Source organism: Rhinichthys klamathensis, unplaced genomic scaffold (genome assembly GCF_029890125.1).
Source record: "Rhinichthys klamathensis goyatoka isolate OS25496 unplaced genomic scaffold, OSU_Roscu_1.1 h1tg000469l_1, whole genome shotgun sequence".
NCBI classification, from domain to species: domain Eukaryota; kingdom Metazoa; phylum Chordata; class Actinopteri; order Cypriniformes; family Leuciscidae; genus Rhinichthys; species Rhinichthys klamathensis.
Window position 1 is genome coordinate 611,438 of NW_026606958.1, and position 72,089 is coordinate 683,526.

Below are 72,089 nucleotides of genomic sequence, written 5' to 3' on the forward strand. Positions count from 1 at the left end.
GTGGTCTTCACTGGTGGGGGAATGCGTGTGTTTGTAAATTTACATTCCAGGCTTTTTGGGTATTTAACAGGATGTATTTAGTTATTCAGATTCACCCTCGCCCAGTCCTTACAGTGGGCAATATGATAAAAATGTTATATATATATATATATATATATATATATATATATATATATATATATATATATGATGTAGTGCTGGACATCCAAAATAAAAATTTGTGTTTACATATATTAAGCAAAGCGTTAGTTCTGGCAGGTCACGTTAGTCAAGCTCGCATCAGCTGACACTCAGCTGATTCACGTCTACCTAGGAATACGACTCCTATCACTGTATACATACAGTATATAAGCTCCTTCAGTATTATCAGCAGTTATCGTGTTTCTCAGGAGCTAATTACCCTCCTCCATCCCCAGCTCCTCCTCTCTTCAGTCAGGATTTGGCATTCTGATTCCCCTTGAATCAGAATCAATTCTCGAATTATGTTGTACTTAAAATCTTGAATCAATGATATCTGCATACATTCATGTTGGTTCTGTTCTGTTTACCCTAAGGGGGGTTATTGCTGCTCTCCCTGCTGGAGTTCGTGCCCTGAACAGGACCATACCGCCAATCCAAACTGTATGCAATTGCCAATCGTATTTGACGATAGTGGTCCTGACAGAAGTGTGTGTACTTTGTATAATTATGTATATCACAACATATATTTATCATTTTTTTTAGTTATTAAAAATAAGAACAAAGCAGCAAATTCCAACCGATAGGACAAATACAATAGAACAAAGATTCCAATTAAATAAAGTCTTTGAGCTACAGGTTTATTTAATGTACTAAGAAATACTATATAAATGTAATAATAAAATGTACAAATAAAACGCTTCACTGTATTAATTAAATATAACTGTATTCTTATTAAAGAAACAAAAGTTTTCATGCTGCTTTTAAACCCAGTTTATCGTCATTCTTAATTTTTGCACCACATCTTTCCTGGGTTATGAAACCCTTCTCTGGATCAGAGTTGGCACTGCTTTTGCGCTGTTAACCCCTGCAAACGTGTGTAATGTTAAACAATCCGGTTTTAGAATGTTACGGCCAGATGCTTAGAAACCGTGTGCCTCATATGCACATGCTTTGGACAGTCATACAAACACTGTGTGTGTATAAACAGTAATTTCAGCGTTTGAAGGGAAAAATGTCAAATGTGATGGAAAACGCATCAGTTTGAGTGAAGAAGAGGTATAGTCTGAAAGTCTATTCAGGAAAAACTGATATAGGACAGTCGGCAATATATAATTTGAGGATGCACAAGAGCCTTTGTTTAAACAGGCTGTATGCGGCTATCGTCCAATCGATGACACTGACACCGCACATATGCAAATAAGGACGTTAATTTAGGAATGTACAGTGTGAAACGTTGGTTTAAATACCCAGGATTAATTGTTAACCCAGGTAAATTATAAGCAATGTGAAGCAAGATACCCCAGGATTCTGTTAACACAGGGTTAACTATTTCAAGTGTGAAAAGCCCTACTATGTTGTCGCCACAATATATATCATCATCATACCGCCCAGCCCAAACTAACCTTCAATTTTTGCTTTGTTTTCCAGCAGCTTTGCTCACAGAGCACTGAGACTTTCGTTTACAGAGATAATGTGGCTTGTGGTTCACGCGTGTTTGCTAGGTGACAGAACCCTAAGCTTGCTGGAGTGGCAGTGCCCCAGTTAAGCTCCTTAATAAAGCCTGACAGGCAGGCCTCTGCCCAGAATACTGATGCTGGCTGCCTGGCAAGCTGATGGACAGGCACTGAGCAGTAGTGGCTTATGTTGGCATTACCCTCACACCTGAATTTTAAACCACTAACTAGAAGATCTAATGCCTCAGTACCGGTTTGGCCCTGAACAGAAGCGAAACCTTAGTAATCCAAGTTTAACATCTCAGAAACCAAAGCTCGGAACTTGTTTCTCTATATGTGTGGTTGATGTTTTTACAAAGGTGTCATGATGTATCATGCTTGCTTCACAGACATAACAAATCCCTGTGTGCTTTCGATTTTGACCCATGATGTATGAGTCGTAGGAGTTTGCTGAACTTTTATTAGATGTGGAGATGTCGAAGGGATAAATCTTCCTCTAAGCACTTTGTTGTAGACATTTGTCAAATCTTGGCTATAGTGCTGGTTCACTAACACCATCACAGTCTCTCTCCCTCCCTCCTTCACGGTATTAATGCAACACACACACACACACACACACACACACATATAGACTTTTTATTTAGTTTCCCACTCTCAGGCATCTGATTCCCCACAGTTCGCTGATTATAGAGGAGAGGAACATCAATTATTGAAGCCTGGTTTTCTATGAGTCATCATGATGTTGCTGAATTAGCCATCTTGACTATTTTCCCTCAGACTGTCTGCATTTCATCACGTCACTGCAGCAAACAGTGTTCCTTAAAGGAATAGGTCACCCAATACCAATAAATAAATAAATAAAAAACTGCCATCATTTACTCATCGATCCAGACCTGCATGACTCTATTGCTTCCTTTTAATATGAAAGGACAGATTCTGAACACTGCTTGTCATTTTTTCCCATGCAATAAAAAAAACCTACAAAAAGGAAAAAAGCACCATAATAGCAGTCCATACAACATGTGAGCAATACCCCAGCCTCGCCAAAGTCATGTCCCAATTGGTCATTAGACAAGCAATCACCAATGATGATTAGTCAAGTCCCAATTTTGATCACAAGTTTTAAAATGTAATTTATTTCTGTAATGACAAAAGCTGAATTTTCACCAGCAGTTACTCCTGTCTTCAGTGTCACATGACAGTTCAGAAATCATTCATCATTTTTTAAACATCAAAAACATAAATGTCTTTAAAGGGGTCATATGATGCTATTTTAAAGGTCATTATTTTGTTTATTGGGTTAAAGTTGCTCTAAGCGATGTTGGGTGACGTCACTTCTTGTTGATGTTCAAAGTATTGTCAAACAAAACGGAGGTTAGCTCGACCCTCCCTCCTCCTCATCGCGTCCCCCTCCCTTCTGTTGCACGGCACTAACCCCCACCCCCAAATCATTCTTGTCAGATATTGGCTGGAACATGCCATGTTATGCTTCGTGGTCCAGGTTGGACCAGTTTGTTTTTGTTGCCGTTTGTGGAGCCTGAACTACATGAAAGATACTCTTGTTTCATGTAGTGGTGCTTGTTACCCTCTTGTTCCATGTAGTTATAGGGTAAGTGTGACGTTGCGGGCTGTAAATTAAAGTGGTGCTTGTTACCCTCTTGTTCCATGTAGTTACAGGGTAAGTACAATAAAAATGCATACACAATCTTATATCACTGACTCGGAAACCTTTATTTATTATACAAGCACCACTTACCCTGTAACCACATGAAACCGGATTTATTTCCCAGTATATTTAAAAAAAAATTGCAATAGTCTTGGCTTTTCTTGGCTTGAAACATGTTAGCCCAAACTTAAACATCTGCACTTTTGCTATATATATATATATATATATATAAAAAAAAATATATATATTTTTTTAAATAAATGCATAGATATGTACCCTGTCATTTAAAAAAACCCTATACAGTATGCCTTGGTACACAATTATTACAAAAAGGTACGCAGTGTATGTTCTCGCTAAATTGTTCCCAAATGTAAGATTGTTGTATCATAATAGTAGAATAAGTACCCCTTAGTTCTATAATACTTACAGTATAAATATTTTTTTATTTCTCCTGGTTGTTACCCCTTTATTCCCCAAACTTTATATATTGTTCCCTTATACTTACATGTAAGTACTTTATAGGTAGGTACAAGGCAGGTATTCCTCTTAATTACACAGTACTTTCCGGGCTGTAATCTAAAGCGTTACCATAATTTTCACCATCTTTTCCACAACAGAATGTTGTTAAACATGAGGTGTAATTTGAAATATGGTGAAAAAGACATTTGGTTCAGATTAACAATTACAGAAGTCTCCTGTGATGCATGTTGTCTGAGAAATGTGTTTTAAGAGAGTTTAATTTCAGTATATCCACAGGTTCAAAAGTGTCCCTGACCTTGCCGCACAGTCGGGTATTAATATAAAAATATTTTGGATGTGCCATTTAAATTATTTGACATTACCACAATGTAACATGTCATACATGGATCATCATGGTCACTTGTTATGCTTAATAATTTCTTGCCAATTACTTCAGAATGACGGTTAATTAGTCATTATCTTTTAATTGCTGTATTGTAAAAAGATTCTCACCCCCATCTCTAGTTATTTGAATAGAGACACAGATTACACTGCCGTGATATGAGGGAAACAGCCATAGCCCCCAGCTTGGTAATTTTGCTAACGAGTCATATTCTCATTTTGATTAGATTCATTTTTGTTTTTCCAAACTGCAGCCTTTGGGCAAGTTTTCTTTTTCTGTCTTTGCAGTTCTTTATGGTTGTGTGTGTTGCTGGCAGCTGGCAGAATCTTTTACAACAACTCAGCATGTTTGTTAGTGGAAAGTAGCTAATGTCACTGTTTACTGTTAAAAAGAGTGTTTGTTATTGCAACCGAACCATTGAAGCGTGAAAATGGATTGATTGTACATTAGGGGGTATTTCAATAAAATGGTGACAAAGGATCGCATTTGACCAAGGCATAGCATTTCAACAAAAGGGAATGTATCTTGTTCTGAAGCCATCGCAAAAAGTGCAAAGTTTCTTCATATTTTTTTTTTTCTTTCCCAAGGGAAAGTGTGTTACAGTGAGAGACAGGGAATGTAAAAAGGCCACTCTTAACTCCCATCAAACAGAAGAGCCACAGCTGACTGGTTGGTTATGTGATCAAGGGAACAAGTTAATCAACAAGTAAGTGCTGCACATAATTTGACTTCCCCAACCTGGCATATTTTATCAGGGCTGTACAGCTCCAACACTGTGACCCTGACATCTGAATTAGCTCTTTAAAATGATGAAAGACTACCCAGCGAGTCTGAATATATGCACTTTTATAGCGCTCTCCACCATCATTTGATTTACCACTACCTTGATCAATAAAAATACATCTCTATTTTCAGTGGCAAAAAGCAGGTTATTTTGTGGATAATAACCATATACCGCAAATGATAGCGTAACATTATGACAGTTAAATTATATTTAGTAAAGGAGCCATGTTTATTCTGAATAGACAGCATTGACAACAGTTTAATATTAACTCTTTACTATAAGGTTTACATAAATGAATGCTTTAGATATCATGAACTAACAAATTGTATTCATATTTTGGTAACACTACTTGAAGGAATAGTTCACCCAAAAATGTACTCACCCTTCTTAAGCCATCCTAGGTGTATATGAGTTTCTTTCTCGGCCGTACAGTTGTTCATGTTGAGTTGAGTTCCAGCGGAAGGGTGACCTCTGACCCAAACCTGGTAAGAGCCAGGATATTATTTAATATTACCCTGATTGTGTTTGGCTGAAAAAAGAAACTCATATACACCTGGGATGGCTTGAGGGTGAGTAAATTATGGGATAATTTTCATTTTTGGAACTATTCTTTTAATGCATTTTTTACAATATTTATTAATCTTTGTTAACATTAGGTTGGAAATACAACTGTTAGTTCGTGTTACCTCAGGTCCATTAAATATAAACAGATTCAACTTTTGATTTGAATAATGTATTAGTACATGTTGAAATTAACATTAATTAGAATTAATAAAAGTATTTTATATATGTTAGTTGTGAACTAATATACATAAATGGAACCTTATTGCAAAGTGTTTCCACTCATTTATTTAATTAACATATTTGTATAATATTTTATTTATTTGTATATTTTTTATATTATAAAAGGCATATAATACAGAATTTATTGTTCTAGGTTGATGTTCATTAATGCATATAATAAGGCATTTACAACATTTCTAGTTGTAAAAATTTACACGCATGAATTATGACAGACATTAACTAAAGGGATAGTGGTGGACCTGTGTGTAGACACGACCCCAACGCTTGATGTAGTCAGCCGTATACGTGCCATATCCAGATCAGATGGAGGGCCTGCGCCTAGACACGACCTCAACGCATCCCTGAAGTGTCAGTAGAGGTTGTGTCAACTAGACTCTCCCCTGTGAAGGCCTCATTGACACGACAGCCATCGGCACTGATCCTCAACAAACCCGTCTCCATACCGGCGTTGTAATGATGTGGTTGAATCATAGGAGGAAGCAGGATCCACGTGCAGCACACTTTAGTTAAATAAACTCAAAACTTCTCAAATTCTGACATAGGCTCAAGAACAAGACTCTGGAACAGGAATACAGACATAGGCTCAGGAAGAAGGGGAACAGGACCAGGACATGGCAATGGCGGGCCTGGGTTGTGGAGCGTGAGTGGACCCAGGGCGTGGAGCTTGGGCGGACCTGACAGTTCAGGGGGCCAGGGCGGACCAGACAGTTCAGGGGGCCAGCGCGGACCAGACAGTTCAGGGGGCCAGGGCGGAGCAGGATGTGCAGGCGGCCAGGGCGGAGACGACCCTTCGGGCGACCAGGGCAGAGAGGACCATTCGGGCAGCCATGGTGGCGTGGCCTCCATGATTCCATTCAGGGACCTACTGCCCCTCCCCCAAGAAAATGGGGGCAGCTATGGGGTTATGAACTGGAACAGACCCCGGCCCAGGAACAGACACCGGCCCAGGAACAGACGGCGGGCACGGCGTGAGCAGTCTCTTGTGCGGCGGACACGACGTGAGCAGTCTCTTGTGCGGCGGGCACAACGTGAGCAGTCTCTGGCTCGGCGGCCACAACGTGTGCTTTCTCTGGCTCGGAGGCCACGACGTGATGCGCAGGCTCGGCAGGACCGACGTGAAGCGCAGGCTCGACAGGGCCGACGTGAAGAAACTCCGGCTCGGCAGGGCCGACGTGAAGAAACTCAGGCTCGGCAGGGGTTACGTGAAGAAACTCTGACCTGGCGGGTACTGTAGGGTTGCGGGGCTCCTCGTCCACCAAACCCACAGTAAAAGTTGAGCCGCTCAGTTGCAGGGCCAAGTCAATATACAATTTTATAGTCCAATGAGAATTGTGTAGAGGCATGGTTGAACCGAGCGGCTCAGATAGCCCCCCTCTAAAAAAAATCATGAAGCATACAGAGTCCATCAAAGTCAAATTTGCCAGTTCGAAAGTCTCTCACATACTCCTCAGTAGGACATTTTCCTTGACGGAGACGCATGATCCTCGCTGCTGGATTCATTTTGGTGACTTCTTCTGTAATGATGCGGTTGAATCATAGGAGGAAGCAGGATCCACGTGCAGCCCTCTTTGACATAGGCTCAAGAACAAGACTCTGGAACAGGAATACAGACATAGGCTCAGGTCACAAGTATCGGGAACAGGAACAGAACAACCAACGTTACAACATCAATAACTCACCAAGACTGAACTAGACACAGGGCTTAAATACAAAGGCAAACAAGCTAAACAAGATAACAAGGGGGCGTGGCTAATCAGAAATTCCTGGGAAGACTAATAAACAAGAAAAACTACAAAGGACTACAAAACATGGCACAGAACAGAAAATAGCAAAAGTCCACACAAGACAAGGGGAACACAAGACAGAAATCACAACAGGTGTGATGACTCCGATCTTAAACCAGATGGAACTGGATAATATTCTGAATGTTCCAATTCAATCTGATTTCTGACCTATAATGCTGCCTAAATAATAATCATACACTGTTCTTTCGTTGGCCATAGGATAATTGGCTCCCCGACTAGGCCTGGTTTCTCACAAGGTTTTTTTTTTCTCCATTGTGTCACCTGATGGAGTTTTGGTTCTTAATTCTTGTCTAGTTATTACTAGTACATATTTTCACAAAGCTTCTCCACCCACACACATCACCAGATATATAACTACTGTAAATATTTAATGCTCCATAAGATAATAATTTATTTTCCAGTGTAACTGAAATCTCGGGGTTATAAAATACAGTGGACATTGCATTGCTGCCTTGGGCATTGAGGAGCTCAAGCATGGCAGACCTCAGAATCGTTAAATGGACTACAACCAGTATTATATTGGAGTAAAGCTCTTTTCCTCACTCACACTGGTAATGACAGGGAGACGTTGAGGAGAGAGAAGTGTGGGCAAAGACCGAGTCTCAGGCACTAACTTTAGAGAAGCAAAATTAGAGAGGGGTTCTATGTCAGAGATGCATAAATTTGGCCGATGTTAGCAGGTCCTCTGGGACCACCACAGCAATTACTATCAAAAGCGCTGTTTTATGTTGCCGCAGTCCGCTTCCCCAGAGCCGCCTGCACGCCGCTCCTCATCACTGCTGCAATAAATCAATTTTCATCCTTCTGCCACCATTGCCACTTTACCAGTACACACATACACACACAGTCTCTGTCTCTCTTTTAACCACTCATTCCCCATAAGGGCTCTCCCTTCCTCTTATACTCAAATATGACAGACTGACATTCTGCCCAGCAAACAAACTCACTATTACTCACAAACGCATAAATATAAATGCATTTCTAAACCAAATCAAAAATCTGAAATTGTATTAAATGAAAGGATTCCAAAGAAATTAATATCCTTTTCAAACTCGATCCAGTATTTTTGATTAGCAGATTCAGACATATTGATACTGTTGTCCCTTTTTTTTTTTTTTGTGGGTTCGGAGAAAAACAAGTCAAGGGGCCCTATTTTAATGATCTGAAACGCAAGTGGCAAAGCGCAAAGCGCAAGTAACTTTGTGGGCGGATCCCGGCGCTGTTGCTATTTTCCCGGCGGGATAAATGCCTCTTGCGCCTGGCGCAAATCTAAAAGGGGTTGGTCTGAAGTAGCTTAATTATTCATAGGTGTGGTTTGGGCGTAACGTGAAATAAACCAATCAGAGCGTCATCTCACATTCCCTTTAAGAGCAGGCGCGCTTGTTCTAAAGCGGATTCCTATTATAACGGCGGATTTGCCAGGCGCGCGGCAGGAGCGGTTCACAGCCGAGGAGAGCAACGTTCTCGTCAGGGCCGTAAAACACAGAGAAGTGACATTGGGGATGGAGAAACCCACACAAATTAACTTCTGTTAAACAGGCGTATGATAATTTGGGTAAATGTGTAAGCTACATGTATGCTTTTATAATAAATTGTCTATCTATCTATCTCTATCTCTATCTCTATCTCTATCTCTATCTCTCTCTCTCTCTCTCTCTCTCTCTCTCTCTCTCTCTCTCTCTCTCTCTCTCTCTCTCTCTCTCTCTCTCTCTCTCTCTCTCTCTCTCTCTCTCTCTCTCTCTCTCTCTCGTAATAATGTATGATTTGCAAAAATGAAAACTGCTGCTTAGATGAGAGAATAACGTGTATGCGCGTTGTGCACACGCTACATTGATTATGGCCAAGCATGCGCCCTTAAAATAGCATAATGAACAACGCGCAACGCGCCACTGACTTTAGACTAGGTTTTTTCTGGTCAGTCGCGCAATTGTTTTATAGAACAGCAAAATAGCATGAGGGAAAGTTTGCGCCGGAACACGCCTCCTCTTTGCGCTGAACCGCCCCGGGGAGCGCAAGTGTATTTCTTAGTTAACCGACGTGTGTCTGTGGAGGGAAAAGTCTGCTTTGCGCGGGTGCAAAATAGGAATGATACATGCATCAGTGTACAAAGTCATTTGCGCCGGGTGCAAGATAGGGCCCAAGTTGTTTCTAGCGCAGATATGTGCTTTATTTCTAGCTTATTCAATTGCATCATACTTAAAAGAGTTGATTTATTTTTCTTATTTAATACATAAAACAGCATAAACAGTCTCTCAGTTATCTTGGAAAGCGAGACTTTACTGCATGATGTGTATATTTAGAATTAAGTGGGAACCAAACGTAAGGTTAATCAGCCGTTCAAAAAGCCATATTGGTGTAATTTTAGACAAACAGTTAATTGCATTGTGCCATCTCAAGCCATATTATAAATATACCTTTCAAAAAAGTTGTGGTCATTTTGATTTTTTTTTGTGTGTTTAAGAAAGTCTCTTAGGCAATGTTTACACCTGGTATTTAGATGCGTTTTGGTCGATCGGATCACAAGTGGACGACACTAAATACAGGTGTAAATGGGGTCTACAAAAATTGGAGCTTTTCCACTTTCGACCACTTCCAGAGGTAGTTGAAACTGTATTCGACCGAATTGCTTCTGTAGTGTAAACGCTCATGTGCGGTCGAATGCGTTCGAACAGCCACAAAAGACCTAATGCATAATTATTATGGTATACAGATGGGATTTAAACTTTGTCAGCTGAAGACCCAAGTTTGGTTTGAAGACAAAATACGTACAACACACAATGTTCTCTCACCATTCCTGATTTCTAACATGGACCCACTGCGTTTGGCGTGGTCTTGCAGCTATCAGAGCAGAAACAAAAGCTGCTACTCTCCGTATATTTTCTGTCGTCTCGCGTGTTAATATGTGAATTTCGCAAGCTTATTTTGTCCATTCGATCGAAAGATCTAAAAGACCTTTCCCTGGAAGAAATCAGGACAGAAGTGGTTAAAGGTGGACAAAAGAGACAGATTAAAACACCAAGTGTAAATGGGTATGTCTGCCTCATTTACTTGTGATCCGATCAACCAAAACCCATCTTAATAACCGGTGTAAACAGGGCCTTATGCTCACTGAGGCTGCATTTATTTGACCCAAATACTGTAAAACCACTAATATTGTGAAATATTATTACAATGTAAAAATAACTGTTTTCTATTCAGTGTAACATGATCCCTCAGAAATTATTTTAATATACTGATTTGGTGCTCAAGAAATGTTTTCTATCTATCTGTCCGCCCGAAATTTGGTTTTCATAAACGACAAACTGTTTTCCTGTGGAATTGTATTTTTGTTTATGAGTAAAAAAAAAAAAAAGATTTGTATATTTTGGAGATGATAAACTGGTTGGAAAAGTTAGAAGCAGCTAATGTTTAAAAAAAATAAAAAAATTATACATGAGAGACAGGAATTGTAGCCATTTTGTAACATGACCCCTCTTATTTGGATTTGAGTAGACTTGTTCATTCCCAGTGTCTATAGTGATTTAAGGCATTGTTTCAAAAACTATGCATGCCACCATTGACATTTTCTATGATAGTATGATTTTTCATTAACAGAACCACAAGTGTAGGCTACCCATTGTGATAATTCATGGATAACGTATCTCATTTGCTGTTTCTGCCATATAGCTAATACGATTGTTGCTGCTCTAGACTTTTAAATGTCAACTTGCGGATCCGAGTAAGTGTCCTTGTTGGTCTGAGCTTTGATAGGTTATTTGAATCTGCTTTGTCGCAGAGTCCATGATTCTGATATTTGGATGAACTGGGTGTTTGCCTGCATCCCTGGTGACAGGGAAGTGTCTCATTTAGAGCTTTTCTGAGAAACCTGTGAACAGAAGCACTCCCTGAATCAACTTCATCATGTAAAGAGTTGTCAAAGAAGTAGGGGGCTTTACTGGCTCAGAGGAACAAGCTCTGGAACCATGCTGTGTTCTAGGAAATGACAGCAGTCTTAGAATAAATAAAAATCTCAAAACCAGTCTGGGAAAGACATTATTTGTGTACTTGTACCAAAACAGCATGTAATACATTTGGATGGGATTATATAAATATGCATTTCGTGTTTTATAAATTCATGAGTTGAATTTACACTTTGTTTTCTCAGAATATTAATTATTGAGCAGTCTAAAAATAAGATTTCAGAGCCAGTAAAGCATTCAGAATGCAAGTATAGTAAATTTAAATTTCGTATTGTCAACTCAAGTTAGGACAAAAAGGCTTCAGTCGGCGAGTTGCAAACTATCTTAGTGGTTGTCCCCTTAAATGGATACTTCAATCTATCCTGCTTTACCCCAATTTTTTTCTCTGCTGTGTCTTTTTTATCATTCCCTTTTTTACTTTGTGCTTGCCAGCTTCTCCAGCTTGGTGTACCACATTATGCTTTTGTCCTCAGGTGATCTTCAGTAAACAGCCTAAAAAACCCTGATTAAACCTAAAGAATAAAAACTAAGCCCCTGTTGACTTCAGTTGTTTGCCCTTAATCCCCATCAAGATGACATATGAAGACTCCAGCCCTGTTTGGCACTGCCACCCTGTGCATTTTAGGATGAAGTGGACCAATGTATGCATGTCTAAAATGTACAGCTTTATGGATTCCAGGAATAATCGAGCTCTTTCAAGAAGTGTCCAAGGTGCAGGCAAAAGCTCTTTAAAAGTTTTGCAATTACTCTACTCCATTTTCTTAACCCTCTTTTGTTTAGGCCTTGAATACATTTTGAGGTAAACAAATCTCTCACCATCGATGGACTGTGGCATGTTTTACAAGTGGCTCAGGCTACGGCCATCAAATTGATCTAAAGTAAAGAGCTGCAAATTCATAAACTGTTAAACTCACCTAGAGAGACGTTTGCATCCCATCTCTCCCTTGAGTAATTTCTTTCTATCTCCTACTGTCCTTTTCCACCCACTTTCTATTCCTCCCTCCATGCAGGAAAAAAAAAACACACTTAAAAAACAAAACAAAAGACATATTTCTTCTCTTGCTCAACCTTTGGCAAATTTACTTTGTGGCCATAAAGCATCTAATAGTCTGGAACGCCACAGCTCTTTACCGGTCCCAAACCCTTAGTCTGCACATCTACAGCTACTAATGTATAGTATGTCTCACCTCAGAGCTCAAGGTTTAAAGAGGACAAGTGTTTGGGTTGATGGCCACTAGACGGCACAGTTTTAAAACCGTTCTCCTTCCGTGGGCCCACACAAATCAGATTTTTTTGTTCCTGTAGTATAGTGTGTGGTATGCCGCAATGTGACCAAGACAGCACACCACACACTAAAATATTTAATTCCCAAACAAACAGAGTCCCAACTGTGCGCACAGAAAATCTTGCAAAATCTCTCGCCCTCCTTATGGAGACCTTTAACAGCCTATATACTCCATTTCACAGATTGTCATATCTTTGCGTGTTGTCAGACAACTGCTGAATTGGAGCATGGGGGCCAGTTTGAAGCCTGTTAAACGGGCGTGCTGCATCCACATAAAGAAGATTGATCCTCAGTGTCCCATTCAAGATGACCAGCCTTACTACAACACAACTTAACCTGCACGCACAAGGCTGCCACGCTAGTATATCTGCCACCTACAATCACATTAACCACTAACATTTTGACAAGAGCTGTTTGTCAGTCTCAAGCCTGATAAGGTGGTGAGAGACTTGTCTGGAAACTTCTGCTATTGTTCAGCCCATCAGGCCTTCCCCACTGACATGAGGCCATAAATGTGTCTAAATCTGAATAGTGGCTGTAGCACAAAGCCTATGTGCTTTGTTATGCCCATCCATCTTTCGTGGTTTTTAAACTGTTCCTTGAAAGACAGGCGGCAAGATGAGTTATATATTATGTGGTTTATTGAAAAACATGCTATCATTAATTATCAGTTTTTTAATTATCCATTTTAACTCATTTGTACACAAATTTAAATTGTACACACACTTTTTCAAACTGCACACATTTTATTTCCCCAAATATATCTAAAACCACTGATTAAATTCACTGCATGGTGAAGGTCACAGTTCTACACGAGGAATGAATGAATGAATAATTAATATAAATAAAGTACTTGTTTGGATTGGTAAACATCAGAATGATTTTGTTTTTCTTTTTTATGCTGTGCAGGCTGAAAACAAAAACTAAACTGATTTGAGTGGGGTATGCCAATGCATCAAATTTTTCTGCCTATCTTAGCAAAGCCGTAGTATTTTTTCTCTTAGCAGCTTTTGTCAATCGTCAAATCCTTCGCCATGTCTGTTTAGGCTCAATGTTGGTAAACGGCCAAGATTACAAGAACTTGGGTGATATTTTGCATGGTGTAATGCTGGATTAAACACCTATTCTTTGTGCGCTGTAGACAATAGAGTCTGTGTGGATGGCTGTAATTAAAATTAGTCATAGAGAAAATATGGATTTTCTCACACTGTCCAGTATTCTAAAGCAGAGCAGGTGTGAAATTGAGAAAATGGTGGCTGTACTTTCTCGGTCCACCACCTCAGGCAGCAGTGCTTAGAGAGAAACCGATTAACTCACCCCAGGCCAGCCATGACGGACGTGGCGACCCAACAGTCGGAACGAGTCAAGCTTGTGCCCCCCGCATTCATTCTAAACGCATCCTGTCAAATCTGAGTTGAATTTAACTGATGTCTTGCTGCCTCTGTCTCGCCTCACACTGTGTATCAGGAAACATGGTTTAGACCAAGAGACTTTTAGACCCCCTACTCAAATTTGTCTCTGAAGAGAACTTGTGGCTTCTTACCTCTAAATGCTGGGTGGTTTCAACCCATGTTTGGGTCATATATGGACAAACCCAACCATTGAGTTTAAAAATGTAATTAAAAGATTTAAACCAACGGTTGGGTTTTGTCCATATTTGACCCAAGCATGGGTTGAAACAACACAGCATTTTTTAGAGTGTAGCAAATATAAAGATTAATAGGTCAATAACATTGTTCATATGTTTCTAGATCTATTAATTTGCAGTATTTAGTAAATCATTAAACACATATTTTGTTCCTAAATTGACCTAAATACATTTTGTATATGATGAGAATGTTTTTAATTTCTGAATTTAAATAATTGTTTTATATTTTTGGGGGGCATAAACAAAAAGTCTGTCTGGGTAATACTACTGTACTGTACACTATTGCACATTATTCCGCAAGGACACATTAAATTGATAAAAAGTCACAAAGACATTTTTAATGTGAAATATTTATATTTGAAATAAATGATGTTATTTTGATAAAAATCAAAATCAGTTTATTATAATTATAACAACTATTTCTTGCACACTAAATCAGCATATAGATTGAATTCTGAAGGAATTGGAATGGTATTCTAAAATATATTTTAAAATATTTGGAAATGTATTTACTATCTGTCTTTTCTAAATATCTTTTCTATTTTAATTTGTAATAATAATTTACAATATTACATATATAATATTATCAAATAAATGCAGCCTCAAGTTTTGTGTGTGTAAGATATATGTATTGTGTGTGTGTGTGTGTGTAATATATATGTCTTTTGCATGTGTTTTTTAAAAACTAGATTTTTAAATCTATATATTTTTTCCTTTTTTTTCATCTGACTCTAATTTGTCATTGACTCTAATATCGGGAAATATCACGAGTTTCGGATAGGTTAAAATATCTCATCTCACTTTCTGTTGCTGTTCCCCCCCGAGGCACTTTGTCTATATTGAAATGTCAAGTCTATCCCATAGTAAGCAAACAAAGGAGGAAACAATGAGACAAGCATCAAGGAGAAAAAGTTTCCCATCACTTATTCTCCCAATAGGATCTTTACATTGCAGACGTCTCTAGATGGCTGAAAATGTCATTTTGCACTCAGCCTCTGGGGTCTAACTCGGTATTTCAATTTACAATGACTGAGGCAACTGAGGCCTTTTTCTGGTTGTCCGCGATATACTTGCCATGCATGTCATGTCAAAATGCAGCAAGTCTTTTTTATATATATATTTCTTTTTTGTTTTTCTTGTTATGAAGGTGAACGTGAGCAGTTGGAAGATGTGTCTGTGACTGTACTCGTCTGTCATATCAAGCATATCCAACATTCTATGAGATTCTGATCTGGATGCGTGTGCAGCTCCTTTTGAACATCAGGCGTTGTGCGTATGGTGTGTGTCAGTGGGGTCCCTACATGTCATGTTTTATACCAGATATCGGCTTTGACGCTGGCACTTTAATATCTTCACACAACCATATATTATCTGTTTTTATTAGATAATCCAGCTAACTTCTTAGGCCTTGACATCTGCCTAAAGACTTAGGATATAGTCATGGATCATAACTCGGATTTTCTTTCTCTTTGGTGTGTGTCTGTGCGCATACAAAACACAATCTTAGTGATACTGCAATGGAGAGACTAGGATAAATACATCAACTGCTTTTCTGTTGTTGTTTAGTAACTCCACTCGGAGGAAGATTCATGCATTCTATTATCGGAGAGGTGAAGACGTTCAAAGATGCGGGACATTTTTCAAATCACACGGTTCTGTATCTGTAAAAAAGAGTGCAGAAATAAATACATTTGAAAAGAAATGGAGGGGTAAAATCTTGTTAATTTTTTGGTTCTTCTCTTCGTTTCTCTCTCGCTTTCTGACTACTGATGTGTGCAAATTATAATGTAATGTGTTTAAATGTTTACTGGAAAACATTTAATCTAAAAAATGCTTGCATGAAGGAACTGCCAGCAAACGTGATTAGATTATTAATTCCCGAGCATCTCAAAACAAATGTATATTCTTTCTTCTGCTCAGTATTTAGAGTTGCTCTCGATGTTAACCCTCTGGGGACCAGAAACGCGCGGGCGCGTTTTGGTCGTTTTTTTTCACATAGCAGAAAAATAGACTTAAAGTACTACCATCATTTCTGTTCATATAGAGTTAAGAAATATGAGAAAATAATCTGTTAAATGTCTACTTTTTTATGTGCCCACATACAATCGAAATAAAATATTGTGCTTTTGTAAAATAAAGAAAATAAACAGGGTGTGCGTTCTGCCTCTCAGTCACCGTGAACTTTTTTTCTGGAGCACGTCTCTAATCTTCAACACAACTCAGCTAATACTATTCACCCAGCCATAAGCAATATATCTTTTAAATCGTTTGAGTTTGTACTTTTAAATGATCCGATTCAAAACTAAAATTAATATTCTCCGTTTATGTCATCTATATAAAAAGAGAGACGTGTCAGCCCGTCTCATTATCGTTCTCTCAGCTGATTATCACTGGTAATGTGACACGCCCACGGAGAGCACGCGCTATTCAAACGCAAATATGTGAAGCAACACATTGAGACGCGTTAACGCCCATAAACTCTGAAAACACACATTATTTTTTAGTCAGATTAATCTACTGTCGTCTTGCGCGGCTATATGAGGAACAATCCTGGGACATTTACCACTGGGTTTATTTTCACTGCGAGGATGAACAGATTCAGCTGAGAAGTAAGTGTTTTTTGCAAGTGCTTTGTTCTAATCGCGATATAGAATAACGTTAGTGTCTGTAAACGGAAAAATAGCGTACTGTTAAATGTGAATCATGTTTGTGTGTGTGTGTGTGTGTGTGTGTGTGTGTGTGTGTGTGTGTGTGTGTGAATGAATGAATGAACGCACAGATACGCACTGTTACAGACTAAATAACATTTCGTTGACTCGTTTTGGATAAAGTTTTTACTCTAAAATAGACATCAAATAAGCTTTTTTTAGGAGTTTCTGCTCATATGTTAAATATATAGTATGTTTTGTCAATAAACTAATCAACTAAGATGTTATAGTGTTTGTTCAAGCTATATCAAAATAATGAATCCTCAACTTTGAAATATGTATGATCAAACTAAGACATTTATGGAGAAAGACAATTTTCTTTTCAAGATGTTTCCAACTCTAACTTTGAACTTTGAACTGAAATAAAACCATGTCTATATGGTGAAGGGTGTGTGATAGAAGTGTCCAGACGTATGCACCCTGTATTTTCCTTATATAAATCCAAACAATCTAAAAGCCATTCTTTTTTAAATCTCCTCATTCTTTGTGCAAGGCTCCTGTAATGATATGGCCTGATAGCACCTAATAGGGCCATTATGGGGAGGGTCTTTGTCTTTCTCAGGTGTGAAATTCCCTATAGTATCCAGCTGCAGACCCGCAGCACCAACACCAGTTTCAGAACCCCAGCGCCAGAACCGGAAGTAAGGGCGGAGCTTACGTTCTAACACCAGCGCCAGGACCGGAAGTGAGGGGCGGAGCTTACGTTCTAAAACGAGTAACGCCACCTAACGTTTTGGAGCGTAATTTGCTTAGACGCAAAACGGTATGCTTTTATTTCACACGAAACGTCATACTTTACACGTATGTTATAATGATACATTAAGGTACAGTACAATAAGCATTTTAAAACATTGATTTTGTGTAATATAATTGTATATAGTAATCTGTTTCATTGTATTATGAAAAATTATTATATATTGTATTATTTTTCTTTATGTAAAATAATGTCACAAATCTAAAAAAGAGAGAGAAAATTCTGCACTGTTTTAAAAGAAACAATACAAATGTGTACAACAAATGACCAATTCACCCCTAGGCCCATTTTATCATGACAATCCTGTATAAATTTAACTTGCAATGTATCAAATGAGGAACTCACTCTCAGCCTCAGGACATTTTGTCCCTACCTACATTCTTGAAAAAATAACTCCATGTCTTCCACTGGACCCCTGAGCAGATGGCTGTTGGAATGGAGCCATTTCCAGTAGCAGTTTTAGCATGGGCATCTGACACACAGATGAACGGCAGAAAATTATTAATAATAATGCTTTCAGACATTACATTAAGGTTTTTTATTTTATTTTATTATAATTCTGACAATGTATTTACCTACATATCACAACTGTATTTACAATAACACATTTATTTATATTTGTATATAGGACTGACAGTTAAGCTGTCATTTGTAACTATACAAGAATATAAGAACTATTTAGCTATTTTAGTAAAATGTTCTTATTAAAGTGGTACAAGCAGGAGTATGTTGTTTGTGCACCACAAATTGACACTTACCAATCAGGTATTTCAAATAATTGTAAACTAGCAAGAGAGAAAATGCCACAAACTATTGTAAAGTGACACATACCATTGTTAAGTGTACATCTGTAGATCCTATATCTATTATAATGTAGATACAGCAAGTCAAATATTTGAACAAAACATTCGGACATCTCCAGCAGGAATATATATTAAATTAATTTGTAGTTATTGTAGACTAATCCCCAATGTTTAGTCAATGGTAGCTTATAAAATGTATACACCTTTTTCAGTAAGCAGAGACAGAAAAGAGACTCAACAAATATGTAAGTTAAAGCAATGGCTTCCCCCCCCCCCTTTTAATAAATACAGTTGATGCATTAGCATACTTCAAATTAGTGAAACTTGACTATGCCAGAGGCCATTACAACTTCAACTGCATAGCGGCAAATCTTCTCCAGTCTTTGTACAAGGAGTATTGTCACCTTAAAAAGAAGAAAACTGTTGTTTTTCATCAAACAACAAATAACACAAATCAACTTCAATCATATAATTACCACATACCTCTGGAATCATAACATCAAATATGTAGTTCAGGTTTTCAAGATCCTCATCTGCATCCACTGCTCTCTTTATTTTATCAGCAAGTTTGATGAGCTATTAAATATGAGAATATTGAATAATTTAGGATAATAAGGCACTTGTTGTAATATAACATTAACATATACTGCAAGTAAAATGTGAAACGCTTAAAACAATAATCTTATTTTCTCACATCACTTTCGCTGAAATAGCACTGTTTTGGCTTTAAGTGCTGCTTGAATTTCAGTGATGTCTCTGGATGTTTCCACAGGTAAAACCGACAGGATTTGATGTCTCCATTGTGAAAAGCTTCATGTAAAGCCTGTTGGAACAGAATTATGTTAAAATGGTGTGTATATATATATATATATATATACTGTATATACAACACATGGCAAGAAATGTTAATTGTGATTTTATAGTACTCACTTTTATGTCTTGATCTGAGATTAAGTTTTCAATTCCAAGTCTCAGAGCCTTCCGAGTGCTACAAAGAAACAATAATGTATATGTTATCAACATCAGGTTATGACATAGCATAGAACAAAAAACAGGCTATAGAATAGTTGCTGATTAATCAGATGACAATTAGCCAGTGGTACCACAAAAGGCTGTTAATAAGTGGTTAGCTAAATCAAAGTTTATGTGGCTTTATACTGATTATGTAACATGAATTGAAGTACCATAATATTAATGCTGAGTATGTTTTGTTCCTATTTATTTCTAGCAAGATCATATACTTTTCAGTGAAAATAAAAATGTAATTCTGGGCTAGACCATGATCCAACTCCATGTTTCTTAATGGCAGTAAAAGCTTTCTATTTAAACTTACTCATCAAAAGTGTGTGGTTGTGTCAAATCACATCCACATTTGAAAGTCCCTTTTTTGACTTCAGCTTCTTTCACTCCAGCACAATCTGTGTGTAGCCAGCCCAAACACATGTCACACTGTACCCACAAGGGCTTCACAACACTGGGATACAATGGCCTGTGAATACGATACACATGGTTTAATTAGTGTATTCACCTAAAAATATACAGTAAAAACAAAAAAGGCCTACCCTTTGCCCACTTTCTGAAAACAGCACACACGCAAGTCACCTGCCATACACTCCATCTGTTTTCCTGTTTTTTTCATTGAGTCCTATAATGAAAAATAATAATTAAAACGTTTAATTGACATCTATTTAAAAAACATCACTAATATAGGCTATTTATATAGGCGTTTGTTTCATCATTATGTCAGTATAGCTGCTCAGCTCATCTGTAAGTCACTAAGGTGTCACAAGAAGGAAACCTGTTCCGCGACAGTGTCAGTGTTCCGCGATAATGTCAGTGACATGTCACTATCCACTAGGCACATGCCAATGGAGACCTGATGTGCAAATACGTATAGTGACATGTGCCATTGGCTTCTGTGCGTCAGATGCCCATGTCACTTAATGTTAATACCGCCTCTCGCCATTTCACAGCTTCTTTCATGTGCCAGATTATTGGGAGCTCCTTCATTACATATTAAAGGAAAATGTGACTTTATAAATGTGTAAATGTGACATATAAAAGATATATATATATATATATACACATATTATACACACCACCTCACTGCTGCTAAGTGTAGCTTGTTCTTCACATGGAAGGGACTCTTGTAGGGTTTCTGCACTGGAATATATTTATATCTTGGTTAATTTAAAATTGATCAGAAGAGAGTGCAAATGTAACGGTGGGCTGGAGTAAATGTCCAGTATCTACCTTTCAGAGAAAATCCCAAAGTTCTCCAGAAGAATAAGAGCCCACCATCTCCGTATGTTTGGAAAGTCGCACTGCAAGACAAAAATAGAGAAATCTTGATATTTCAACTGCTACAACATCATAAAGGTCAATTACTTCAACTGGTAATTACTTACAGATGTAAAATCAAAGGGTGCTCCCAAGACAAGATGTAGAGCATACTGGAAAACAGCAACAATTAAGGAACATTATCTCTGTAAATCTCAATCAAAAAAAAGTATTCCTTGTTCCGTATTTAACAACTTAAAAAAATGAAAATAAAAACACCACCACACCAATCATTGGTTTAATTATATCAAAACAATGTCTCACCATCAACATGAAGACTCCACAGTCTACACCACCAATCTGTTGGGGGATATCCTAAAAAAAAAAAAAAAGCAGGAGTTTATTAAGGGTTTGACACTTCAGCAGTCCCAAATTTAGCAGACTTCTTTATAACCAACCTTGTTTTTCAGTAGCACCCATGTGCCAGGTGCGATTTTGGCTGTCATCTTACTGTAACAAAAATACACAAATAATAAAACAGATTTGTTAATATGAAGTTACATTGTGCAGCACACAGTTTGAAGCTCTGAATCCATGCAAAGACACGCAGTCAACAGTATTTGGGTCTTTCTTGTAAAAACTGTCACAGCATGCAAAATCAGAACATCATGCAAGTAACCATTAAGGAAGTTTATTAAACTCTTGAACAGCAAAACTTGAACAAACACATTGAACAGCGAACCTTGAACAGCAAACCTGAACTGAGAACCTTGAACAGCAAACCTGAACTCAGAACCTTGAACATTTTAACTTCTATATTTATTTTTGCAACCTGAAAACTTTCACATATCTCTCATCACCCAACCCATACGGATTGGTTGAATCTAGAAAGTACATGTGCCTATCTTTTGGCTTCATGACCTGCAAAAAATAGTGTTAGTACTTAAGAATCATGAAATGGCATTTCTGAATTGTGATGAGACAAAAGCAGGCAATTTTCAGACAACACTGCAAAGTTACATTAAATAACTTACACACAACATCCAGTGTGCTGGCTTCCAAGCAGGGAAGACAATGAAATCTTTCAGCGCAATGCAATCCTATAGATGATTAAAAAAAAATCCATTTAGTTTAAAATAAAATTGGACACTGCTGTGAATGTTATGTAACTTTGTGGCCTCACTGGAAATGACAATAATGGGTCCAAATTATTTGGAGGCAACCAGGTCACCACAACATATGCGTTGGCTGTCCACACATCCATTCCCTACAACATAACATACCAATATAAGACTGTACACTAGACAACTAGGTCTCTGACTATTTGAGATTTGCAGCTTTACAAAAACTTACTCGTTCCTTAGCCACCAATGCAATCACCTCAAGACAGCTGTTTGCAATCTGCAGTTTTTAAAAAGACAACTGTAAATAGTGAGTCACAAACATTTCTTATTGTATGTTATTGTATGTCATTGTCAACTCACTGTTGCCTCCAACAGCTCATTGAGACCTAGAGTACGGAAATCTTTCCTCCTCAGAACCAAGTTCCCAACTTTTCCAATTGTTTCATCTGGGTCATCTGTCCCCAAAGCCCAGTCAAGCTTAACGACAAATGAGAAAAGAAATTACATAGAGTATATATATATATATATATATATATATAAAATTCTGCATTTCAAATTCATAAATTCTGGTTTGTGAGTGCCATTACAACATCAAATAAAACTGAAAACTGTCATTCACATACCATTGCTGATTGTCTATGGCTTGGCAGACAATCCCAACACACTCTACTGGCAAACAGCTGTTCGATGCTACACACAATTTCATTTCCTGCTGTAATAGTTAAAATGGATAATTACATACAATAACTTGCATCAGGATATATCAAGACTTAATACAAAATATATTAACACTTACTACTGGTTGGGGCCATCGTTGAGGTCAGGGTTGTGTCTTCCATCTCAATGTCTATGTCCTCCATTTCAATGTCTATGTCCTCCATCTCAATGTCTATGGGGACTGGCTCCTCAGTGGAGATGTCAGAATTTTCTATAACAATACAAACAGCCAACAAGAGCTAGACCCAAACCTCATATTTCCTTTAAACAAACACACTGGATGGTGGCCTATGCATTTACACTACTTAAAAAAAAAATATATATATATATATATATATATATATAAAGAAATTTTAATTTACCCAGCACAGCCTGTCCATGCATATTCTTCACCAACTTTGATCCAAACGTCTTCATTAATCTAGTCCTTACTTTGTTGTTCTTGTTTTCGTTATAGTGGTGAATTATGGTCCTCATTTGAAACAGATGTGTTGATGGCTGAGACATGTTCAAAAAGTAGTTATTTTTTCTCATCTTTGAGAACAGTTGCTCTGCAACCTGGCTATTTATTTTGCCAGCTAGTTGAGGCACTATAGTGATCTTCCTCAGAACATCTCTACTGTCTTTGGAATTGCTCTCGTGAAAACGGTCAGACAATACGTAATGATCCGAAGACCCTGTCAGTGGGTGTCCTTGAGGATCGCTCACACTCATTTTTTCCTCCAGCCAAGGCAAGGACACTTTCAGATTTCCAGATTTGGCAAGTTTAATGTTTTCTTCATTGGGTTCTGCTAAGCGTCCTTCATATGGACGAATAGGTATGCTTTCTGGTGCCCTTAGATTGGCATGTGTTGCTAAACCGCGTGCAAAGTCATAAATAATGATGTTCGGCAGATGCTTCCATGAGAACAGAAGATCAGCAAAATCTCGAGGGCTTTCTGCTCGAAGATTGCTTTTTAAACTGTAAACTATGCCACATGGGCACATGATGACTCCCCAGCCTCCTAATATAGCACAAAAAAAAGACATTCTTCAAAAACAATTCTTACAAAGTTTGAAACATTAATGTATTGGCAATATATTGACTGTAATATCAAAGGTTATATTTGCAACACAAAACAGTATTAGAAATTAAGCTCACCAGAGGCACCCCAGATTTTTTCAAAGATTTTATCATATGTTTGCCTCGATTTCAATTCATTAGACAATCTGAGGAGGAGGTCACTCCGAGATCCAGTGGAGTCTAGACCACATTCTTTGCATAGTTTCCGAATAACATTAACCTACAAAAAAATATTATTGAATATAGTGTAGTATATTGGAAAAAAGTAGTCGTACTTTTACAAACAAACCTTTTGCTTTTGAAGTTCTTCCTTCAGCCTCTCCTCTGTCACTGTAATTTCTGCGGTCTCTGAGGCAGACTTTGAAGAATGAAGTTTTTCATACTCTGTGTTTAGCACAATATCTGAACGACGTGTGTTCTTGCCAATCCAAGGAGCCCAGAAGTGATACATGGGTTTAACAACAAATGGATTTTGTGCACCACCTACAAAAGCAGAATTAAAAACATAAGCTGTGTGATTCTTTTAATTTCTTTGCAATATGGTGCATAAAAAAAATAAAAAAATGTTTCCACATACTTGCAACAAATCCACGACATATCATCTCTTTGGACAATGCCTCCCAGAATGTTTCCAGATTGACTTCCCCTTGATAGTTTTCTTGGGGTTCCTCTATGTCATTTACTGGAAGAAAACAAAATGTGTAAAAAAAATGTTCACTATATGGCAATAACATGAAGAAAAAATAAATAGAAAATAAATAAATAAAACAAACTTGGAAGTGAACATGATTACAATAAACATACCAGAAAGCTGGAAAACACCCTTTTTGTGTAGATCCATTATCACAACAGGGGGATAATCACCACAGGTAACGCATGAATACCTGTACTCATGGTCTGTAAGGGCCTCAAAGTGTAAATAGGCATGCAGCACCGTGTCTGCTGACGGAAACTTTAAACCGGTCAAATCTTGCAAAAAATCAACGGCTCTGCTCACAGAAGTATGCACCTGGAATAAACAAAATCTGTTTTAAGTAACATACATAATAGTGTTAAATTAACACCATAGTGTTAAATTAAAAGTTACCTGGAGAAGGCTTCTCAAGGTAAGGCATAAGGGTATGGCAAGGATGATGTGGTCATTGAAGTTATGTAGGTGGTCTTTCCACTCCTGGTAACGGTAGAACATTCCACAAAGTGGGCACTGCTTACAGTAGGTGGCAACGTCTAAAATTTCAACAAGTAATACATCAGAGGACAATTTAGCTGAATATTACACACGCAATTACATAACACCAAATCATACCTTCAATAATGGACCAGTTTGTGAGTATTTTAGCCTTCTTTGTAATTAGGATGGGATCACTGAGGGGGACAACACCTGGACAACTCTGACATATACTTTCATCTGGACAAAGGTTTCTTGGGTAGTCCTTGTCTGGTGATGGTGCATGCACATCATCTGGTAGATCAACGGGTATCTTCTTGTGCTGAAGAATGTAAGATACCATATTTTTTAGCCCCAGATCTTTTGGAGGATAAACAGGACTGTCTTCTCTGAAATCATTCTCCTCAGACTGTGCATGTGGCCCTTTGAGTGGTGATTCTTCTCTGCTGAAGACTGTTCGAAACAACTCACGTTGGGTCTGAAAAAGGTGCCATTTTGCAATATATTTGTGCAAACATGAACGCCTCAATTTGGCACAGGGACAATGCCATGTGTTTAATTTTGAGTCATACACAACCATTACACGTCCCAACCGACTGTAATAGGAGACATTGGGTTCAAATACGGAAATTAATTTCTTTGTTTCAGGGGTGCCAATCGAAGTTTGAACAGAGAGTGGTATGCAACTGCTGTTGGCAAGTTGCTGGTGAGTAAGGCATATCTTCTTCTTTTCAGTACTAAACCACTTTGCTTTTACCATCTCGGTTAAAATCTCCTCTTTCAGGGAGACTGGTTCGGCAGAAGATGTGCAGTAAGTTACAGAGCGGATGTGTTTGCACTGATATGATGACAGGCCACTCCTCTGTGCAACTTCCATGTTGACCTGACATTCATGTGATTCACAGATGACCTTATGGTGTTCTCCCCATGTCTTGAGCTGAATATGAAGAGGAACACTGTGACCCTTGGTAACTTTAAGGACTGTAAATATGCCATTTGGCCTGTCAATGCACTGGCTTACAAGATGGAATGTGGCATTAATGTCCTGTATTGGCTGTTCTGTGTGTTTGCGGTCAATGTGTTTTTTTAAGTTTTTTCTATTAATGAGGATATTGCAAACTGGGCAATTTTTTTTAATCACAGGCTGCACACGAACCCTGTGTGGTGTGGTCAGAGTGGCTGCAGAAGGTGTGGTCAAGGCTGCAGAAGGTGTGGTCAGGGCTGCAGAAGGTGTGGTCAGGGCTGCAGAAGGTGTGGTCAGGGCTGCAGAAGGTGTGGTCAGGGCTGCAGAAGGTGTGGTCAGGGCTGCAGAAGGTGTGGTCAGGGCTGCAGAAGGTGTGGTCAGGGTGGCTGCAGAAGGTGTGGTCAGGGTGGCTGCAGAAGGTGTGGTCAGCGCTGCAGTGGCTGCAGAAGGTGTGGTCAAGGCTGCAGAAGGTGTGGTCAGGGCTGCAGAAGGTGTGGTCAGGGCTGCAGAAGGTGTGGTCAGGGCTGCAGAAGGTGTGGTCAAGGCTGCAGAAGGTGTGGTCAGGGCTGCAGAAGGTGTGGTCAGGGCTGCAGAAGGTGTGGTCAGGGTGGCTGCAGAAGGTGTGGTCAGCGCTGCAGTGGCTGCAGAAGGTGTGGTCAGCGCTGCAGTGGCTGCAGAAGGTGTGGTCAGGGCTGCAGAAGGTGTGGTCAGCGCTGCAGTGGCTGCAGAAGGTGTGGTCAGGGCTGCAGAAGGTGTGGTCAAGGCTGCAGAAGGTGTGGTCAGGGCTGCAGAAGGTGTGGTCAGGGTGGCTGCAGAAGGTGTGGTCAGCGCTGCAGTGGCTGCAGAAGGTGTGGTCAGGGTGGCTGCAGAAGGTGTGGTCAGCGCTGCAGTGGCTGCAGAAGGTGTGGTCAAGGCTGCAGAAGGTGTGGTCAGGGCTGCAGAAGGTGTGGTCAGCGCTGCAGTGGCTGCAGAAGGTGTGGTCAGAGTGGCTGCAGAAGGTGTGGTCAGCGCTGCAGTGGCTGGTGATAAAATTGTGGTTGAAGTTGGAAGCGGTTTGTTTTTGCAAACCTGTACATGCGTTTCAAAATCCCTTCTCCTTAAAACTGTAGTATCACAGTATGGGCAGTGGTAATGCAGTGCTGTTCTACATCCCAGTCCACATCTGTGTATAGTGAAGCCTAAAATAAATCAGTAAACTATTATGCTATAATATATTGGGTTGTGTGTACATGTATTAAACAAATATTCAAGATATTCATACCTCCATAGACAACTGCCTTGTTGAAGTGGATTTGTACATGACTTTTTAATTTTACTAGTTTTGCTGGCTTAAATACACTGGCCGAGCAAAAAGGGCAGTGGTAATAGCTGCAGCACTTGTTGCACTGCTGCAGCTCAGGTAATGAGTCGCCTCTCTGAATCGTTATATGTCTCTACAAGAGATGAAAGCACCACACAATAATATCAACGTAAAAAAACTCCCCAACTATAAGGTAACATTAACTCACAAACAATGCATATAACAGAGGAATGTGGAACAAACACTTTAACACCTTCACAAGATAAACGTCTTCAAAACGTCACCGCAAGCAAGGCCCATTTACAACACGCAACAATGTATCGAACCATCCGTAGAAAAAATGTTTAATACAATAGAGTATGACAACATATTCAAGCTTCAATAAGATGATAAAGTTAAGCACAAATTCAATATTTAGCAGCTAAATGCAGAACTTAATAATATGCGATAATTTTTCATCACATGATGTCAAAAACGTTAGACAACTCACCGTGCTCTCCGCCATGCTTGTCTCATTGTCAATAACTCCGCCCCCACTTCCGGTTCTGGCGCTGGGGTTCTGGCGCTGGGGTTCTGAAACTGGTGTTGGTGCTGCGGGTCTGCAGCTGGATATATCTCGAAATTCCACACATATTAATGAGAGACCACGCCTCCTGCATAAAGCTTTCTCAAACAAAACACGTCATTAAAAATGTAAAAGACTTTATTGACTTATCTGAATGAGTAGTCAGGATGATTCTCACATAGTTTTGGAGCAAATATTCTAGGCTATGTGATACAATTTTCAAAAGTCTTGTGAAGAAATAATCAATATGTGTTTTGTGGTCTTATTTCAGCAACTTTCATTTTTATTTTTTTCAATAACCACGCATAAACATTATTCTATTAAAAATACAAACATGTACATACATGTTGCTCACTCATCATGGTAGCCAAGTTTGTGCTATATAGAGTGAATTTACACCTTTGCCATTAACATGTTTATAAATAACTGAAAAAAGCACAAATGTCAGTGCATGTCAAAACATCCCAAGGGCCCCAAAAACACTCTGGTCCCCAGAGGGTTAAGGCTCAATTAGATGTTTTTTGAGTCTCAGTTCTCACCATTTTATATATGAAGTAGTTGTCTGAAGATGTCTGATAGAGCTGCATGGAGTTTAAATTTATTTAAAGTTCATTAACTTAACTGTCACATTCCAAAACCTTCTAAATGAATACTTGGGTCCAAATTCCCCTACAAAAAAATAATAATAATAATAAAAAAAAAAAAAAATATATATATATATATATACATATCTCATCTCTGTCAGGCAAAACCCTTGAATGAAAACATATTTTTAAAAGTTGATATTGTGGCTATATATATGGTCAGACACTTGCATGTGCCATTGTATTATAAACGTTTTACCAAAATCAAGCTCAAATAAAGTTATGAGGATTTTGACCCGTGAATTTCGGAGAATTTCCGACATATGTGTTTTGTCTGTCATTAGAACGACCCCATCTGAGGCAGTAAGTGATTCACAGTATGTTTTCATCAACTTACAGTAGCTATGTGGACGCTCAGTTTTTTCTATCATTTGGCCAAAATCATGTTCTAAAATATAAAGGGCTATGCACAGGCTATTTATGACAGTATTGGCTATGACTCGACAAGAAATGTTAGACTAAGACACTCTTCTCCGCTCCTCAAATGCATTCATTTTGCACCTTGATGGGGTACATTTATTTTATTTGTATCTGAAAGCTGTTCTGCATATTTACACTGCTCTGTTTGATCTGTGGATGAAGTCATTGGATGGCACATCAGAATCACCCTTGATTATTCATTTGTACACAAAGACAAGCTTGTGCATATTTCCTTTCCTGTTATCACTTGTACAACACTGGCAAGGAAAATACAGTTTTCTTGAATCTGTTTGATTTGTCTTGTTTTTAGCTTGCAGTCAGGGCCGTAGCTAGAGGATTCGGGGCCCCCTGAAAAAATATTGATGTGGGCCCCCACCACCCTCCACCAATATCATATACTGTACAATAGATGAACATGGAGGCCCACATAACAGAAGATGGTGATGTTGTTGTAAAACCTTTATTTTAAAAGTTAAATGTTTATATACAAATTACAACTAATAAAAACTAACAAAAAGCAAGAAATTATTAAATAATAATAAAACCAATTTTTAAAAAGTAATATTTCCCCCCCCCCCCCCCCCCCCATCAGTCTGTTATAATTCATAAATCAAAAAGTATACATTTAGAAATTGACAAGAATGCAGTCTAATTAAAAAAATAAAACCATATTGCCTTATTTTTTAATAAAGATAATATGGAACTGGTAATATTATTAAATAAAGCGAATACATTTATTCATCCAAGTGCAGTGTTTTGTATTCGTGTTTTCTCGATGTTTTAAATATCATCAGCCGGCAGGTCAGATGCATAATGCAATGCGTCGTGACTCGTGTAATTTTTTTAAAACTCTAGTTACAATAGTGTAAAAAGACAGGAATTTAGACCACGTAATCATTCGGTCGATTGTGGCGTGCACCGATAATAAAAAATGACTGTACACGGCAGACTGTAGACGGAAGTTTTCTAATTCCCAGCGAAATAACAATATATATCCGGTCTTTAAGAACGTCTTGATCGAATGGGATACAACCACTCTCCTTGCCTCCCTCTCCGTCTTTTCCTGGCATTTCTGGTACCTGATTTTTGTTTTCTTTTCCCCGACATTTTTCAGTCAGTTAGTCTCCTGCTCTTCCATCAAGTTCATCGTTAACTTCAGGCTGCCGCCTCAACTCTGATTGGTTCTGTTCACGAGCTGGGGTGGGACTTACAATTTTATTGGGTCCATCTGATGTTTGTCACTGAATATTGTGGGCAGCGGGGGCCCCTATAATTGTCACCACCTTTCACCCCACTAGCGACGGCCCTGCTTGCAGTTTCCGTATTTATATTGGTTTGCCAAATGCTCTCTGCATCTATGATGAGACCTAAATGGTGGAAGAACAAGCAGAGAAACTGACATGATAATGTCATACGACACTCTCGTAAATGTTCATACCCTGATATTAAATTGATCGTCATATTTCACATGCAGTTATTTTATGTTATTATGACAAGTTTATGTTGACTCAAAACTCAGCGGAGGGTGTGATGGGTGTATATTAGCTGCTCAAAGCATATTCATGATAATCTCAACAGGTGTCATAACATGTAACAAAGGACAAAGATCAACCAGCATCGCTCAGCAGACTTACACTGAAAATAACAATGGGGATGTTATAGCGGTCTGGCCATCTGGAGCTGTGTAGGAATTCCTGCTGGGATGATCCACCTGTGGGACGCCAGTGTATTACATTTATTTACATATTTAATCCTGGCTCAGTCAGTCTAACTCGGCAGTAATTGTGAAGGGGTTGGAGGGAATGTTGATAAATCTGAGGTCCAACTGTCACTGAGCCCAAGCCATGTGGCTCATTTTAGTCTCAAGTTTAGTTGTATATCATTATCCAGCCCATTTCTTCACACTCAGACAGATGTAGCCTCAAGAATCATCTATTAGGAAGAAAACAAGGAAGAGGATGACCATACAAAGGTTGGGCTGACAGTCTTATGAGGAAGACGTTGATACTTTTTTTGCGATGAGTGTTGGCTAATTAAGCAAATGAGACCATAACTAAAGGGCAGTCAAACAATATGTAAATATCAAAATCTATCTTATACTTTGATTAGATTATTTATAGTTGAATATATGATAGATTTCCTAAATTTTGGGATGAAAGTTTGGTGTGAGATTAAAGTCTATACTATATAAAATTAAATTTGAGGAGTTGCAAAAATAAATGATGAAACGTGGTGAAAACTTTTAAGCACTTTTAATGACTTTCATATAACAAAAATAAAATAAAAGTTTTTTTCTGTTAGTTTTAATAAAAAAGATTGCCTTTAGTTTAAGAAACACCCACCTATAACAAGCACATTCAGTTCAGACCAAATCATTGCTGCAAGGGCGAGGAAAGAGACGGATCAAACAATCAGTATTCTAAGAGCTAACTAGGCTGCTAACTCTACACTACCATATCTGCAGTAGACACTATTTTTTCCCAAGTAAAATTCTATGTCTCTAATTAAACACAAATTTAAGGGAGTTCTGTGGACATTTTTGCCTCAAATGTTACTGATGTTGGTCCAAAAATAACAAAAAGAAACACAAATGGCACAAAGAAAAATAACAAAAAGAAACACATGGCACAAAGAAACACCAAACAAAACAATGAACATGGCTTTGTTGTTTGTTTTAATTATTTTTTCAATTATTTTTTTATATTTATATTTAATTATTATTATTATTTTGTCTACCAGTTCAGATAAGATTGACATGGATTCATGAAGATGATTCATGACCGGCAGCTGGGCAGGACATGGCTGGACTGGAACAGGCAAGGCACACTGGCAACACCCAACGGGAAACATTAGACAATGAACTGGCACAGGATTGCAAATGCAAGGGGAATAAATATGGAGCAAATAAGACTGGTATAGGGAGGACAGGTGGGGCAAATGAACCAATAATCAGATAACAAGAAGGGCGGGTTTAAGACAATGGACAGCAGAGCACATGGCACAAAGAAACACCAAACAAAACAAAAACAAGAGCACATGGCCAGCGAACAGGATCAAATGTGCCTAAAAAACAAGATACAAATACGCAGCCAATGAGAGCATATCCACACAAAACATGACAATATGAAAGCACGCAGCCGATGAAAAATGCGAGCCACGTGCTACACAACACAATGAGATACACGTCAGCAGCGTCTTACGTCATCAGCATCACTGAACGCGGATTGACAACAGAACCGGAAGACAATACAATGCTGAATAAAGTCGTAGTTTTTGTTATTTTTGGACCAAAATGTATTTTCGATGCTTCAAAAGATTCTAACTAACCCACTGATGTCACATGGACTACTCTGATGATGTCTTTATTTCCTTTCTGGACAAGGACAGTATACTGTACATACATTTTCAATGGAGGGACAGAAAGCTCTCGGACTAAATCTAAAATATCTTAAACTGTGTTCCGAAGATGAACGAAGGTCTTACGGGCTTGGAACGACATGAGGGTGAGTCATTAATGACATAATTTTTGGGTGAACTAACCCTTTAACATTGACAAAGCATAGGCTACTCATTTTCATAAATGCACACGGTAAAATAAAAAAGATATAAACTTATATGAAAACAATGTCTATAATAATTTGAAAGAAATGGCTAATAGGTTGTGACATTTGTTTTTGAAGTTATGGTGTATTAATTGTGCTTTGGTCGTTAATCGCTATTTGCTGAGATTTTCAGTTAAGCACCAAGATCGCAGCACATGTCAATTCTCACACAGATGCGTTTTGTGTCCTTGCGTCCTTTCGAGTTCGTTCTTTTAAAGTCGCCTGGCAAGACCGGTCTCAACGAGAACGCAATTCCGTTCTTTGCATTCTTGTAATTGAGAAACAGCCCATGTCTACATGCATAAATGCAATGAGATACTGCCATGTGATTGGCTGAGTAGATATTTGCCTTAACGAGCAGTTGAACAGGTGTACCTAATAAAGTGTGTGTGTGTGTGTATCACAAGAACCAATAAGGTAAAATCCTAAATTAAATCTGGCAATCACATCATAAAACTTGGATTAAACTACTCAGTTTATATAGATTTGTTTCACGATGCCTTTATAACATACACATACAGATTGTAAAATAAATCCATAAAGATAAAAAATCCAAGTCTTCACTCAAAAAAATGATATGTTGGCTTTACTTAACTTTTTTTTGTAAACAGGTTCCACCGGTTCCACATAACTATGTTTCGTTAAACAAACATAATATGTTCATGTAACTTCAACATCATGGAATTTGGTCATTTTAAGCGACCCAATTAAACTCTGAGCTAATGAGTTAATTAAGTGAATAATTGAGTGATGATTGAGCATTATTGAAGACACCTGATGTTAACAAGCAGAATCTCTGAATGAAAAAAACGGAATGTTTAAGTCACCATTATGGAGATAAGTATTTGTTTTAGTTGGGCTCTTGACCATTAACTTATTAACTTTAGATTTTGTTTGGTTGCTGTACATGAGTTATAACAGCCGGATGAACAATAAACAAAGGTCATCTGATGGTATTGGTTGTGTTTTAACATAATCATTATTTCATAATCATTTGACCTGAGTCACTGAACTTATATTAAACCGAATTTCTGAGTTAAGTTTACCTTATGGATAATAACATCACTGTCATTGTAGAGCATACTATTTTTTTGACTTTTCAATGAAATGCAAATGATCAAATCAATAAATAAAAAAGACACTTCCTAAAAAATATTTTCAGTGGACACACACAGACATCAAGAATCAGCCTGTAAATCTCACCAATGGTGACAATTATAAAGCATGTTGTAGTGCATTCTGGGTGCCACCAATCAAAACTCATTCATGGCTCCCATCATGCATTGCTGCATGAATAAATAATGAGCTTATGATCTGTTTGTCACCATTGCTGAGATTCATATGCTGATTCTTGATGTCTGTGTGTGCCTATTCTAAATATTTTTTTAGAAAGTTTTTTTTTTATTTTTTTTTATTTGGTCATTTGAATTTCATTGAAAAATCTAAAAATAGTATGCTCTACAATGACAGTGCTGTTATTATCCATAAGGTAAACTTAACCTGTTAACCGTCACCAGTGCGTGGGCGCTCTGAAGCGTTTTTTTTTTTAAATAGTTCAAAGTTACTATCATATTTAATGTGATTAACTTGACAAACTATACATCATTAAAACGATATAAGACTCAAGTTTCAGTATTTGACCACTATTGTATTCTGTGAAACTTATAGTGACAGTTATGTCTTAATTTGTGTCAGGAGTTATGAAATAAAAAAATGAGTCGTTACCTTTAATATGAATTATGAGCGTCAGCTGCTCTCATTCAGAAAAAAACTCCCGTGCGATCGTCATGACAGCGATTCACAAAACAACGTCCCTCAGGGCTTTTAGCTCAAACATGTGCAGATTTGGAGAAATATTGATAGATTCTCATAGGTTTACATCAGACTTCTATAGACAGGAATAATATTTATTGAATTTATACCCAAATGCGTCGATGTAATCATTTTGAGCGCTGTATACTCTGATTTACTGTGTTATCCATTCATACTGAAGTCTGGGGCGCTGTTGCACAGTAAAGTCCATATATGGATCACATGAAGAAGAGCCATAATCATGTGACATTCAGGAAGTCGTGATTCATAAACAAAGCTATCCGAGATCGCTGTAAAGTGCAGATAAAGATGTTTTGAAGACAATAAACATGATTGCAATGATATTTGATTTACCTGTGTTCTTCGAGTCATGTCAGGTATTTTCATAATAATAGATTATATGTATAATGTAATGCTAATCGAGATAGACTTTCAAATTGTGCAGAATACAATAAAATAATATATTTTCTATCTGATTTTTTTATCTGAAGCCAAATCAGATTACAGAAAGTTATTTAAAACACTCGACTTGCGCTATAAAGTAAGTTGGAGCACAAACATAGTTTTATTCTCATAAATTGTCGTGTATTGAGGGTGTGCTAAGCTAACATGCTAGCTAGTACTGAGCACCTGCTACCTAACTTCGATGTAATTTTTATGATTTTTTTTCTAAATAAGAATGCTTACTGAAATGTTTCGTTTTTCAAAAAGGGCATTTGATACAGTTTCACTGTGAAGTGAGAACTTTTATAAAATAAATGAGGGATTGAAACAGTGTGAATTGCTAGTCGTTAGTGATTATAATGCAGACAAAAGAAAAGCATATTTAGAGCAATAAACAGGCTGGAGAGGTGTGAATATGTGCAGGGGAGCCTGAGACTGAATGGGACTCGTTTTTGCATCACAAAACAATAGAGGCAATAGACTGAATAGATGCTTATAAGATGACAATAAACACCAGTCTAATCAAAATAAAGTCATATGACATGATCTTGAAAAACATTGAACTAAATACAGAGTTTTAGACTTATCATCTTCAGATTTTAAATATAACATGGTTAGACATGTGGCTTTAGCTGCAGTGCATTTCTAGATTGCTACAATGCCAACTTCAATTTTATTTTCATGAAGATGTTTCATAAAAATAAATGTATAATAACTTTACAAAACTTTGAAGCTATTTATAACTATTTTTTTTCATTATGACAATAATTAATTCTACATTTACAATAAACTTCCAGGTGTCAGCTTTCAAATGAGATCTTACTTGTGCTTTTAGTACAAAGGGTTCATGAACTGTATCTGTTTCAGTTTGGGAATGCCATATCTGGGGATTTTTCAAAAATGGGCTTGAAGCTTAACAGGTTAACTCAGAAATTCGGTTTAATATAAGTTCAGTGACTCAGGTCAAATGATTGTGAAATAATTATGTTAAAACACAACCAATACCATCAGATGACCTTTGTTTGTTGTTCATCCGGCTGTTATAACTCATGTACAGCAACCAAACAAAATCTAAACTTAATAAGTTAATGGTCAAGAGCCCAACTAAAACGAATACTTATCTCCATAATGGTGACTTAAACATTCCGGTTTTCTCCTTCAGAGATTCTGCTTGTTAACATCAGGTGTCTTCAATAATGCTCAATCATCACTCAGTTATTCACTTAATTAACTCATTAGCTCAGAGTTTAATTGGGTCGCTTAAAATGACCAAATTCCATGATGTTGAAGTTACATGAACATATTATGTTTGTTTAACGAAACATAGTTATGTGGAACCGGTGGAACCTGTTTACAAAAAAAAGTTTAGTAAAGCCAACATATCATTTTTTTGAGTGTTTTGAAAAGTCTTTGCTTTATTGTATATGATGAACAGAATTTTTATTTTTGTGTAAACTAAATATTTAACAGTGTAGTACAAATGATGGACAGTCAATGGTGTACACAAATAAACTCCTCAAATTCTTCCTTAAAGCACACAAAGGCACATTTACATAGAACACTCTCGGTGGGGTTAAAGGGGTTCACTTTGATAAAGGTTTTTAATGGAACATGTAAATAATTCATTACATTCAAGTTTGTTGTGACAGATATGCGAGAAGTGTGGAATCAGAAGTAGTATGCAAATTGGGGCATGGTATTCAAATTGATGACACCAAACACCAGAAGAACCGAAACACACAAATGGATTTGTACAATGATTTACACAGAAACTCGATCTGCTTGTGTTTCATGAATAGGTCCGTTGTGAGTAAACTGTCCCCTTCAATTGAACGCTTTCGTTTGTTTATTTTTGGAAACAGATTTACGCAGAAATTTGTTTGTCTTGTGTTTTACACACACACACAGACACACACACACACACGCACACGCACACACAGACATACAAAGCCTATGTATACAAAAGTAATAGGACATATGTCCTGTTTTAGAATTGGAATACAATTTCATTTTGGAATATGTTTTAAATTATTAGTACTTTTCATATCCTCATGCTCAAAGACTTCCCTCATTTACCCTCATGTGTGTTAATTTAGAAAACATTGAATGAGACTGCTTTTTGGCACTGCATATTAAATTTGTTAAATGAAAAAGATATAAAGTGATGCTTCAGATGGTTATCTTGTCTATTGGCCATGTGGACATCATAGTAAAATGCAATGATGGACTTGAACAATTTATGTAATAACTATTCTCCATGTATTAACAATAAAAGGACTAGTTCACGGAAAACGAAAGTTCATTATTCACCTTCTGCCACCTACATAACTTTCTTCCTTGGAACACACAAAAAAATCAAATATAATGCAACAGTCTTATTATATAATATTATAATATGTAATATACTATATATTGTAGAGTTGTATGGATCACTTGTATGCTTCTTTTATGGTGTTTCTGCTGAAGCTCAGAAGTTTCAATCCCTTTTCATTATAAATGCATGGAAAAGAGCAGCAAGTGCAGTTCTTTAAAGCCTTCCTTTTGTGTTCCACCGAAGAAAGAACATCAATTAGGGTTGGAATGACACTAGGGTGAGTAAAATGTTCTCAATTTCTTCAAGTCATTACTATAGCAGATATATGAGATTTTGTACACTGCCTGAACAAATGGATCAGATTTCATCACTTACAGAATGACCAATGAACAGATTTACGTGCAGTGTGACCAAAGCCTAAGGGCCCTTGGCTGCTTTAATGTTTCCTGGACTGTGATGGCCACTGGGTGGAGCTGTCTCGCCGCCACACACACACAAACACACAGACACACAAACATCTAAAGAGACAGTCATTTCTGTCTTTTTTCTTCATTTGCTTGCCTACCTATGTCATACACACACTCACACTGACTCGGTTTCGCTATCTTTGTGGGGACTCTCCATGCGTAATGGTTTTTATACTGTACAGACCCCTACACTAAACCTACCCATCACAGAAAACTTTCTGCATTTTTACATTTTCAAATAACCATCATTTAGTATGTTTATTAATACATTTCCCTCGTGGGGACTGATGGCTGGTCCTCACATTGTAGGTGATCTCAGGTTTTACTATCCTTGTGGGGATATTTGGTCCTCGCAATGTAAGTTAAACAAGTACGTACACACACACACACTAGTAGACACTTACTGATGTTGCCATTACTGAAAAATCTGCTCTGCTTTCCCTGAATGATCCCTTTACCACTTGCAGAATGTGCCGGAGAACATGTGAAAATCCTCTGTGATGTTCAGCGGTGCCTGTTAGCTATCACACCTTCTGACAGGACAGCTTCCTTGGCCTTAGACGGTTTCTCTTGGCCCTTTTCCACAGTTTTACCATAATATACGAGTAGGAGGTTTTTACTGTTATGGTGAACAACATCGTCGCAGTCTTATCTAACAGACCTGCGCCTCTGAGTCATTGTCTTGTGTAAATCACAATGTGAAAACGGTGCTCTGCCTAGTACCTGGTTCCCTATGGAATTATCCTTGCCATTATACTGACACCTGGGAGGCGCACAGCAATTTTGAGAAACAGCATTTTTAGATCATCTTCAGCTGTGCTGGCAGCGTAACCTCCAAACAATGGAAAATGATTGAAGTAAAAAGGCAAATGTGTTTCAGGAAGTCATTTCTGCAGCGTGTATATATCGCACTGGTGAACGCTTCTAATCTGAGATGAGACTCCTCGCTTTGGAAAGTGATCTACACTTGACCTAGGTGAAGATTGTCTTCTGCCTATGTGATTTGGAAGCAGAAAGCCATTATACACAGTTATGCACAATGCGATCTTTGTAATTTGCTGAGTGAAAATAATTCACTGCTTACACCTTTTCCTTTCACATTTTCCCTTCTTGCCGGCTATTATCAAGGTGTTTGTGGCATCTTAAAAAACGTCCTTTTGTTATAGACTAGGAACAGGGTTTTTTTTTTAACCCATAACTAACTTTATCCCCCTTAAATAAGTAGCCGATGATAGTTAAATGGTTTTATTCTGATGTTTTATTAATGAAAATTAAAATGTTTTATTGAGTTTAGGAATCTTTTTACTTTTTACGAGATTAACACACTTTTTAATTAACTTGTCGCAACCACAAGCACTTCACTTTCTGATCTTTTCAGCTGGACAGTTTTTACATCAGATTGTTTATTTGCACTATAGCTGCTCTTGGTTTGGCATAATAATAACAGAGTAGGGCCATCTCCGTGGTCATTGATTGATTGATTGGTTGGTTGGTGGGTGGTCTTTTGATGTTGGACAGAAGCATCAGGATATGTTTACAGTGTGGCTATATGTGTTTCTATCTACCTCCAAATGTATTTCAAGTGATCTGGTCACAAAATACTTCGGACCACACTTACATTACTGTTCAAACATTTGGGGCAGGTAATGTTTGTTTAATGGTTTGGAAAAAAGTATCTTATGCTCAAAACACAAAAACGAAGCAAAACTAGGCCTAACAACTAACAAAAACTATAACAGTAATGTAAAAATATTATTTCAATTTAAAAGAATTATTTTCTTTTTATATATTTTTAATTGAATGTTTAATGTTAATATAAATTGTACACTTTAGTCACACTTTAGATTAGCATCCGATTCTTACTATTAACTATGACTTTTACCTCAATAAGCTCTTAATTACTGCTTATTAATAGTTAGTAAGGTAGTTGTAAAGTTTATGTATTAAGAGATATAATGCAGAATAAGGCATTAATATGTGCTTTATAAGTACTAATAAACTGGCAATATCCTCCTAATATGCATGCTAATTAGCAACTAGTTAATAGTTGGACCCTAAACTAAAGTGTTACCAAATGTAATTTATTAATGTGTTGCAAATTTAATTTTCAACATCATTACTCGAGTCTTCAATGTCACATGATCCTTATCATTTTAATAAGCTGATTTGGTGCTCAAGAAACTATTTATTATTATTAATATAATCAATGTTAATTGTGCTGCTTAATTTTTTTGGGAAACTGATTTTTCTTTTTTAAGATTCTCTAATGAAACAAGTTCAAAGAATCATTTATTTGAAATATAATTGTACAACTGCATTTAGATTTTGGGTTTTGTACTGTACACTTCAGACCACATGAAACTTTGGAAATTAAAATTCTGGCAGATAACAAAAAAACTGTTTATTGCCAATAACCAATAAATAGCCAATATTCAAATTCTGTATTTTGTCTAAATAAATGAACAATCAAACACTATAATCAACAATTTAAAAGCTAATAGTGAATTGAGGCATTGCAATATTATGATGTACAGTATGAAAAATGAATGTTTGTTTTGAGATTTGGTAAAGATTACTTGTAATGGCGTTATTAAATTAATTGAAGATTAGCTTTAAGTAAGCGTTAGATTACTGCAATGGCAATCTAAATGTAACCTTTTTCCATACTGTGCTGTGAGCTTGAGAAGTGGCCAAGTACCATGTTCACAAGGTCATTTGAAGCATTTGGCCTCGAGCATAATTGGAATTATTAAATAGATGTGTTTTAACACTTGTGTTCTGTCTGCATTAACAAGTAATCTAATTAATCATACTTGTCCATACTAGTACAGTGAATTGTACTATTTTCAGCATACTGAAATTTCATTAAACTCTCCTTTGTGTGTGTGTGTGTGTGTGTGTGTGTGTGTGTGTGTGTGTGGTGGGGGTTGGGGGGGCTGGTTTGCTACAAGAATGAGATCAGTGTGATTAAAAAATCTCTTTCCATTTCGCTTTGTAAATGTCACCCAGGCAACACCGAAAAACTTGCTTTTTCCGCCTCCATTTTCAGAAGCATGTAAAAAGCAACCTGCTATAAAATTATTTTAATTACAAACTTGACAGAATGCCAGCATTTCTGTGTGAAGTGTTTTTAAATAAATAAATCCCTGCAATTCAAATAAGTGTGATCTTTCACTTCTGAAAGGGCAAAATGCACCAGTGTCACTCAGCTATATATATATATATATATATATAGGGGATTGTTTATTAGAAAAAATAAAGAAACCATTATCTGCATTCTGTTATATTATCCGTTATACAGCTGATCTCCGTATGCAGTTCGAGTGAGTCATTGCTATTTGAATGGTCACAGAGAGTATGTGAAGGACTGTTTGTGGCTTTTAATCGAGCAGTTTCTACAATTTTGTGTTGTTTCTGTAGTCCTATCTCTCAGGACCCTGTTGTTTACTTTTCTTTGTTTTTTGTAAGGATATTCATTCAACAAAAATGTGAGGTATAAACATAAAATTATTTTTCAGCTCTTTCCGTCACCAAATTCCTCAGCTCTTTTTGGGTGTCGCTTACATAGAGCATCACAGTCCCGCCCACAGCCGGTGCCGGAAGTAAGAATTCAATACAATTTCTCCATTGACATTGCATAAGCCATAAAAACGTAACCATACATGGTAGACTTAAAACCAGCTACGGCTGTACTAAGCGATTGTATATGCTCATGTAAACGCCAAAAGTTCATGGGGCACAAACCTTGTTTTAAGATAAATGCCTTTTATTCGCGATGTCTTGGATAAGTACTTCATTACCCACAATCCTGAACAATCCCACAGTGACGCATCTGATTGGTGGAAGTCGTGTAACGTGTCTGGTTAAACCCCGCGAAGGTCCGTGAAGACTGAAGATCGTGTAATGACGTAGGACTAGTTCATTGGTCGCACGTCAGAGGCGCCTGCGCCATTGGATGTGCAGTTGCCGCAATATGTGTTTTACCTATAAGCTTCAGTAAATCGAGGAAAATGAGTTTCCCTGCACATTCTCTATATAAAATTCACTGGAGGAAAAAGTTCACGTGGCCGTCGTCAGATTTGGAAGTCGCTCAAAAGGCTCTTTCGCGGTTGTGGCTTTGGGGGGGTCCTGTAGATGTTTTGACATGCCCTGACATTTGTGCTTATTTCAGTTTCTTATAAAATTTCCATGGCTAAAGTCTGATTACACTGTATTCAGCACAAACTGGGCTGCAATAATATGTTATCAGCATGTGTGTAAAAGTTTGTATTTTTGGTCCACTGATCGCTGCCTTGTTAATTCTGAGAAAGTACTGGCACCGAGGTTTCTCGCCAACATTTATGTAGGTGGTATGAAAGTGCCACGGAGAAGCAAGCTATACAAATACACATTAAAGATAATTAGAGTAATTACATAGAAGCTAATGGAAACTAGTTTTACAGAAGAGCCTTTTATTTCCACACATTTATTTGAAAATAGATTTTTTTTCTGCATCTTCTTGGTGGTTGTGCTATATTTTTGGATACTTTGAGGATGATTTTGATCATTGCCTCTCCAATGTTATGCTAAAATATTTCTCAGATTGTGTAAATCCGCTGTATCAAACTTCTCATTAAGTGTCTGAACTTCATATTTTGAGTACTGATCAAATATACTGCAACAGTAAGTTCTGTACTAATGTTGGGTTAGAGCACTGACAACAACCTTAGGTAAATTTGTTGGGTCCCATTGTGCACAAATCAGGTTGTAGACTTTTACAGCCAGAAGCAAAAATAAATATGGATGTGTAGTCAAATCACACACTTGGATTGGATTGAACTGAATTCATATTGACAGTTGAACAGTCAATGTCTCTTTAGGCTGGAATACACTACACGACTTTTGCTCAGATTTTTCACCGATTTGCAGTCTGGATACGTCAATAATAGTTGAGGAAATTCCACACCAGTCTGCAGATTTTGGTCAGTCAGAGTTGACAGATCTCACAGTAAATCGCTTAGTGTATGCTGGGCACAGTTCGATATTTTGAGCCGATTTTAGAACACATCGCAGTGTACTGTATGGTATGACCGCTTGATTGACGCACTCACTGTCCAATGATTCTAGGTGGTCTTGGAAATGATTGGCTGGAGTTTTTCGAGTCCTGCCCGTTCCACAGATGATTCAAATGCTTAATTTTCATATCAGTGCTTCTAACTCAGTGCCTGTAAGTGGGTTAGGAATAGGATTTCAAGTGAATTTGAAAAAAATGGTCAAAAAAGAAAATCACATACCCCACCTTTTAGGTTGAATAGACTATAATGAAACCTATGAAAGAATTTAATCTCAAGAACCTATAATTATTTTTTATAAAGAAATTATTTCAGTTAGGGGGATTTCTAAGAATATCTTTTGGTTCCACAGATAAAATAAAGTTATACAGGTTTGGAATATTGCTCTGTTTCTCACATAAAACTACGTTATGATATGGTTTCAGAAGAAAAAGATGCATTGGCCATTTTTGGAGCTATGGATATATTCTAAAATTCTAATATAAAAACAACAACTGGTAATTCAAATTCATTAGTTCAGTATTAGCACATGCTTGGGCTGCTGGCCTGGGATAGATTTGAACCCCCCATAGAAATATTTTTATTTTAGTTAAATGTCACAGGTAGCTTCAATCTAAATTAGTGTATTTCTATTGAACAATTGAATGTCCTTTTGGTTTCTATTGTGTTCATAATACTCATCACAGTGCACCAATGTTGTAATTTGTCTGTCATCAAGATGATCATGTTTTTCACAGGATGCAGACCAACAGATTTGTGTTAATTAACTGAAACAGGAACTAATCCAGCATACCATGTTTTCCCATCTACATGATCATCTTAAGTCATGCAACATATTGGCTTATGAGATCAACAGAGTCATTCAGGGTCTGTTATTTCTTGGACAGCTACTTTCCTGTTCTTTCATTCGTCCGTCTGTTGCAGATGTAAGCTTGGAAGATAAGAGTTGCTTAAAGTTTGATCTGGTAATTGATCGGCCCTCCTCCCAAACCAATTACAGGCACAGATTTGCATCAGAACTACTTAATTACTTGATTAGAGTGGATGTTGCATTAATTGGATGGTGGAGTCCTTGTAATGTAACAATGAAGTGAGTGACAAATTAGGGTTCAATTATGTCTAACACATGGCTGTATGTTCTATTTCAAGGACTTTAACCTAAGCAGATCTAAACAACCAATTCTTAAAGGAAACACAGCTGTTGTCCTATACACAATCAAGGGATGCTCATTTTTGCATAGTCACGTCTTGCCGTATGAGACAATTTGCAAGTTTTCTGTTATTGGAGAAGCTGCCTAAATAAATTCACATTACCATGGCGACTTGTGTGAATGTGATTGCCCATAAAACAAACCATAATGTACAGCAATATAAAATAAATGGAGAAAAAGATGCTTCACTCAATAATGAAGATTCTGTAAGTTACTCAGCCTCATATCTTTGCAAACATGTACTTTTATTTTGTTTAAAAAAAAAAAAAAGATTACATTTAACATTCTGTTTAATATTTAACATTGTTAAATATACCCTCCTGGGCAAAGAAAAAGAAAAAAAGGGCCAGAAGCTTCTTAGAAAAAAATAAATAAATGTAAACATAAAAAGCTATTTTTGTTTTGGAAAAAAACTGAGCTAATGTCATGAAAATGAAAGTTTGTGTATATGTTTACAATTATTTATTTTTTCTAAGAAGCTTTTTTTTCCAATAAGTATTGTGTAATGTGAAATTAAAGTGATTAAGGCTCTAAACATTAGTCTAAATGACATTTCTAAACACATTGACAACATCAGAAGTTCATTAAGAGCCGGGTTCACACAGAATGTGTTTTTGCTGTTAAAAACTTGAGACGCAGGTCAGTGGAATGGAAAAGAGCGCAAGGTCTAGAGACGCGTTTTTTAAAAGTTTAATTTATTTGAACTTGAGTGCAGCCCCGTTTTTAGAATCCAACTGTTAAAGACGTCCGTCTAGTGTGTGTTTACATTAAAAAACAATGGAAAAGTAGCGCAGTTGAATGGAAAAAATACATTCTGTGTGAATGGGCCCTAACAGACATTAGAGTGAGCAATCTGTTATTTGATGGTGTCATTAAAGGAATACCTTTTTTTCTGTGGAACACACGAGCAGGTCTTTTGAAAAACGTTGAGCTCCATACAAAGTTGACACTATTGACTTTCATTGTGTGAAGATCATAAACATTGCGATATCAGCGTTTCTGCTTTCTTCAGCACCATGGACAGTTCCTTAAAGAGCCATAATAACTCACTCAAGCACATCTATCTGAATATCTCTCTTTCTCTCTCTCTCTCACTCACTCACACATATACAGTATACACACACATATAGACGAATTGATTTAAACACAAATACTTTTTAGTCTTTTTACTTTAGAGATGACTGGACATTGAGAACTGTAATGATTTGGTACGAAAAATACTTAAATAAACCGTAAAAATGTATGAAACAAACTCCTGGTGTCTGGTCTAGACTGCTTTCCTACCATGACAAGGCAACACTTTGTTTTAAAATCAGGAATTTCATGGAAATCTTCAAAACTCTATACATTTTCAAACACAGCATGCTGGGTGGAATTTATCTGGAGAAACTCAAACTGTTGCTATGCTCAAGGGCGTTTGTAATGTCACAGTGCTGACAGTCAAAGTATCGGATTGGTATCCATCTTCGCAACATTGATGAATCTAGGTCGGAAACCATGATTCACTTAAGCCGGTTGTCTCCGAAATATCCTGAATGTATTTAACAGTCTTTGTGACATACCTCCTATGGAATAGCGTTCCTTAGAATTTCATCCCACCAAGGCTTTTTTTCTGTGTCCCCAGTTACCAGTGCTATTCATGGACAGCCTGTTCTCATTTCTTACTCATTAAAGTCTTTACCCTCTGAGGTAATGGAGTGGTTTAGACAGGCAAGCGCTGATCTGTAGCTTGTTGGGCCTGTCACCGCTGGTCTAAGTGCTCTTTGCTGGGTCGCTGATGGGGAAGTGTAGGAATGCTGGCTGAAGGAGGAGGAAGTGGTGCTTTTCAGTGCAAACACATCCAAGGAACTTGTTTCATTCGCTCTTATTCTCCAGCTGCCACAGTAAGCCACATTAATGCATGATGAAGAGTTGCGATGCTGGAGGTGGTGCGGGTTCCCACTGGGCAGCGAGTGTTGAGGTGAGTCGAGCTGAACGGGGCTAATGCCACTGCCTGCTGCCCAGCAGTGACGCCTCTCAGTGGGATACAACTCTACGGTCAAGCATGAGTCGAGAAGAGACGGGCCATAACATGCGCGCCTAACAAACGTGTTGACGTGTTGCTTGAGCGCTTGTGCACACACAGGCACAACACACACAGATCCTTATGGGCTTCCTTTTGCTTTACTGTTGTTTCTGTGAATGTTTCTCTCTTGTTTAATATTGAATTTACATATACCTGCTCTTTATCTGGATTTGTCAATTCTTTTTAGTGCAGTACAGATATACCATAGAATGTTTCAATTCAAGATATATAATCTAGTAACTTCTAAATAGTACATACAGGGAACATAAAGGCACAGTTCTTTTTTTTTTTTTTTAACTGATGGAGAGAAAAGTGTTTCATGACCCTTGTTGTGAGGGGAAACCCGTAATTCAGATAAAAATGAGGTTTTGTTATTGTGACAGTCACTTTGGTTTCCCACTGTTCCTCTGTGTATACTGAATGAAGTGTTGTGTCAGACTCCAGCTGAGATGATGAGCAGTGTCTTATGATCTCATAAAGAACATGAAATACTGAGTACTCTTGGGGTGGGATGAATGTAGAGGTCTTTTGTCCACTCAAAATGAGGCCACAAGGTCATTGTTCATCATTGCATAGCCTCTACTGCATAGTTTCCTTACATCAAAAGTGCATTTTTTTCATCACTCTTAACTCAAGGTTTGACCTTTGGATCCGTTGTTGTGAAGAAAATACAATATTTTAGCCTATACCTGCTACAGACCTTTAAGATCATTACTAATTACACTGTACGACATGGATCTAATAAATTTGGGTATGACGTGTGTAGAATGTACGATGATGACACCTATTGAATTGTTGGCTACGACTCAAGTTAATATAGAACAATAAAAACATCATCATGCGCTAGTGGTAAACAAATAGAGCAAGATGAATCACACTTTGGCAATTGTGTTTTTTATGTGTGCAGAAAAAAGAGGAAGCGAAAGAGGAGAATATGGTCGCGGTCATCATGGCTAGGGAAAAGAGGCAAACTTGTCATGCCAATTTTGCAAATGGAGCTTGAGGTAAGTAGTTTTATCATTACGCCATTTTCTTGTTGCATTTTTAGTCAGCGGACGTAGGTTGTAGCAGCAAACACACTGTGAGATGATCATGCTAAATTTCTCACACTGTCAGAAAATTAGTGCAGGCTATGTTTGGTCGCAAGACTGTGCCAACGGCCGTCTTTGAACCTCTCTCACTGTACGACGTAGTACCACCGTTTAGAATCACCACGATTGGTCATCTTTCGCCTGGGACAGCCCAAAATCGTACGATGTGTACCGGGCATAGGGCAGCTAGAGAAAAAAAAACATCAATTTTGAATGTGAACATCTAAACTTGACTATCTAAACTCATGTGTACAGCCATGCATAAAAGCAAACTGAATGGGTTTCCTGGTGCTGCTTATGGATTTGCTGAAATTTCTGCAATGGTTATAATTTTTTTTTTTTTTTGAAAGATCAATGTACTTCATTAATGTTTAACACCATCAGTATGCTATTTGGTTTCTGAGCCAAAAAAGTCTACTAAACTGTGATAAAGTTAGAGGGCCACAAGTTCGTAACACAAGCAGAGAGGGAATTATTATTATTTGCAAGACTGATCATTTGCAACATGCCATGGAGGGAAACAACCAGACAGTGGCCATTCATCAAGCTATTTTAACTATTATATATATATATATATATATATATATATATATAGACAGTGGCCATTCATCAAGCTATTTTAACTATTTTATATATTCTCCCTCATTGCAGCAAAAAATATATATTTTTATTAACTTATTAAATAGCAACTGCATGGTGAAACATAATGTATGCAGAAATATATGAATCTGTTTTTTAGAACCCAATCGAATGCATCTCTTTGTTTGTGTGTTGGGATGGGCTTTGGTGTGGTTTGTTTGTGATCAGCGGGTTATTACTTTCCTGTGCTGTGTGTTTACGTGTGCACTAGCTCTCTGGTGTTGAATTATATTCCACGTGTTGAGTAGGCTGACTGGAGGTGGACAGCACCAGCGCTGTCTCTGGCAGTAATGAGAGTTCATTGCATGTTTGTTGCTGACCAAAGCATTCCTTCTCCACAACAAACAGCCTACTTCCATCCTTATAGCAGCTAGAACAAAACTGAGCCTCTGTGCTTTTGTCGCATCATATATATATACCTAGGTGTGGCCAAAACAACACAAAATCACAGACAATGTTAGAATTCATAATTCATTATTTTACGAATGCATTTGCAAATCATAATATTCTAGATTATAATATAATATCTTTAATATTTTTTAAAGACAGCACGTCTTCAATATACAGTAAGTACATCTACACTCAATCGTAAATATTGACCGCAAATTCTGGTGAAGAAGAAAAAAAAAGAAGCTATAATGTAAATTTAATATAGAATATTTAAGATTCTGCAACATTTAACATTTGAAGATTTCTAGGTCACTAATCAAATAAGCAAACATGGCCTTGTCGAGTCCTTGGATCAGTGTGCTGTCGATTTTCACAGACCATCACACTCATTCGTAAATTGGTTTTGATATCAGTGGAGCAATGTACCAACTTACAGTCACACTTTCATTGTGTTTGGTTTTCATTTTCAAGGACTTTTAATTTACATCCTGTTTCCTCTGTCCTTAGTTTCCCACCATCATTAGTTTCCATGGTCATTCAGTAACTAGCTCATCTGTTTGTATTCAGATTGTTATCATGTGTGTTCAGTTGTCTGATTTTTAGTACTCACTGTTATGTTGCTTTATTGTGGGATATCTGCTTTTGTTTATTACCTTATACCTTCATCCTCTCCTCATCTTCCTCTTTGGATATAGATTATGGATTATATATATTATGAATATATATATATATATATATATATATATATATTCAGATAGATATGCTTGAGTGAGTGAGTATGATCTTTAAGGAGCTGTCCATTCATTCTGCTGAAAAGCAGAAACTGTCAAGTTGAGCAATTATTTAAGGCTCGTCAGTATTTAATTTGGGCAACTTATTTTAATTTGCTTCCCCTCATGTCTCAATTTTTATGTTCTTTTCACACAATGGGTCTCATTCATGAAACATTCGTCAATATACGAGTAAATATGAGAGTGATTTGCGCGTAAAGAGACCTTCCCGAAAACTCATCTCCTGATTCACAAATACTTCGTAAATGTCAGATGTGATAGTGAAATGTGTGTGTGTGTTAATGAATTCCAATCAGTCGTAAATGGGACGCGCGTGCACGCTCATTCTAAATTACCATAAATCCCGCCCATTAAATCCGACTGACAACTATATATGGGCATCATATTATGACACCAAACGAAGGATTTCAACATGTCTTCTCAAAATCGAATGAAAAAGAAAAAATTCTCAGATGCAGAAATCGAAGTTTTGTTATCAGAAGTTCATTCAAAACACCACATTTTATTTTCAAGCGTAGGCTACATAGTGGCGTATCAGGTCCTAAAAAAAGGAAGCTTGGCAGCATATTACAGATGCAGTTAATGGAGTTTCATCTGACAAACAGTCCCAGAAGTCAAAAGAAAAACCTTATGTAATTACTATATATAATATTTTTTCAAAATGCTGTGTAAATATGTACCCGATTAAGGTGAATTAAAATGCAGCCTTAGTTATTAATGAGCAAAACGTTCCGATGTTAAACTCTCTATTTACGCGTGGCTGGGAGCAGGTGTAGATTTCTTTCGTACCAACTAACATTTGGAAAATACAAACATTTTAATGAATCCCAAAATTTACGCCAGAACCACTTTACACTAGCCTGGGAAAACCCAGACAACTTCCGGCAAATTTAGATTTGCTCTGAAAGTTAGTCTGGCAAAGAGCTCATTCAAGCCCATTTCCAATCCGTCGAAATCGCGGCACCAATCAGAAACGTTGGGGCGGGCTTTATAGATGACGACAGCGCTGGGATTTTGAAGCAGATTTTGTAGCCTACATTACAAAGATGGATGCCACCGTCGTACATCACTCGTTCAAATCAGCTATCGCGTCTGTTTTAAGCGATTTGAACGTTTCCTTTTAGTTAAAAACCGAGCAAAGAACAACACTCTGAGATGTTTCTGCTGCTCTGCATACGTCATCTCCTTCATCGCTCTGATTGGGTTTAGGTCTATCCGCGACGTCCGTTGGTGACGCCCCTCTGGAAATGATTTGTCTATGACGCTTTGCCAGACCATAACTCAACTACAACTGAGAATGGTCTGGTTTTAACCAGGCTAACTTTACACACGATTTACACAAAAATTCGTTCTGCTCGTGTTTCATGAATGAGACCCAATGAGAGTCAATTGTGTCTTACTTCGTATGAGGCATACACATTTGAAATAGCATTGGGGTGAATAAATGAAGACAGAAGTTTTAATCTTTGGGTGAAGTATTCCTTTAATTACTCCATCAAATAACAGAATGCTCACTCTGGAGTGTTGAATTAACTTCTGATGTTGTGAACATCATGCATTCTATACTGTTTTGTAATGTTCTGAGTTCTTTAATTTTGCATTAGACAATTCTTATTGGAAAAAGAAGCTTCTTAGGAAAAAAGCTTTTTTTGTTTTGAAAACAATTGAGCTACTGCCATGAAACTATATATAGACTGTACAATCACTGATAAATCTTGTCAAATCCAATATTTGACAGTATAAAGCACTTTCTTTTCTTTTTGCAATGTTTTCTTTGGAGAATCTGATGGGCTTCTCAACAAGTCAATACAGTTGCTCTTGTAAAATTCATAGGGTTTCATCTAAGGTAGAATTTTCAAACAATTTTTTGAAGTCTGAATTTTTTGCTGCTCATTGTTGCACCTCATAGATCATGGCTTGATGCAACAGCACACACTTTTCACACACATTAAAACTCAACATGTGCAAAGACCAATCAGCATGTTGTTAAATGTGGGCATAGCAGTCACCTCTGTTATGTAAAGAAAATACACATGCCGTATCCAAATGGGGCAATAGTTCACCCTCTCTGTGTTAGATGCACGCTTCTCAGCTGATTTTGCTGACCCAACATGAACCCCCATATTTAAAGAGGACGTATTTCCCGTACAACGACGTAACACTCAGCTTAACTAGTATGATGCATTGTTGGAGACACTAACTTCGCTATTTTTGTTCTCCATTGTTTTGCTTTATTTCCAGATGTTTCATTCAATCACAAGTTCTCTCTTACGTCACTTCAGCGGTCCCCCGGTGTACTTAAGCATGCATGAACCGTGCTTTATTTCTCTTTTTTTGGAATACTTTATTTTCAGTTTTTCAGTATACAAAAACAAAAACAGAAGAACAAGTAAAATAAGAAAAACAATCCCCCTCCCCAAAAGGGTGCTCCAATATTCTACAGTAGAAATGTCGTGCTTTATTTCTCTTGACAAACTAAAAGATGTTGAATGGAATTTGTATATATATTTGGAATGAAAGACATAGAATGTACAGCATGTTGCTAGTTGGCGAACAATGATTTTGGGAAAAGCACCCCAGAGCATTACTGACAGACGGGGAACAGAGGTGCTGCAATAATGTAAAATATGTGAAAAATGTTTTTTGAACATTCAAGCATGAAAACCTATTTTAGTAGACCCCAAAAACAAGGGCATAATTTTGCCTTTTTTAATGTATTCTGGGTTGCATTTTCTTTTACTGTGCATATAAGCAATTATATTTTGCCATCCCAAAAGCATGATTAAATGATTTAATTACCTTTTATAATTCCCATCAGAACATACCTGCACATCGTTCTGTGTAGTGACCCAGCAGTGATAAGAAAAGAGTGGTCCGACTCCTAATGGTGGCACTCTGACCTCTCCCAAGGTCATCAGAAGAGATAGATATGAATCGTTTTTTTTTAAAGCAGCAATAGTGACATATCTCCATTCCTCAGTTCACAGTTGGGAAAAAATGCGATGTTGTTTAGGCAATAAGATGCTCAACTGACAGTCAGATTGTGACAAACGATCCCGCTTGCGCCGAGACGCTCGATCAGGAATGCTAAGGGTTGGTCTGTAGCCCTACGTTTGCTTCTGAGTAATTGCATTTGAGACTTCATTAATCAACAAACAGACAATAAAGTAAACCCTCATTTAGCCCTGATGAAGCAGAGACTCTCTGGCAGATCTCATAGACTCACAGAGGAAGGAGGAGGAGAGCATCTGTTTGTCATCTTCATTGCAGACAGACCTCTGGCCTCATCATGAAGTCTGAGGATGAGAAAGAGTTGTGCTTATGTACTGCAGAAGACATTCAGACTTATGTCGAGAGAAATTAATATAAATGCTCTGCTGTGTTGAGACAATACTGCAGATGTGCTGCTAAATGATAAAGTGCATTTATAGGATTAAATAATTATTAATAATATAATATAATTAATTGTGGTTTCATTTTTATAGTATAATTTGTATTATTTATATACATTTATATATAAATAACATAATTCATAAATTAATAGACATACTTCAAAAGTTTGGAATTGCAATATTTTAATGTTTTTTGAAAGTCTATGCTCAAGGCTGCATTTTAAAAATACTGCGAAAACATTAATATTCAGAAATACTATTATAATTAAAGTATTAAAATAACACATTTTTTAAATGTAAATGTGTCCTGTGATGGCAAAGCTGAATTAAATGTTGAAAAAAGAATAACATTTTAATGTTTCAATATTTTCTGGAACAATTTCTTTATCATTCATTTGTTTATATTGTATTATTTTCAGCAGGATGTGACATAGACAGCACGGCTAGGCCTTTCATGGGTTATCCAGCTGGGTTCTGCTAGCTTCTGCTTAAATTGCATCATGTAAGATCTGTCCCTCACCACAGTCCAAAACACACCGCGCCACACAGAGATAAGACAGCACAGGAGTCCTCCGACTGTCTCTAGCGCAGTTTTCTCCTCCGCATAGTCTTTATTAAATGGCAGGCCAGAGCTGGTATGTCAGGCCCGGCGTCCTCCCTTTGAAAGACTCTCATCAGCATTGATCTGCCTGTTTGCCCATGGGAGCAAAGAAACTGTAGAGATGAAAGCTGCCCTGTCTGCTGTCACCCACTGACATGCATCCATGCGCTTACACACACATACACGTACACAATGTGTCCTTGCCTTGTCCTCTCAAGTTTACCTCAGTCGAAGAAAGGTGAACTAGCTGGTGGAGAATATTCAACAGGGAAGAGAGAAAGAGAGAGAGTTTGCAGGGTGTCTATATGTTTAAGGGAATTCAATTTAAAACTTTGTAATGCCCAACAGAATAGATTCTAATTTCAGAGTAGTTTTGATGATCTAGATCAGGGGTCGGCAAGCCACCCCTATATTTGTATAAATGCACATAAACATATTTTAAATACTCATAATGGCTAACACAGAAATAGTACGTACATTTAAATATTTTTCATGACATTTGTTTTAGATTTGTCATCTGTGATTTTAGGCTTAAATTAGACTTTGAAGAACAGATTTTGCACCTGGTCATTCATGTGTTTTTACTGACTTCTTTACTATCCGTTTTGTTATAAGTGTTCCACTTACTCTTGGCAACATAACTACATCTCCGCAAATCTAATATAAATTGAATCTTTAATTCCCACGCTATATACAAATTCACGTTCTCGTCAATGAAAGCAAGATATGAGCTGCATTTTATTTATCATTAGCTAATTTCAAGAGTGGCAGCAGCATGGTAATATAATTTAGTGTCAGTACTTTTAATGAAGACAACTGTGTGTTAAGCTGAACTTTCAGTTTCATTTGCGGCAGTTTGCACGTCGGCTTGCTGAAGAAATGCTCAGCCATATCTGTGGCGATGCATGTTGCAGCAGCGATGTCATATCTGTAAACCGGGGGCCTTTATCGCTGTTCATTTTTTACCATATTGGGAGGAGTAAAATTTATATATATGTGACTTCAACAAGTAAATGCACTTTGTTCAGTTTCATCTGTAATATAAAAAAGTGTCCTCTCTGTCGGAAGGCATTTGCCTCACATTTGGATATAGCTTTCCGATCAGAGAAAACGTCTCAGGTTACGTATGTAACCCTGGTTCCCTGATAGGGAACGAGACGCTGCGTTTGAGACGCGGTGGGAACGCCCTGCGTGATTGCGTCATGAAGCACGTGTAAAATCAGTCCAATGGAAGCCCGATACGTCATAGGTGACGTCATAGACCAGGAAACTATAAAGCACCCTTGAAAACAGACCGCGCCAGCTTCTGAAAAGTCTGAAGCAAGTCGATCAGGGTATGCAGGAAGTATGGCAGGCAAACGCAGCGTCTCGTTCCCTATCAGGGAACCAGGGTTACATACGTAACCTGAGACGTTCCCTTTCAAGGGAACTTCGAGCTGCGTTTGAGACGCAGTGGGAACCCCATACCCACTACGCCATAGTGACAAATGCCCGTTCTGTGTGAAGTCCTAGGCGCACACTAAGAAGCAAGCAACCTCGCCCCTGGAGTGGAGAGGTCAAGGTCATAAAACCTGACAAAAGTATGCGGAGAGGACCATCCTGCCGCATTACAAATATCAGGAAGGGAAACACCCGAAATTAAGGCCGTAGAGGCCGCCATACTCCTAGTAGAATGGGCCCGTACAGCCATAGGTGAAGGCTGACCGGCCGCTTCATAAGCCATTGAAATAGCCTCGACTATCCATTTGCTCATAACCTGTTTAGATGCAGGGCACCCTCTTCTGAGTGACCCAAAACATACAAATAATTGCTCTGACTTACGCCACAGGGCAGCTCTGTGAACGTAGGCATCCAATGCCCGAACTGGACATAACAGGTTCAATTGTTCCTGATCTGGGGTATTAAAAGGTGGAGGATAAAAGGCCTGCAGCACTATTGGGCCCCCAACATTAACTGGGACCATAGGAATATAACCCGGTCTAGGGTATTAAAATGCTTTCACCATACCAGGTGCAAATTCCAGACATGAAGGAGCAACCGACAGGGCATGCAAATCTCCAATTCTCTTGATAGATGAAATAGCAAGGAGAAATAAAGCTTTCAAAGTGAGGAATTTTTCTGAAACCTCTTCAATAGGCTCAAAGGGAGCCAGAGCCAGACCCTCAAGTACAATGGCCAAATCTCAAGACGGTGCTCTAGAGTGCAGTGCAGGTCTCAACCTCAATGTACCACGGAGAAAACGAGTAATCAGAGGATCTCTCCCAATAGAAGTACCCCCCAGAGGGTTATGATAGGCCGATATAGCCGCCACATAAACTTTTAAAGTGGAAGGAGATAATCCAGCAGAGAAACGATCTTGCAGAAAATCGAGAACTGAACCAACAGGGCAGTTAACAGGATCTAACTGACGCTCACCACACCAGGTGGAGAATAATTTCCATTTCAGTGCATACAGTCTTCTCGTGGAAGGAGCTCTGGATTGGAGAATGGTCTCAACGACCTCAGTCGAGAGACCGGAATTTATGGCCGGGCCCCCTCAGAGGCCGAGCCCACAGTATCCAAACTCCAAATGAGGGTGAACTCCCAGGAGCAAAGATATCGGGAAATGCGTACCGGTGTAGCGTAAACCACACCTAATACATCACATCCAGTCCAATCCTATGGCCTAGATATACCCCAATACGGCTGTGAGAATCGCTACACCTAGAAAAGTGGTCCTCAGAGCACACTCTTCTTGGCGTTGAGAGGCAACCTCAACATCCTTAATGAGACAGAACGACATCTCGATGCCGAACTGCAATAAACTCAGATTGAGCTAGGATCAACCAATCATTGATGTAGTATAATACACGAATGCCCTGGAGTCTCAGAAGAGCCAGAGCTGCATCCACACATACTGTAAAGGTGTGGGGTAATAAACCTAGGCCGAATGGAAGAACCCGATAATGGTATGCTTCGCCCCCGAAAGCAAACCTCGGGAACCTCCCTCATCCTCTTTCGGAAACAATGAAGTAATGGCTGTCTGCTGGGAGGAGGAACCCCTTCTACAGCTCCTTTTGCAGAAGTGACAGTACTTCCTGCTCCATAACCAAAGCCTGCTCGGGGTCCACCAATGAGAGGAGGACCCCTAGAAATCTGGGCGAACGAGAACCGAACTGAATTCTGAAACCCTTTTCTATAGTGTGCAGGACCCACTGAGAAATATGTGGCAGTAGTTTCCACGCTGCCAGAAATTTACTAGGGGAACCAGTCTCTCAAGACTGGCCTCTGGATTTGTTTGAACAGTCACTACGGCGCCCTGAAGCGGCGAACCGGCAGGGAACAACCGAACTGACCATTCTACGACCCTCCTCGGAGGATCGTATGGGGATGCTGACACCTCGGTGCCCTGAACGGCGAACCGGCAGGGAACAACCGAACTGGCAGCGCTGCAACCCTCCTCAGAGAGTTGCACCCCAGAGGGCGCAGAGGAAAAACGATTTCTCAAAACCGTCCCTTGGTTGAACAGTCACTACGGTGCCCTGAAGCGGCGAACCGGCAGGGAACAACCGAACTGACCGGGTATGGGGACGCTGACACCTCGGTGCCCTGAACGGCGAACCGGCAGGGAACAACCGAACTGGCAGCGCTGCGACCCTCCTCAGAGAGTCGCACCCCAGAGGTCGCCGAGGAGAAACGATTTCTCAAAACCGTCCCTGCCCCGGAGGAGCCCTCAGAAGCCTGATAGCCTCGTTTTTTGCGACAGGACTTCTTGTCTAAGCTTTATTAGAGATGATGACAGTCTTCAGATCTTGCCTACCTCTAACTAGCTTAGTTCCTACGACCCTCCTCGGAGGATCGTTGAAAAAAGCAGGCACTTCGGCGCCCTGAAACGGCGAACCGGCAGGGAAACCGAACTGACTGCTCTTCTTTTTTCTTATTTGAAGGCTTGTTTGGGGACACTGACACCTTGGTGCCCTGAAACGGCGAACCGGCAGGGAAACCGAACTGGCAGTGCTGCGACCCTCCTCAGAGAGTCGCACCCCAAAGGGCGCTGAGGAGAAACGATTTCTCAAAACCGTCCCTACCCCAGAGGGGACCACCCTTAGAAGCCTGATCGCCTCGGCGTCAGGGCTTCTTCTTTGTCAAAGCTATTTTAGAGATAAAACAGTCCTCAGATCTTGCATGTCTCTAACTGGCTAGACTGCGACCGCCACCCAGGTACCGATTGAATTGCGGAGGAGCCCGAATGGCGACGCTCTGTTTTGCACTTTGTGCTGAAAGGAGCTTAATAGGCCGAGACTGCTCCCGCCCAGCAGTCTCAGGAACATTAGATTGGTGAGGAAGAATCCTCTGGAACGCCGCTGAATGGTTTATTTCTTAGTTTTCTTGAAAGCGGAGCGTCCAGAAGAACAGACATAATTATATCTTTATTTTCCTTTATCTTTATATCAGAAAAAACTTATATATATATATAGCCTACATATATATCACTCTGCGGCCACCAGCAGGAAACAACCGAACTGGCAGCGCTGCGACCCTCCTCAGAGAGTCGCCCCTCACATTCATCCATGTCATTATATACTTTACCCACCAGCGCTGCCTAATAAAAAATTATTCATTATTTAAGATGGCTGGTGGGTAACGTCGGGGTTAATAACGATGACGCCGACTCGGGAGAGAGAAAGCTCGCAAGCGTCTCTTTAACCCGAGGCACTGTCATACTATGATACTTAATACCCAAACATTAATATTTAGACATCTGGGGATTAAACACATACAATACAAACCGGTTTATTCCACGATCTCGACACCTCAGTGAGGAGATAGGGAAAAAACCGCAGTCCCCGACGAGGAGGCTGAGATACAGAGTTTTCCTGTTTTAAGATAGTTCATCTAACAAACTCTTCTTTATTTTCAATCTCATAATGTTCAGCTGGCCAGTAAATATTTAACTGGCAACAGTTAGATAAAACCTCCTTTTTTTTTTTTTTTTTTTTTTTTTTTTTTTTTTTAAAGCTCCTCTTTATTCAGCAGAGTTATGAGCTAACTTATTTATTCATTGAAAACTCAAACATCTGCCTTTTTCTTAAGATTTGTATTTGTTTTGTTCTCTTTCTTTTTAAACAAAACACTAACGATACCAATTCCTCGGAACTGGAAATCGCAGCACACTAGATCTGGCATGTGAAAGCTGAGAAAGGGCGGAGCCCGTCCCAACCCCCGCTGTCAGATCCGTTTGCGAACCCCGAAATGCGAGCCGTCTCCGTGCCTCGGCAACAGAGAGACCCGCGCGGGGAACGCGAACCGAACCGTCCTCCTCGAAGAACGCCCGGCGGGAGCGGAGCGTCCTCACGGACAGCTTCTCGCAATGCTCACAGTCAGCTCCCTCGAGAACTGACTGTTGGCATGCTCCACTCCCAAACAGCAACAAAAAGCTGACGTGTGTCCCCACCCGTGATGTAACGAGGGCAGGGAACAACACAACGTCTATAATCTTGCTTGCTCGCCATAATGATAGATAGTGATATATATTGGGCTTGACAAACAACAATAAATAGACAAGGACAGAATCACAGAGAGCGCTTGCTGAAGACTACAGAAGCTGGGGCGGTCTGTTTTCAAGGGTGCTTTATAGTTTCCTGGTCTATGACGTCACCTTTGACGTATCGGGCTTCCATTGGACTGATTTTACACGTGCTTCATGACGCAATCACGCAGAGCGTTCCCACCGCGTCTCAAACGCAGCTCGAAGTTCCCTTGAAAGGGAACACATGAAGTGACCAGGTAGCCTACACGTGAACGGAGTTTGCACATGCATCACAGTCGTTTTAATATATATGGAATGTTTAATAATGACTCTATATACTTGGTTGAAATTTATAGCATTAAAGGAGAACTCCGGTCAATTTTAACATTGAGCTAATTTTTTTGTAAATTTGGAGTGCTGTCAGTACAGAGAATAACGACACAGTAGTTGTCGAGTTCGCACAATCAACTACTGTGGACTGCGACCGAAATACAGGAAGTAAATACAGGTATGTGAGCTGGCTGAATAAACATAATTTTTATTCATATCTACTTCGAGGTTCAAAGGGTTTGTGGTCGATAATGGCATAATGTTTATTACCACAAAAATTAATCATTCATTGTTTTCTTTAAAAAGGAGATTACAGTGAGACAATTACATTAAAGTTGTAGTAAGGACATTTTTTGGAGGGTTTAAATGTAGAAAAGAGAAGCTTATGTTTTGTCTATTTAGCTTCTATTGAAGTCTGAATATTCCTTGAAGACATTTAAAATAGCTTTTGAAAAGTAAATTTGAGACATTTTAAAACTAACTAAGAACCCTTGAAAACCTTGTCCCTCTTATTTCAGACAGAAGAGACAGCCTGGTTTGAGGCATATGCCGAAAGAAGAGAGAAACTACGATCTGTCCTTCCTCCTACCTCCTGAGAGGCCCATTTGAAGCATTAGAGCTTTGAGGGATGGAGGTGACTCAGAGAGATGTCAGAGTGGAGGGCACAGAATCAATCCCTCAGCTTTGTGCAGAAGGACAGGATCTGTGCCTGCTTCTCTGCCGCGCTTGCAGCCAGACGCCAGTGTGCTGCATGTCAAACAGCCAAGCAGGGCCTCTATACACCTGACACACGTGCAAACACACGCAAATCCTTCCCGTTTCAATGGCTCTCCTTTAGACCTCCAAACTTTGCAAAGGCTCTCAGCTGACCATGTCTCGATTCTTTGTTCTGTCTCCAAGCCTTTGCTTGTTCTCATACAGCTTAGCTCAGGGGTTTTGCTGGCTAGAGGTCCTTGTCACAGACTTGCAGACTTCACCACTTCAGTTAGAAGAGGCTGTATGGACCTTAGTCAGAGTAGATGCCAAGTGACTGTTCAGTAGGTATAACTTGCTATATACAATCGCTATATGAATTGTTCAACTGACCATACATTAAAAAATATGTATTACCATTCAAAAGTTTGGGGTCAGTAAGATGTCTTATTCATCAAGGGTGCTTTAAATTGATCAAAAGTAAGAAGTCAATTCAACTTTATTTCTTTGAGCACGTTTAAAAACCACTATGGGTACCAAAGCGCTGTACATGAAAATAACAAAAATAAACAAATACATGTTATTTACAAATACATTATTAAAAGCTATGGAAAATAAATACTTGTACACCCTCTGAAATTACATTAGACTAGAGTAGGAGATGTTTTTAAGGAAAACGGGAGCTCATTCCAGAGTCTAGGAGCTGCCACAGAACCCCCCCCCCCCCAAAAAAAAAAAACTATCACCTCTACATTTCAAACGTGATCGAGCGACCGTCAGACACAGCTGATCATTGGAGCGAAGAGATCTCAAAGGTTGATATAAACTAATTAAATCTGAGATATACTCTGGTGTTGAGCCATAGAGAGATTTGAAAGCATATAGCAACACTTTATACTGGATTCTGTATCGAATCGGTAACCAATGTAATGAAATCAGTACAGGAGTAATATGGTCTCTTTTTTTGGTGCCAGTTAAAAGCCTAGCAACTGAGTTCTGAACCAGCTGCAGGCGAGAGAAGGAGGTCTGACTCACACTCGGGTACAAAGTGTTACAATAATCCAAACGAGAAGACACAAAGGCATGAACAACCTTCTCCAAATCATTGAAAGAGAGGATAGACTAAGATGAAAAAAAAAAGCAATTTTTAACAACGGCATTTATTTGGCGATCGAATTTAAGCTCAGAGTAAAAAATAAAGCCAAGGTTTTTCACAAAGGAATGTTTTTTCCCCCTGAAGCAATGACAGGTTGTCATTAGTATCCATACCACATCCCTTTTGACCAAAGACAATAAATTCTGACTTGTCCTCAATCAGTTGTAGAAAGTTGTTTGCCAACCAACACTTCACATCAGCCAAACAGTTATACAAAGATTCAAGAGGAGATTGCAAAGAAATTGAGGGAAGGACAACAGGTTGAAGTACTGTATTAATAGTAGAGAAACGTATTTCTGAATTCTAACAGTTATTTGAAATAATGTCAGAAAAAAAAGTTTGATATAGCTAATTTAACTGCTCTCTGAAACTTCGTCAAACATTCTCTTAAAGATTCGTACGAAACTTATAATTTATCTTTGCGCTCAGCCTTCCTGCACTCTTGCCTAAGAGCACTAGTATTGCTGTTTAACCAGGGCGGGGTCTTGACTTTCTTCTTCCTAGTTTTCAAAGGAGCCACAGAATTTAAAATATCAGAACATGAAGGGTTAAACTAGATAACCAACACTTCAGGTCCCATACCAGAAAAAGGTAAGCGCACCCTTTATAATCACTAAAAAGCTATCACTTTTCTTAGCTCATCGTGTTCTGGGTAGCACTTTATTTTACAGTCCTGTTCCGCATGTACATACTATGTACTCATTATAGCAATTACAATAACTGGGTTAGTGCAGTAACTCTTTATTTTACAGTGTCATTGTTACATGTTACGATAAATTATGCATAATTGCATCCAACTAGCCAAACCAAACCCTAATCCTAACTCTATAGTAAGTACATGTAGTTACTTAATGTTACTCAGTACTTAAATGTATAATTTCAGTGTAACAAAGACACCTTAAAGTGTAACTCTAGGTACTAACTCTGAACCTATACTTAAACCTAATCTTAACCCATGTAGTTACCTTATATTACTAGTACTATCTTGGGTAACTACAATATAAGTACACATACTGTAAAATAAAATGGAACCAAGTTCACAATGAATCTCTTATTTACATAAAGTCTACACTTTCTTTGTTATAATGAGAGGATTAGCAGAAGGACAAGCATGCAGAACTCAGAACACACTCACCGCTCAAAACACCTGTTTTTTTCATTGCTACCTTAAACCCCTCTGATTGGCCATTGCGTTCAATAAATCAACAGTTATGTTTGTGGTTGGCTACTTTGCTCAATGCTGCAAAAACACATTGTACACTCACCTAAAGGATTATTAGGAACACCTGTTCAATTTCTCATTAATGCAATTATCTAATCAACCAATCACATGGCAGTTGCTTCAATGCATTTAGGGGTGTGGTCCTGGTCAAGACAATCTCCTGAACTCCAAACTGAATGTCAGAATGGGACAGAAAGGTGATTTAAGCAATTTTGAGCGTGGCATGGTTGTTGGTGCCAGACGGGCCGGTCTGAGTATTTCACAATCTGCTCAGTTACTGGGATTTTCACGCACAACCATTTCTAGGGTTTAAAAAGAATGGTGTGAAAAGGGAAAAACATCCAGTATGCGGCAGTCCTGTGGGCGAAAATGCCTTGTTGATGCTAGAGGTCAGAGGAGAATGGGCCGACTGATTCAAGCTGATAGAAGAGCAACTTTGACTGAAATAACCACTCGTTACAACCGAGGTATGCAGCAAAGCATTTGTGAAGCCACAACACGCACAACCTTGAGGCGGATGGGCTACAACAGCAGAAGACCCCACCGGGTACCACTCATCTCCACTACAAATAGGAAAAAGAGGCTACAATTTGCAAGAGCTCACCAAAATTGGAAAGTTGAAGACTGGAAAAATGTTGCCTGGTCTGATGAGTCTCGATTTCTGTTGAGACATTCAGATGGTAGAGTCAGAATTTGGCGTAAACAGAATGAGAACATGGATCCATCATGCCTTGTTACCACTGTGCAGGCTGGTGGTGGTGGTGTAATGGTGGGGGATGTTTTCTTGGCACACTTTAGGCCCCTTAGTGCCAATTGGGCATTGTTTAAATGCCACGGCCTACCTGAGCATTGTTTCTGACCATGTCCATCCTTTTATGGCCACCTGGTACCCATCCTCTGATGGCTACTTCCAGCAGGATAATGCACCATGTCATCTTTAGGATGTGGTGGAACGGGAGCTTCGTGCCCTGGATGTGCATCCCACAAATCTCCATCAACTGCAAGATGCTATCCTATCAATATGGGCCAACATTTGACTTGACTTGACTTGACAGACTTTATTGTCATTCAGAATACAACAAGTGCATACAGAACGAAATTTCGTTTGCATAGGCCACAAATTTCTTACAGTTTCAATTTTACAGTGTAAATGTTCATCCCAAAAATTTGTACAAACAGTTTATAATAAATATATAAATAGCAGAGTATAAATAATTTAGCCCTCTAAACATCTAACTCAATATTTGACAGTAGTCAAGTATAAAACCAGCAGTACTATGGATTATTTATTAGTATTTAACAGTCTGATGGCTTGGGGTACAAAGCTGTTGTAAAACCTGGAGGTCCGACACCGAATGCTGCGAAACCTCTTTCTGGAGGCCAGCAGACTAAACAGACCGTAGTGGGGGTGAGAGGGGTCCCCGCAAATTTTCCTGGCCCGAGAGGCACAGCGGTTCTCTGCAATGTCCTGAATGGAGGGAAGAGAGGTGCCGATGATTCTCTCCGCTGTCTTCACCACCCTTCTTACATCCTTCCAGTCAGAGGCCCTACAGCCTCCACACCACACTGAGATACAGCTGGTCAAGATGCTCTCTATGGTGCTTCTGTAAAATGTGGTGAGGGTAGGCGGGGGCAGATGGGCTCTTCTCATCCTCCGTAGGAAGTACATCCTCTGCTGTGCCCTCTTCACCAGTGATGCAGTGTTTACAGACCAGGTAAGATCGTGAGTAATGAACACACCCAGAAACTTTATACTGCTAACCACCTCAACGTTTATGTTGTTGATGAGTAGTGGAGAATGGCTGGGCTGGTTCTTCCTGAAGTCGACAATGAGTTCTTTGGTCTTTTCGACGTTCAGGATCAGACTGTTTTCTCTGCACCAGCCCACCAACTGCTCCACCTCCTCTCTGTAGGCCAGTTCCTTGTCATCCTTTATTAGGCCTACCACCGTTGTGTCATCCGCAAATTTTACGATGTGATTTGTGACATGCCTAGGGACGCAGTCATGTGTCATCAAAGTGAACAACAGCGGACTCAGGATACAGCCCTGGGGGGAGCCAGTACTGAGAGTAATGACACTAGACGTATTTTGTCCAACCCTCACTGATTGAGGTCTGTCAGTGAGGAAATCAAGCAGCCAGTTCCGCAAGGGTGTACTGAAACCCATGGGTCCCAGTTTGTCTACCAGATGTTGAGGAATGATGGAATTAAAAGCTGAACTGAAGTCCAGGAACAGCAGCCTAACATGCGTGTTCTTCTCCTCTAGGTGTACAAGACTCGGATCCAGGACGGAGGAGATGGCATCCGCAGTGCAGCGATTTGGCCGGTAGGCAAACTGGAAGGGATCAAACATGGGAGGGAGTCTGGAGATAATATAGTCTTTAACCAGCCTTTCAAAGCACTTCATTACAACGGAAGTCAGTGCGATGGGTCGGTAGTCATTTAGTGAGATGATTTGAGATTTTTTTGGCACTGGGATGATGGTGGCAGTCTTTAAGCACATTGGCACTATGGCTTGGTCTAGCGAGATGTTAAAAATATCCGTCAGAACACAGGCCAGCTGATCTGCACAATCCTTGAGCACTCGCCCCTGAATGTTATCAGGGCCTGGGGCTTTCCGGGTATTTACCCTCCTCAAAGACCTTTGTACATCAGCTATGTCCAGGCACAGTGCTTTTTCTTGCTGTTCAGACACTGCTTTTTTTGCACAAGTGCTGTTCAGTGCCTCAAACCTCGCAAAGAAAATATTTAGTTCATTTAGAAAGTCAGTGTCAGCCTCACCTCCCGGAGGAGGTGTTACCTTATGGTTAGTGATGGTCCTTATACCTTTCCACATGTTGCTGGTGTTGGTTGGGTCCTGGAACAGGTCCTGGATTTTCTCACTATGAGAACGCTTTGCCAGCCTGATGGCACGGTTTAGATTGGCTCTCGCTGTTCTCACAGCCTCTACGTCGCCAGACTTAAAAGCAGTGTTGCGTGCTTTTAACATCTGGCGTACTTCTGCATTAACCCAGGGTTTCTGATTAGCTCTGGTAATGATGGTCTTTATGACGCTAACGTCCTCTGTACATTTGCTGATGTAAGCTAACACCGACATGGCGTACTCATCAATGTCCGTATGGCCGCTGTAGGTAGCAGCAGTCCTGAACATGTCCCAGTCAGAGCAATCAAAACAGTCCTGGAGTGCCTCCATTGCCCCCTCTGACCATATTCTCACCTGCCTCACTGTAGGTTTCCCACTGATGAGCAGGGGCTTGTATGCGGGAATTAGCATAACGGATAGATGGTCTGACGAGCCAAGTTGGGGGCGGGGGGCTGCTCTGAAAGCACCTTTGATGTTTGTATACGCTTTATCCAATATGTTCTGTCCCCTAGTTGCAAAATCCACATGCTGATGGAAGTGTGGAAGAACTGTTTTCATGTTGGCCTGGTTAAAATCCCCAGCAACAATGAAGATGCCCTCAGTATAAATGGATTGCAACTCACTGATGGTCTGGTAGAGAACAGACATAGCCACCCTCGTGTTGGCACTTGGAGGCACATACACGGCAGTAATAATAACACAGCCAAACTCCCTGGGTAGGTAGACAGGCCTGCAGATTACAGTCAAAAACTCAATGTCCGATGAACAATGAATTGAGACTGTCCTAGCATTTTTACACCAGTTGTTATTTGTGTAGATACACAAACCACCCCCCCGGGATTTACCACTGAGTTCACGGCTCCTGTCGGCTCGAAATGTAGTAAATCCTTCAATGTCAACAACGTTGTCCGGGATCGATGTTTTTAGCCATGTCTCTGTCAGGATTAAAACACAGCAGTTTCTAAGCTCTTGTTTATGGGTTAATTCCAGCTGCAGGTGATCCATTTTTCCGTCCAGCGAGCGGACATTTGAGAGAAAGACAGATGGAAGCGGCGTTCTGTGTGGATTAGCTTTTAGCCTAGCTGTTAAACCTCCCCGACAGCCGCGCTTCCGCCTTCGGTCGCACCGCCTCCGCTTCCTTCTCTGTCGGCTTGCATTGGTAGACGAGTCCGCTGATCCATCGGCCGCTGGAACTTGCCGACATAGCACTCCAAGGCTACTTAGACACTCCTGGACACTTTTGTCTACGAACCCAAAGTCGCTGTATGGTCGTAATTCCAATAAATATTGACGATCATATACCATGATAAGTGCCGACTGTTTCCGCCATCCCAGACAAAAAATTTGGTCGGAAAAACGGAGTAATTTGGTAAGAGAGTTCGAAACTGTCCGTGAGCCTATGCAGCCGCAGCCACACAGGGCGCCGCCATTTTCAGAATGCTTTCAGCACCTTGTTGAATCAATGCCACGTAGAATTAAGGCATTTCTGAAGGCGAAAGGGGGTCAAACACAGTATTAGTATGGTGTTCCTAATAATCCTTTAGGTGAGTGTATATGGAAACCTTTGATTCTATCCTGCATTCAAACACAGATGCGTACTGGATCGTTCGCCAAATCTGTTTTGCCAATATGCTATTTTTACGAAGAAAACAGAAGGTTAGGCCAGCAGTTATGGCCAGTTTTACCTCTAAAAGCAACCAGAAGCAGCAGCAGCCAGTGGTTTGATTAATAAAATTCCATGCAAGTCTCAAGTCTGTAGCCAGGGGAAGGCTAAGCATAGCCTTACTCACACTCCGCCTATGGTTGAGAATATGCAATACGAACTTTGGCACCCATCATCCAAAGGCAGTTTGCTTGGCCTTCAGACATAGAAAATATTTACAGTATGAGAAAAAGTTTTAGAAATATTTTCAGGATATTACTATGAGTGCTTTTAAGAGAGAAAAAAAATGCCAGTGAGCCCACTCAAAGTCATTGAAAGATGATGAATTAATATTCATTAACATAAAATATATTTTTCTTATTATTGTTAATTAGTCTATGATTTTGACACCCCCTTCATGTGTGACAGGTGTGTTCCCTTTCTGGACTTTTGCATAGGACCTTAAGACAGTACAACCTGTCTGTAATGAAAGGTCCCTCACAGCCTTGTTTCTATTGACATTTAATTAAAGGGACCAAGGTTTATACATAGAAAAACTTTAAATTGAATCTCCCTTGTCAGCCCTTTGCTACCCTGTCCCAGCTTTTTCCTGTTCTCTGGTTCTTTCCAGACTCTTTCCTCACTACACATCATGCGATTTGTTTTTATTTTTTGCCAGCATCCCCTTTGGGCCAGCATATAGGCTGTTTAATCACCGGTGGCGTAATATCTCAAAGCGTCTCACTGCTGATGCTAAGAAAGGAGAAGTTACTTGACATTTCAGCTGACAATGACATCATAGACTTTGTGTGACACTGACAGTGTAGTTTCTTTTCTTTCTTTTTTTCCTTTTTTTACAATACCATGCATAATGCTTTATGCAACACTTTGCCTATACATTTGCAAATTATGTAGCACATTGTTATGATAAGGATTAGAGCCCGACCGATATATCGGCGGGGCCGATATTATCGGCCGATTTTAGGCATTTTCCTAACTATCGGTATCGGCATTTATAATGGCCGATAAATGAATATTTAAAAAAATGCGGGTGCGGTGATTCATGTAAGGGTGGCGCTGCCAATAAAGCACCTAAAAGCTGTCACAAGAACTGGCAAAAGTAATGATTATGAATACAACAAATATAGCAAGGAGACATTTTAATTGTTTATTAATAAACAAGTGTTTTCAGTCAGTGTCAGCCAAAGATGAAGTTGACGATGCTGACTCGTGATCTTCAGTGAACGCGTGCCAGAGAGAAATGCACATTTCATACGATTACATGAGTCTGTCTGTCTTTCGTTTTGAATTGTTCTGTTTAAAAGTAGACATTTCAATATAGATATATTTCAATTCTCAGGTCTATACGCTGAGTTTTGGTTCATGAGACCAGCTCCAGTTCACCCGCAGGCGCCTCCGTGTCGAGATTATCTATCGTCTGCTAAATTTACTTCTTATAAATTAAATCCAGGCAAATGGTTGATGAAACATTGATTAAAATTAAGATACAATTAATACAAAACGAAATTCACTTTGAAACGAAAGGTTTTGTGCTTTCTGTTTGATGTCTATGTGAAAGTTTCAAAGCATATTTTAGTGCCGCTTTCAGAGCGCTCACGTCCGTAGTGCTGAACTGTCGCGTCTGTAACATGGTTTTTTCCTCATAAATGCGAACACGAAAAATAAAATAAAATAAAATGAATATTTTATGTAGCCTGTGGAGACTGAGAGCCAACCCTTCTTCATCCGGTGGGTAGTAGCCTACTTGTGATTTGCGCAGTGTAATTCACAGAATTGATTTCTCTGCTACAACCCTCTGTCACGTATGTGAGCTTTGTGACTATTGCAAGCGCGCAGCTGAGAAGTCCTGATTATATTGTCTGCTATATTTAGGCCTACTTCTTATTTATTAAGGCAATTGGTTGATGAAACATTGATTAAAATGCGTGCCGCGAGCAATCTCCGACAGTAAACTGATTCTGCTTTGTCTCGGGTAAACAGCTGTTGCGACGCGAGCAGTAACGGACGCGTCCGGTGTAGACACCGTGTTAAAGCTCATTCTGCCTGATAACGCTACGTTACAACATCAAGCAATATTCCAAAAATTTATATAATTATAACACTTTATATAGGGCCATTTTGCATTAAGAGTAGCCTAGTTTCACGTTTAGTACGTTTTGCTTACTAATTATTTAAAATAGTATAAAAGTACTGTACATATGTAATTAAAAGCGTTTTCATTATGATATTATTAATTTTACTTTAGTAAAAAGATCGGAGTTCTTCCTCCACTGGTAGAGATTAGAGGAATTAAGAGTAAAAATAGAAGATAATAAGGTTTTGTCAGTGACACTTTTTATATATTTATTGATATGACTAAATTAAAAGACAAAGTCGTTAGTGAAGATTATGCAACAGTATTTAGAATATAATATAATATAATATAACATGCAATGCAAACTAGTTTGGTTACAGCTCAGCTGTATAATTCTCATTCTATCATTCCCCCTGCCTCCATTACATATCTGTGTCACACAAGTGTTTGATTACCACATTTGAGTGATCATTGCAAAACAAAATATATTTATTCTGTTTATAGCTACTGTGTAAAGTACCCATCAAAAGTTTGTACACACCAATAGGAAAGTTTCCAAACTTTTGACTGGTATACTGTACTATAATACACATAAATAATATTGCTACTGTATTATAATATACACATAAATAATATCGGCCGATATATCGGTATCGGGCTTTTTTTACTCCCTAATATCGGTATCGGCATCGGCCCCCAAAAATCCATATCGGTCGGGCTCTAATAAGGACAGAGCATCCAACATTTACATGCATGATGTGGTGTAAGGTTAATGTGTGCTTATCTGCTAATTATCTTTAAAAATCAAGGTTGAAAGTAGATTTTAGTAGTAGTAGTAGCAGCCATAGTAGTATTATACACATTTTTTTAGCTATTTTATTTTACTTTACTTTACTTATTGTATTTGAACAGTCCAAATGTTATAACACAAGAGTCAAAAAATGAACTCCATTCAACTCTTCTTTTTATGTGTCCAAAAAACAGAGAATGAAAACTCATTATCCAAACAGGAACAGACACAAAAAGAGTATCTTTACAAAGTAAAAAGTCTTCTATCTTCATCAAATGAGAAAAGTAGCCTACATAAAAAAAAAAACTACTGTCAGCAGAGAAAACACAAACAGTTCCCTTTCAGTCGTTCACGTTCGACGTAGTCTAAGTCGACTGAATGGGATCACGCCAGGTATCCATTCAGTCGACGTCGACTACGTCTCCGTTCCCTCCTTCAGGGAACGACGGTTACATACGTAACCGAGACGTTCTGGACAACCAGCCAACAACATGATGTGCTTATTAAAGGAGATCAACAGAACTAACTTACAAGACTATTTTAGACTAAATTGAAGATAACTGACTCGTCCCTAATCGTAGGACTAAGTGAATGAATCATTTAATCCTGGTTTCACAGACAGGGTTTGGATTAAGCCAGGATTAGGCCTTATAATTAGGACATTTATGTAGCTTTTAGAAACATGCCTTAGGGAGGAAAAAAACATTACTGGCATGCATCTTGAGACAAAACATTGGCACTGACATAATTTAAGATGTGTCAGTGCAAGTTGCTTCGAAGTTAAGACAGCTCAAACATGCATTTTAGTCCGGGACTAGGCTCAAGCTTTGTCTGTGAAACCGAAGGTTAATATACATACATTTAGATAAGAGCTGTTCCTCACCAATCAACAATTTTGCAAAAATGATCTGTATTTGTGCAAACAGATTAGTCCAGCCATGCGAATGGCACAGCCACATTTTCATATTCTTTACAATGTTCTTATTTCTTCTCAGAAGGGAGATTAAATCTTTATGATATGCAAATATGCAGTTTGACAAATTGTGACCTTTAGTTTATTGTAGTGCTGTGAAGTTGGAGAGATTTGTCAATAGAGTGGAGGAAATTGGTCATTTGGCGACTCTTTTCAGTCCTCTCAACATTTGCATGACAATGTTTCATATCACGCATACCGACTTTCTGACAATTTTCTATTTTTCTACATCTTTTTTGATGCCGCATACATTCTTGATGAATATAACAGTGTAAGAAAGTGAAGTAGCTAGTGTCAGTAGGATTTGGTTTATTGAAAGCATCCAGGTTTTCTTTTTTTCTTTTCTTTTTGGTATGCCTTCATATGAGCGATGGACCGAGGCATAATCAGATTTTATGACTGACATTTTGCCTTGAAGCTTGCTAATTTTCACAGTTCGCCCACTTGTGAGTCAGTTTCAAATAATAGTTGGGAAGCTCAAACAAAGCTCACAAAGATTTTTTTTTGTCAGCGGCGACATGCAGTGACTGACTCACACTTTGCTGAACTAATATAGCTATTTCATTCTTGACTAATGCCATTATTTCCCCTCTTAGATGGTTTAAACACGACAGTTTTCCCTTTTTTAAATGAGTTTCAAAGTGCAAAGTATATGTCAAACACGAAGCTTGGAAGTGTTCAGCAACAAATATCATTGGGCCACAGCCTGAGCGTGAGTAATCAACCACTTTACTCTGCACTTTAAGGAGAGTCTCCAAAACTGAAAGCTACAGTCACAAACCCTGAACACAATTAGCCTCAAACACACCAGCACTTACCACCCTCACAGGTCACACTCTTCATTTATCCAGAGTATTCTCCTATTCTCCTTCTACTCTTTAATTCATGTGCATGTAATCCCTTTTCAGTCCTTTACTAAACATAAGCAGAAGCTTAAGAGGCTGAGGCGAAGGCCATTTTATCATTTCAAATCCCATGGAGAAGGATTACGACAGGCATTTTCGGTTCGGTACATCTTGTTACCTTCTATCAAATTGTGAAATTGTGAGTCAGTCACGATAAACCGACCACAAAGGTTTATTTGAAGCCATTGGTTGCAGTTTGTGTCTGTTTTACCCATGTCAAAAATTAGATCTCGATTCTTTGAGCTACTATATGGATGCAGTTAAATCTCATTGAGGCATTAGGAGAATGATTGTCCGTTTAATTAGCCACTGAACCTTTCAAGAGATAATTATTCTGGCTGCATCCAACATGTTATTCAGGCTCCTCATGTGCTGAGCAGTAAACAGAACGAGTCTGTGAAACTGAAGTTGTGACACACACTAATTAGTCATTTTTCCACTGTTGTCTGCACTGGCATACTGCTGTGAATGCATTGAAAACGAGTCAAGAACTTGGAGCTGTCAACGAAGACTTCAACTTTGATGTTTTGAAAACGCTCATTGAAAGCTATCTAATGACCCTGCCTGTCATTTTGTGTCTGTAATTTTTGATGACTTCGCTGCAAAGAGTTCTGCGGTCTTCCTAAAAAGGCTTAATGTTACCGTATTGCATATACAGTGTGATAGCTTGAATGTCATTCAAATTAGTAAAATGATAAAGAAAGTTAAAGAGGATTTCATGATTTTTTTTTTTTTGTGGAAAGAATAATAGCCTACTTTTATTCAGCAAGAATGTATTTAGTTGATCAAAAGTAACAGTAAAAACATGTATAATGTTACAATAGATTTATGTCAACTAAATGCTGTTCTTTTTAACTTTCTATTTGTCAAAGATCTGAAAAAAAAAACTATCACAGTTTCTATAAAAAAAAAACATTAAGCTGTTTTTGACATTGATAACAATAAGACAAGTTTATTTGAGCATTATTGGAATGTTGGGGAGTAAATATTTACATTAAGTACGATTTTATGTTTCCGAGGAATATAACATTTGAGGATTGGCATTTAAAAGAGGAAATATTACATGTGCTAATGTACACTATAA

At 38.7% G+C, this 72,089-nt stretch overlaps 1 protein-coding gene across 1 annotated transcript; it reads right to left on the reverse strand.

The window, feature by feature from the left end:
• Window positions 1-21,449: 21,449 nt before the first annotated feature.
• On the reverse strand, window positions 21,450-27,850 carry LOC130071991 (uncharacterized). Its single transcript, XM_056236858.1, has 17 exons — window positions 27,819-27,850; window positions 27,290-27,461; window positions 27,003-27,206; window positions 25,203-26,228; window positions 24,984-25,123; window positions 24,701-24,905; window positions 24,474-24,578; window positions 24,186-24,379; window positions 23,975-24,116; window positions 23,196-23,837; window positions 22,913-23,044; window positions 22,740-22,828; window positions 22,477-22,593; window positions 22,346-22,393; window positions 22,176-22,259; window positions 22,027-22,092; window positions 21,450-21,502 (listed from the first exon to the last, which is right to left on the reverse strand). The coding sequence occupies exons 1-17, from the start codon at window positions 27,831-27,833 to the stop codon at window positions 21,500-21,502; spliced, it is 3,384 nt and encodes a 1,127-aa protein (XP_056092833.1). The 5' UTR covers window positions 27,834-27,850; the 3' UTR covers window positions 21,450-21,499.
• Window positions 27,851-72,089: the final 44,239 nt, after the last annotated feature.

Coding starts and splice junctions, on each gene's coding strand:
- LOC130071991 (XM_056236858.1), bottom strand. Junction 22,394..22,476: donor ATGAGCTGTTGGAGGCAACA/GTGAGTTGACAA, acceptor TAAAAACTGCAG/ATTGCAAACAGCTGTCTTGA. Junction 22,093..22,175: donor ACCCATTATTGTCATTTCCA/GTGAGGCCACAA, acceptor AATCATCTATAG/GATTGCATTGCGCTGAAAGA.